The sequence below is a fragment of the Papio anubis genome, chromosome 4 (assembly GCF_008728515.1).
Source record: "Papio anubis isolate 15944 chromosome 4, Panubis1.0, whole genome shotgun sequence".
NCBI classification, from domain to species: Eukaryota; Metazoa; Chordata; class Mammalia; order Primates; family Cercopithecidae; genus Papio; species Papio anubis.
In genome coordinates this window covers 107708610-107780698 of record NC_044979.1, presented here as the reverse complement: position 1 = coordinate 107780698, position 72089 = coordinate 107708610, and the positions used below count along the sequence as shown (strand labels likewise).

General features: G+C 40.0%; 2 protein-coding genes across 2 annotated transcripts; one reads left to right on the top strand and one right to left on the bottom strand.

Annotated features, from left to right (window-relative positions):
• Positions 1-22596: 22596 nt before the first annotated feature.
• On the bottom strand, positions 22597-54310 carry EPDR1 (ependymin related 1). Its single transcript, XM_003896092.4, is given in 4 exon segments — positions 22597-24337; positions 25500-25708; positions 53680-54193; positions 54196-54310. Coding segments are annotated over 4 exon segments (1020 nt in total). The 5' UTR covers positions 54296-54310; the 3' UTR covers positions 22597-24140.
• A 4813-nt stretch (positions 54311-59123) lies between these two features.
• SFRP4 (secreted frizzled related protein 4) lies at positions 59124-70131 on the top strand. The gene is made up of 6 exons (XM_003896091.4): positions 59124-60144; positions 61779-61859; positions 61954-62019; positions 63898-64096; positions 66374-66437; positions 68393-70131. The coding sequence occupies exons 1-6, from the start codon at positions 59700-59702 to the stop codon at positions 68576-68578; spliced, it is 1041 nt and encodes a 346-aa protein (XP_003896140.1). The 5' UTR covers positions 59124-59699; the 3' UTR covers positions 68579-70131.
• The last annotated feature ends 1958 nt before the right edge of the window (positions 70132-72089 follow it).

Sequence of the window (72089 nt, the reverse complement as noted above, 5' to 3'; positions counted from 1 at the left end):
TAACAACGTCCTGGCTCTTCTTTTGTTTCTTTGTTTTTTGAGATGGGGTCTTGCTCTGTCACCTGGTTGGAGTGCAGTGGCACGATTTGGCTCCCTGCAGCCACGATCTCCTGGGCTCAAGCGGTCCTCCCGCCTCGGCCTCCAGAGTAACTGGGACTACAGGTGTGTGCCGCCACACCTGGCTAATTTTTTAATTTTTTGTATTTTTTGTAGAGACAGGTTTTCCTCGTGTTACTTAGGCTGGTCTCAAACTCCTGGCCTAAAACAATCCAGCGGCTCTGGCCTCCCAAAGGTCTGGGATTACAAGCGTGAGCCACGATGCCTGGCCACTTGCTCTTCTTTTAAAAGGATTATATGTCCCCAACTTCTGCAATTTGACTGGCAGTGCTTCCAGTGGAAGGGATAAATATTCATGCCCTATTGCCGTCAGGCTCAGCCATGTGACTTGATTTGATCCATGCAAAGTGAGTGTGTGTGCAAACTCCACTACCAAGCAGAAGTTTTAAGAGCCATTGATTGTTTTCTTTAGCTATCTGACTCTTTTCCCTCTGCCACAAGGACCATATATCTCAAATAATGGCTGCTCCTTAAGCCTAGTGCCCAGAATGAGCACTTTTCAACATTCAATGAGACCTATTGGGCGGAGCTGCCTAGATAAGAAGCTGCTGCTAATTCACAAAGTCAAGTGACAAGTATATAGTTTTGGTTAAGTCTGGGATTTGGAGGGATTATTACTGCACTAAAGCTGCCTAATGTGATAACCAGCAATGTATTATCCACAGATGCATATATAGCTCATTCCTTTTCCTTAAATTTATAGAAGTCATAGAAACCTGATATGCCATTGATAAGGTAATTCTAATAAACCCACACTGCAAAAGAGGATCAGGGTTTCAAAAATTTCATGAGGGATCAAAGACTTATTTATTGGATATTGGACATTGGACATTCTTAGTACTTTTCCCATTTATATTATATATAAGAACATGGGAGCTTCCCTCATGTGTAAATTTTCTCTCTAATAAAAAGAATTGCAGATTTTGCACGCCGAATGGCAGCTTTTCAGCCCTGCTTTCCTTGTTCTAGAGAGAAACATTCTTCTGTTCTTGGAGAATCACAATGGATACAGGAAATCGGAACCGTCTGCTCTCACTTGGCAAACACAAAGGCTCTGTAATGCGGTAGCACTTCACTCACATCAGTATCAAATTTACCAAAACACATGCTAGGTTCACAACTCAATTAAAGAACCATTCTTCAACTTTCTCTTATTTCCCAGTTTCTAAGTGAATGTGACAACTGAGTCAAAATGTAAGGAATCAGCAAGATTTGAGCTGGTCAAACAGGAGAAAGACATTTAAGGCAGATGGTGCAGTTTAAACAGAGGCATGAAGTGTGTTGGAATATAAGCAGTTGAGGGTGGTTGGAGCAGAGGGTAGAGGAGTGGCTACAGGTAGGGCTGACAACTTAGCTGGAGCACCATTCTTGGAGGCCAGTGTCCTTGATTCTACCTACACTAGAGCACAACTCAACAAACAATGGGTAAACACTTTTAAGTTTTATGGATCATAAATTTATATGTTTCTGCCTGATTTAAAAATGATTCCTCCATAATAAATACATCGTTTTGCATAGCAGTTAAAAACATAGGCATTTTCAGCTGACAGCTGAATTCCACACTGTAGCTTCTCCATTGGTGTGCCCTACTGAACCTGGGTACATTGATTAACCTACATGAGGCTCAGTTGCCTCTTCTGAATAATGGTGGTAATAGTGATCATCAGCCTTGTATAATGAGGATCATTGGCTATAAAGATGCATGTAAACTCTTGGCAAAATACCAGAGTCAAAAGTAAAACTCCAGAAATGGTGCTTTCTGAAACTGTTGTTATCACCATTGTTCAGAAATGAAAGCTTAGTTATGTGCCCCTATGAGGTTTGACCACCTATACCCCTTAGTCATTCTCTAACATTCTAAATAGTTCTTCTTATCTGTCCTAAAAGGTGCTTAAGACAAAGTCAGTAAGAGACATGACAATTCCTTGATTGATGTGGACTAAATGGAGAGCCATAGTTATGCCTCTCAGTGCCTGTCTCAACTCAAACAGGGCTAAGCTCACACAGTTCAAAGGCAGCTCAACTGAAGGCCTGACTTATCAGAGTGACCACACCAGATATGACCATGGAGCAAGAAAGAAAGAGAATGTCCCTGGTGACTCCTTTTCTGGAGATTCTCTGGGAAATCAGTCTTTTTGGCCACTATCAAGGCTTGGGGGCAGCTTGGATTGAAAACTGTGGCACTGCGTTAGTAGGCAACTTTCCTCCATGAAAATATTATTTTTCTTTCCTTTATTGAATTACTGACTTCATTATTGTGAGATTTATTTGGGAGAGGAAATTTCTGCCTTCCTTGAATTAAAATCTGTGGTTAGGCAGTGGTTCTTTTGTACGTATGACGTTTGGTAGGGTTTTGAAGAAAGGAAGGGATGAAGGAAAAGAAAATGATGAGGATAAAACCACCAGTTGGCTTATTTCTTCTTAAATATTTTCTAGTTTAGTTTCAGATAAAAGCATTTGATCACTGGGTCTTTAAAACAATATTGTACTGTGAGAACTTTGGGAGAGTGTTGTCTTAGAAATGAGGAATGGCATGATCCAGAATCATTTTTCCCTTTTCCCACAAAAATTAAAACATGAGCACAGGGCTTAAATGAACAGTAAACACTGGTACTTTTTTGTACTATTTCCCCAAAATCTAACCAGAAAAGCTACTTCTCTTATCAATCACATAATCTTAATGAATTATATTGACCTAGTTTATGATATGGAATATCAGTTGGAGGGTCCTAGCTGCTTTTTTATTGCTGACGGGTTGAGTGTTCCCCTTAAATAACACATTTCTGTTGGGTGATACTGACTATTCTAGATAATGCTGTTTTAAATAAATGAATTACAGCAATCAGTTCTCTCTCTCTCTCTCTCTTTCTCTCACTCTCCCCTCTATCTCCTCCATTTTCCTCTCTGTCTCTTCTTCTTCTTTCCTTCTGTCCTCTTTTTTGAGTTCTTTTGTTTATCTTCCATTCATTCATTTAATCTACATTTACTAGCACTTAAAGAAGCTTGGAGAACAGAACAGGGAAAACTTGGAAAGAATCATAATTCAGAAAGATACAGCAGCCCCTCATCAATCATAAAGGTCAGATTTCTCGAAACACTCAAGGGAAAAATATTAAGTTCTTAAAGGCATAAATCACATGGGTGTTTTTAACTAACATGCAGACCTTTTAAACTGCCTGTTTTTATTACTTACAATAACCAAAATAGAATGTCCTCTGCTTTTCCTATTTTCAAACTTCAAGTTCATGACTACTTCTGACTGGGTTCACTAAGTTTCCAGAGACACAGAGTGGCTTGAATGTTGGTGTGAAGGATGAGAAAAAAATTATTTTAATAACTAGTTAACTTGATTTTGCTTATGAGGCAAATACATTGATATACATCTCTGCCTAATTTTTAGGGTATAGCATAATGTTGATGACAAGTGGAGAATTTACCTGTTCATCACTGAAACTCCAGAAGAAGTGAGATGCTCAGCTCAGAGTGTGTGTGTTTGCCAGGTGCTCCTTCTCACATGGCTTGGAGGGAGGTGTGAGATGACTTAGAAATATGCTTCTGCCAAGGAGACAGTGAATGCTCAGACTGGATGGAGTATATTTCCTAAAAAAAATACCTGCAGAGTTGGGCTAAGGAAAGATATGTGTTTACATCCATTTTGGTGTATTACTACCCTAGTAACAATAAATTATTTTAAGTTTATGTTCTGTTAAAAAAAATCATACTGGGAGTCAGCTCTCATGGAAACAACTGACTTAATTAGCAAAATACCTTAATAAATCACTTGAGATTAGCAGCTGAGTCACTGAGAGCATCAGTTAGAAAAGAACAGGACATTAAAGAAAGAGCTCAATGCTCTCGATTAGAAAACCACAGGAATATGGGAACAAGAGAGAGGAGAAAAGAAATAAGAGATTTTTTAAAGAGATGGCCAAGTCATATGCCTACAATTTCCATGAGAATCTTTGGAAATTTTTATGTCCAATCATAGGGTGCATTCTGTGCTTCCTATAAGCTCCTTCTATCTGCCTAAAATTGCAGTAAAGACCTTGAGTAATTTGTTTCTTTGTAAAAATAATAGAAAGGGGTTGGATCTATGTCTAATCAGTGTCAAGATGTGAATAACAAAAAACAACAGCAAGCATGGGGCATGGAATGATTCACCAGTATGTGGAAGTCACGGCTGGAGTTTACTGTGAGGATGTAAACCTCCACAAGAATTCACAGTGCATGGGTAATGGGGGCAAAATTCTGGGCAGTAAGGAAAAAAAATCCAGAAGTAGAGATACATTTATTGGAATTACCCAATAAAGAAACTCACTGTTGGGGAGTGATTACTGTATATTCCTAATGGAGCTTTGCACAAAACCTTTTGGAGTCCACAAGGATAGAATGACTAACTGAGTTGAACAGAAAGGAATTCGCCCTATGTATGAGAATTTGGTTGAATGACCACTTGCTCAATGTAGTCCGTTAATGATGACTAGAGCAGATAGTTCTTGCTAGACAAAATTTCCTTCAAATTCCTCAGTATAACATTCCTGCTAGGGGGATAAGTACAACCTGCTTATGAGAGCCATTGTTGGAGTGCCCAAAGGCTGTTCTCTAATTGGATTCTCCTCTCCATGTCCTCTCTAAAATCTCCCCTGTCCTACAGGGCTTCTGTGTTGGAGCATCTGAGTATCAGCCAGGTAGACAAATATGAGGAGTTTGCTTTCCGTTAGGGTCATAAAGCATTCAAGGACCTGAAATAAGTCCAGGAAGACCACCCTTTGGTGTTCCAGGAGGCAAATCCTTAATTAGTATTGAGTTAGAGCCAGTAAAAAATAAGTTCCCATATCCAAGAGCATAAGCTGAGCCAAATCAGGAAGAGAAACCGAGACTAGAAGGAAAAAAAAATTGTAATAAGATGGAAGAAATTTAGGGGATAGGGCAGAGGAGATTGTCTCAGTTGAACTGATGGGTCTCTGGCTTATATGTATTTGCTGTCAGCCATTTGGTTTGGGTTTCTAGCTGTGTTGGCTCAACTTAAACGTGCAGATTCAATACAAGTTGTGCAAAGGAAAAGCACAGAGAACTCAATGGTAGCTGAGTCCTCATGAGAGTGACAGAACCCAGAATGCCACAAAAGTTCTGGTTAATTCCCCAAATCAATGACCAAGGCTTTGGAATTACCCAACAAAGAAACTCACTGTTGGGGAGTGATTACTGTATATTCCTAATGGAGCTTTGTGGTATAGTTGAAAGAACATCAAATTAAAAGGAAAGCAAGAATGATTGATTCCAAACTTGTTGAAAAAACTACTAGTTTTTTGTCTGTTTGTTTGTTTATCTTTAGTTCAGGAGACCCGTTTCGTGGATCTGAGCCTATATAAATTAAAATTAAAAAAAAAATACCTACTTTGCCAGGCTGTCTGTAGGATTAACTAAACTATGCCTGTGAACGTAAATTAATTTTCTTTCTTTCTTTCTTTCTTTCTTTCTTTCTTTCTTTCTTTCTTTCTTTTTCTTTCTTTCTTCTTTCTTTCTTTCTTTTCTTTCCTTTCTTTTCTTTTCTTTCTTTCTTTCTTTCTTTTTCTTTCTTTTTTCTTTCTTTCTTTCTTTCTTTCTTTCTTTCTTCCTTGCTCTCTCTCTCTATCCTTCCTCTTTCCTTCCACAGTTAGATCTGAGCATTTCACCTGAGGGAATCAGGTGCACCAGACTTTGCTGCGGTGGTTTTCAGACATTGCCCCAGTGACCTTCAAGTGCATTAATCTGTTGGTTTCCTTTCATGCCTTCTCAGCTTGGGGGATACTCTATGCCCACATTGATGTCAAAGAGGGTGATTGGAGCCCTGAGTCCAGGTGCATTGGGAAAGATAAGTGGAAACCTCAGCAAACTCAAAGCATGTGTTTTGTGTATCAGGGGAGCACACAAGGGCAGACTATCTGTCAACAGTTTCCAGTGATGAGCAGGGAGGCCTTGCTGCCAGCACCCCACCAGTCACTGCTCACACCTCCTCAGAGGTGACTTATTCCCTTCTTCCCTATAGCAAATTTGTCTTAATAGCTAAAATGATACCAGTTTGGGAATATCCTCTCAAAAGCAGTTACCCATAGAGTTACAAAACCAGGCTTAAGCAGACCATATACATATTCATAAATATTCCTGTGCCCAAAATTGACCAAAATTGTGCATTGTTTTTTTTTTTTGTAAGCAGATGAAAAAAGCAACTACAACCCAGGAAAAAGGTTTTGAAGGCATCTACAAGAAGATGGTAGCTGAAACCATGCAACAGGATGAGATCACTCAGGGAGACAGTGGAAAGCAATATTTAAGGAGCAGACAGAGAAAAAGGAGATTGAAAAAGCATAGCCAGAGTAGTGGGAGTATACCCAGAACAAAGTGGTATCTCTGAAGAATCAAGGCTAAAAATGTCAAGATGGCAGAGGGCTAGCAGGCTGAGAGTATAGATTGACATGAAGGTTGAGGAAGATGGAAAACCCTTTCCATGTGTCCCATTTCTCTTAGGATAAGTTCCTGTATTTCTCAAAATGCCCAAATGTCTTTCAACCTCATCTCACATTGTGCTCATTCTCCCACTTCCAAGTCTCTGTTCCCATATCACTGGCTTTCTTATAGTTTCCCCAATGTGCCATGTTTCCTCCTATCACAGAGCCTTTGTACATGCTGTTCCTCTGCCTGAAATACTCATTGCTTTAGATGCGCTTTAATTCATTTTTCCATACTCAGATAAGCATCATTTCCTCAGTAAAGCCTTCCCTGGTCAATTCAGGTCAAGAAAAATTCTTTAATTTTATAGAATCATGCTTCTTTCTATCTTAGCACTATTCCCAATTTATAATTATGCATGCGTATGTGTTTTTTGGTACACATGTCTCAGCCACTGGATTGTAAACTTTATTAGAATGAGACTTGAGAAATTCTTAGCACAGCAAGATTTTAACCAAACAGCAATGGTTACCAACTGGTATAAAGTTAGATGTAGAAAGATACTTCCTGTACTTTTTTCCTATTAGTACGTGCCTAAACAACCCCATCATAATTGCCTTGGTGTTTCTCCATGATTTGGCACTGAAGACATACCATGGCCCATCTCAAGCCTACAAGCTTGCTGATTAGGTTGGTATAGGATAAACCATAAAGTAGATTTTACGGTCACTAGTTCTTAGTCTTTGGAAGGGTCACAAGCCCCTTTAAGAACCTGATGAAAACTGGATTCTTTTATGAGTTGAATTGTTTCCCCTCAAAGGAAACATTGGAGTTCAAACCCCAGTACCTATGAATGTGACCTTATTTGGAAACAGAATCTCTGCAGATCATTAAGTTAAATGTGGTCGTTTGGTTGGGACCTAATCCAAAATAACTGATGTCCTTATATAAGGGGGAAATTTGGACACAGAGACCAAATTTGGATGCAAGGAGACAACCATCTATAAGCCAAGGATGTCTGGCACTATCAGAAGCTAGGAGAGAAGCCTGGAATAGATTCTTCCTCACAGTTCTCAGAAGGACCAGCCCTGCCCACACCTTGATTTCAGACTTCTAGCCCCCAGAACTGTGTGGCAATATGTTTCTGTTGCTTAAGCCACTCAGTTTGTGGTACTTTGTTAAAGCAGACCCAGGAAGCTAACAGAGACACTTTCTCTAGAAATAAAATTCCTTGAAGACATACCCGACTTTGCATGCAATTTCCAGGTGTTTACAGATCCACTGATGACCAAGTTAACCATTTTATAGTATCAAAGATGCTATAAAATTCCTAAGCCAAAATCCCCCAGGATAAAGGCAAAGGAAAGAAGAAAACTGGCATCAGCATCTATTTGTTACATGTTTGGCCCTTGCCTAGGCACTTGGCATATATTACTTCACAAATTCTCAAAACCACTCTATGAAATAAAGGGAAATAGAGACCCAGAGAGATCAAACATCCTGAAGAAATCAACACATCTAGAGAGTTACTGTGCTGGAAACAAGGCCTGCGTTTTCTTTTCCCCTGAAACTAGTGCTTTTTTCATTCTTGCCCTGCCTCTGAGCATGAGTGACCTGTGAGAGCCAAAGCACAAGATATGTGGCTTCCTGGATTGTGAGGTTACAGTGAGACCAGGGTTATGTGTGTGTCAGTGGCTTCAAGGGAAATCGGAGAAGAGTTTTTTTAAAGTTAAGAATGAAAAAAAAGATCCTTCCTTTTGACTGCTCTGCATTATTTTTTGGCATTATTATAACTTCTTTGGAACACTCTAAGGATTTTGGCATATAAGAATTTTTGTTCTTGCTAGGCAAGTATGGAGATAACAGTCTTAAGTCAAACTGATAAGTCAAACTGATGATGCCAATTATCAGCAAGAACTTTAAATTAGGATTTTCCGAGACAGAGGTAGGATAGTGGGGGAAATGTGACAGCAAAGCAAAAGAAATTCAAGTTTTTATTCATCCAAAGATATTTATTGATCACCCATTTGGAGGCAGGCTCCATGCTCTGTAGACAAAGTCTGGCCACATAGAGCCTTGTGTCTAGTGGGGAGACCAACAGCTCCATCAGTCAATACAATAAAGTAAAATGTTTGATAAGCAAAGAACAATGTACTACATAGCAGATGATATGAGTAACTACCCATTTCTTGTTGGGGAGAACACTGGACCTAAGTTTACCCTGAAGTCTGAATAGTGGTTGTCCTGGACAGGCAGATAGGAAAGAGGTAGTTCCAGGCAGAGAAAACATATGCAAAAGTGCTGAAGTGACAGAATATAATACACTTGAAGACATGAACACAACTCATCATAGACTAAATGCAGAATGAGAATGGAGCAAAAAATAATAGTAATTACAGTAGAGAGGTATGCAGGGGCTGGATTCTGCAAGGTCTTGCCTGCATCTGTGATGGAGATTGTATTTCCTTCAGAGAACAGAGGGATGCCATTAGAGATTTGCACCATCCTGAAGAGAAGGCTACTGGCTGTGGGAATCAGGCAAGTCATTGAATCTCTCTGAGTCTCAGTTGTCTCATAATACAGGATAATAAGGGCCATTGTGAAGAATAAAGGGGTCATTTCACACAGTACTCTCAGAACAGTGCCCCAGGAAACATGAGCCCTCATATTAGAACAGTGACACAGGCAAGCCCTGCTGGAGCCCTGCCTTCATCAGACGCAGTAGTCATACCTTTCATTTCACCTGCTCTCCTTAGAACCACTCCCCAGTGGCAAGTGTGGCAGCAATGCCCTGTGCATAGTGTCTCTGGATCATTTAGAAGTTTCAACAGGTTGGTCCTATTCCACATGGGTTTTCCTGCCACCGTCTTCAGGCAAAGTCTGCAAGCCTCTAAGTCTACTAGGCTGTAGGCAATGCATTGGGGCAGGGCAGCGGGCAGAGCCCAGGGCACTGGGCATTCAAAGGAGAGTTGTTGGACAGTGGCCGGCCTTGAAGCCCTACATTCCATTTGAGCTTAGACTCACCAAGGCTAATCTCCTTTGTGGGTTGTCAGGGGCTGGCAGAGACTCACTCTGGAAGCATGCACGCATCTGCCTCTCGATGCTCCATAGTTTTGTTTGTTTGTTTGTTTTGTTTTGCAGCTTTTGAAAAGCTTGAAAAGTTTTTGAGTTTGGTTCACTGAGGCCTGGGGATGGTAATATTTAAAATATCACCATGTCTCTTTGCTATAGACAAATTCTGGAAAATTCAGTTCGGTTAAGAGCTTCCTTCTTGTCTCTTTTAGGTGCAATTTTGATTCAGTCAAAATGTGTATGCGTGTGAGTGACAACTCTTCCAAACACAGCATGCCCCAGGACACAAGGGATGTTTTCACCTTCAGGCACAATGCCTTTAAGGATGGGATAGAACACATAGATATATGGGACCAGAGAATGCACACCCTCTTTTTTCTGAAGATGTCTTCTCATAAGGACAGAAACTCACATGTGCTGAGTACACATGCTCAGGGGACTGTTGTAGTTGTTTGTGCACACATATTATCATTTTACTTTATGAAGTCTGTGATGTAATTATTAGGATCTTTGATTATACATGGATGAAAAATTGGATTCAAAAACATCTATAGATTGGATCAGAATTTCACAGGAGTCCTTTGATGTGAAGCCTGTGGTTTCCCAGTATTGCATTGCAGCTCAGCAGCATGGCTTTAAGCCCACAGTTTGGCACAGTGGTTAGAGACTGACCAGCGTAAATCCCAGCTGTATTACTTCCTGGCTGACATTGGACATGCTACTTAATCTCTCTGTGCTTCAGATTTCTCAACTATAAAATGAAAAATAAAATAGGACTGTTAAGAATTAAAAGAATTAATACTTGTCAAATACTTAGGACAGTGCCTTGTGATTAGTTAGTGCTATAAACAAATTAGCCATTATTACTATCACTGGAAAGGGCACCAAAGCCCCAACTTCATCAGGGGAAAATAGGATATTGCCCAATGGCTGGGATAAAAGTAAATACATATATAACCACATAAGTACATAAAAAAGAAGGAGGCAAAGAACATTCGATACCCAACCTCAACAGCTTTTTCCAAGAAACCTTCCCTAAAAAATAAAAAAAAGAAAACCTCGAGGTCGATACATGAGAAATGTTGGCTTTTAAAAATTGTTTCCCAGGCAGAGCTAATTCCTTTATTTGGATGTCTCACACTCTCCTTCTCTTTCCCCGCAAATTCATTAAGAACCGGAATGAACTGAATAATACCATCCTCATCCCATGATTATCATTATTATCGGCATCCTCAAAGTCCATCCAGGGACTCTTAGAGGAGCTTTACCATCATTAAAATCTTCAGCCTCAAAGTTTATCCTCAGCTACAACTGGGATAATGGAAAGATAGGGATTTAGTGACATTCCTTCACTGGGCTAAGCACCAAATCCTAAATTGTAGCTGTGGCTACAGTCCCAAAACTTTCTATGGATTCTCTCTTTTCAGGGTATGTTTGATTTATGAATTCAGTTCAGAAGCATATCTCTACTGATCTTTTACCTGTGCAAATAACTATGGGGAATTAAAAAAAATGTTTAAGATGGAAACTTGCCCTTTAGGAAAAGAAAGTCTAACTGGAAAACCAAGGGCTGGTCTCACATTGAAAAGTAGTAAGTGATGTCAGAGTGTGGCTAGGATATTGGGATGGCACCAAAATCTCTGTCGCACATTAGCTGATATGTGCTTGAAATAATTAATAATTCTATCATAGTTTCATGTTTTTAATTCAAACTTTTTGCCCCCTCAAAAACCAAATGACTACTTGTCCTGCTCACCTTAGAAATACTTTCCTCTGGGCCAGTGGTTCTCCACCAGCATCAGCATCACCTGGGAGTTGGTTAGAAAGGTGAATTATCAGGCCTATCCCCAGGTCTACTGAATCTGAAACTCTGGGAGCGGCGGACCAACAAACTCTTCTATCAACTCTTTCAGGGGATTTCAAGTCATGGCACAGTTTGAGATCCACTGCTCTAAGAAGTGTACTCTAATCCACCATTCAAAATTGGACTAAAGGCTTGTGAGGGACACAATGTATTTTTGCCCAAGCATGTGCATTTTGAAGGAGTGAGAATCCAAAGATTCGGTGGCTGGTAAAGAGGAGACCCCTGACGTGGTTTGGCTCTGTGTTCCCACCCTAATCTCATCTCAATCTGTATTCCCCATGTGTCAAGGGCGACACTTAGTGGGAGGTGATTGGATCATGGGAATGGTTTCCCCCATGTCATTCTCATGATTGTGAGTGAGTTCTCACGAGAGCTGATGGTTTTAGAAGAGGCACTTCCCCCTTTGCTCGCTCACACTTTCTCTCCTGCCACCTTGTGAAGAAGGTGACTACTTTCCCTTCTGCCATGATTGTGTGTTTCCTGAGGCCTCCCCAGCCATGCCGAACTGTGAGTCAACTAAACCTCTTCCTTTATAAATTACCCAGTCTCTGGTAGTATCTTTATAGCAGTGTGAGAACAGACTAGTACAACCCCCGAAGTTTCAATAGACCATCAGGTCGAATTCAAATCCTTGGATGGAAGATTAAAAATGGTTGGATAAAAGATTGCCCCAACTCTCAAAGATAATCTCAGGAAGGGCCAGTATTTTCTTTAAAAGATCAAGATATGTTTGCCTATTTTTTAGTTTCACAGCCTTAATAAAATTATTGAGTGGTTTTACATTGTTTTTACATCTATCTCTTTAAAGCATTACAACTGATTTCAGTGCATGGTCTGAGTGAGTGTCCAGCTAGACTTTGTTTCTGAATGAAATAGATAATTTTAATTTTCCCAATACATTTTGGTAAGAAAATCCATCCCTTATATTGCCTAAGGATGCTTTGCTATGAAATGTTCAATTCATGTTTCTTTTTTAAGGCCATTGTGCTCAGTGGCTTGACTGTGAACTCTAGAGTCCATGCAGCTTTTTATGAACACTTTGTTTTGTACCTGGCATTTCACAGGGAGCATCCACAACTCTGCTTCCTTTTATTCTTCTAGTCTCAACTGTTCCTTTTTCTAGTGAACTTTGAAATTATTTTGTCAATTGCAAAGGAAATCTTTCTGGGGTTGGAATTAGATATTTTAACCCTATATTAAGCTGAAAAAATCATATTTTTCATATATATCATATATTCATTATATATAAATTATATAAAATATTTAGTAGATAGATTTAAAAACTGGTTTAAAAATCATTACATATTGCTGTGTATTTATAAAGTACATTTTTTTAAAATAGAGGTTTCACAAATTTCTTGTAAAGATTATTCCTGTCTGTTTTCCTAATGCTCGTGTAAGTATAATTTTTTGTTTTGGTTTTATTTCTAGCTATTTCTGGTATTTAGAAAACTATCGATTTTTAAAATATTTATCTTCAGGCCAGGTGTGGTAGTGCATGCCTATATTCCCATCACTTTGGGAGGCCGAGGTGGGTGGATCACAAGGTCAAGAGGTTGAGACCATCCTGGTCAACATGGTAAAACTCCATCTCTACTAAAAATACAAAAATTAGCTGGGTGTGGTGACATGAGCCTGTAGCCCCAGCTACTCGGGAAGCTGAGGCAGGAGAATGATTTGAACCCAGGAGGTGGAGGTTGCAGTGAATCAAGATCGTGCCACTGGACTCCAGCCTGGTGACAGAGCAAGACTCCGTCTCAAAAAAAAAAAAAAAAAATTATCTTCAAACATTTTTCTGTCTAATCAGATGCTCAAGTGAGTAAGAAGATGCCAGTTTCCCCAGAGGATGGACAAACATATTCAGTTTCATGAATAGAGTGGGCTAGGGATGGCAGATCCACTGTCTGAAAACTGTGCACACCCAGTGAGACTTCCTTCACAGTCTGTGGCTTAAAGGAAGGAGGATGAGATATATGCAGGAGTTAGTGGGAGAGCCAAGTCTTCATTAGTGCCTCTCAGTAAAAGTAGGAGATGACTGGTGGCTCTCTAAACATTGTCCTTGGTTTTGAGCCACGAAAACAGGAAAAATTCTGTTTGATATCCTATTACATAGCATCACAGACAGACACAAACATGCATATATACATATTTTTCATAATTAATTGAAGTTTATTCATTGTTCTAGTAGCATGCACACTCACATTAGTCCACTAGACACTAGATTGAGAGGTTTCCTCCTGCCGCTGTTGTCTAGTTCTCTGAATACTATGTAAATTTAATCATGACCAAAACTCAACTGGATTTCCTCAAACTCCTCCTTCCTCCCTTACCTTCCACAGCTAATCCATCAACAAGTCCCACTTACTGCTTCCAAACATACCCTGACCCTGGTGCCTTTTCCCCACTCCCCTGCAGCCACCCCCATGCGAGGCACCATGCTTTCTCTCCCAAGCTGCTGCACTCCTGCTCACCAGTCCTCTCACCTTCTTTCTCACACCCCTACCATCCATTTCCACACAGCAAACAGGAGGATCTTAGAAAATACAAACCAGATTTTGTGATTCATCACTGAAAACCTTTCAACAACTTCCCATTGGCCTTAGAATGAAGTTTAGACTCATTGCTGTGGCCACTCCAGCATGTGAGGTCTGGCCCTCCCTTGTCTCTTTTGCCTCATCTGGATCCACTCTCCTTGAAAGTCTCAGTCACCAAGCTCCATCTGCTTGGCCTGTACAGTTCCTCAAACAAGATGAACTCCTTGCAGCCTCAGCCTTTGCTTTAACTGTTCCCTCTACCTAGAATGTGACCTATTGAATCTTCTCCTCACCAGCTTCTTCCTGACATTGGAACCTCAGGTTAAAGGGCACCTCCTCAAAGAGGCTGTCCCCAACCATCACCATCATAAGGAGCTATTTATTCACCCTATTCCCTCACCCTCTTTCCATTCTCTGGCTAGTTATTGTCATTCTCTGGCTTTTAAAATTCTCTGTGTATCATCTGTCTCCTTCTCAGTAGAATGCAGGCTTCCTGAGGGCAGGACCTTGTCCTCGACTGTCTCCCCAGTGCCTAGAAGAGAGTCTTGCATGTAGGAGGGCCTCAGTAATGCTCAATAAATGAATGGATTCCTGATCATTTTGAGCAAGAGATACTTCTTTAGTCTGAAAACTACAATCCTCAGATCTTCTTCTCTCTTTTGGGGATTTCATTAACTGTTCACCAGTGGCCCCATTGCCTCTCCTATTTCACTCTTGGATGCTGCTGGAATTTGTATTATCTGACATTGATTCAAGGAAAGAGGTGCTGTTGAAGAGTAGTGGGATGAAAATTGAGGATAAAGGGGTGGCTTCAGCTGCCCCCAGTAGAACTCTCTCAGTAAAAAAGATGACTGTTGGCTTTCTGATTGATGGGCCAGACTTTTGGCAGAAGTGGCAACAGTGCGTGGAAACATTGTCCTACCTTACTCCTGCTTGCCCTGGCACCTTTCAAAGCCTGGAAATGGAATGGTCATGACCTTGCTGAGCCATGACACTTGATGGCCAGTTAGTGAAAATTCTTGCACAAGTTGGCAAACTGCTAATGGGTACTTCTTGTTTCCAGTGCCAAAAAATAACTTAATATATTGTGAGTTTACACCCTTTTTGTGCTTAAATGGAAGTGTGACCATGAAGTTCGGGGAAAGTTAAAGTTTCACCACAGCGTAAAAGCCCACAGGCTTTGCTGGCAATCCAACAAAGGTGATATTGAAACAGTTTTATTTTCAGCTCATATCATTCAAAATCAGCTTTAGAGAAATGTGTTTTAATGTATTCCCCAGTCTTTTCTTCACTTAGTCAACATGACTTCTATAAGTAATGCACAAATAGCATGCATCCAGTAAATAAAATCATAGTTGAAAATTATTATCAATTATCCTGTCAAGTCAAGGGCATTTGATATGGACTTCTGTCTTTTAATCTATGAGATGGGCATAATAAGAATAGTATCTAATTCAAGGATCGTTGTTGAAGTTGAATAAAATAATCAGTATAAAACTCTGGAGAGAATGTGACACAAAACAAGTGCTCACTGATGTAGATTGAGGTCAATATTACTTTTATTTTCTCTATCTTAAACGTTGTGTGCAAAATGCTAGGGTCATGAGAGATGTATTTATTAAGAGCAAGTTGTTGGGGTTTTTTGTTGTTGTTGTTGTTTGTTTGTTTTTAACTTAGAGAATGGTTTAGCTAATGGGTCCAGCAGAGCCCACCAAGGGCACTGTCTTTGTAGGCCTCCAGGACCCTGCTCTAATCCATAGCAGATTTGTACAGTCATACAGGTTTGATTTTGTTGGTCCATGGAGGATTGTTCAGGATCTCAGGGGAAAGAAGCCAAAGGTAGAAGACATCTAATATTTTGAGTGCTTATTGTTTGCAAAGCTGTGTGCTACACACATTCTAAATGCTATTCATTTAACCCTAACAATCCCCATATACCACTTTTTTTGTTTGTTTGTTTGTAAGAAGTGGAGGAAACTTAGATTCATAAACTGTTCAAATGACTTGTCCAAGGTAACACAGTGGTAATAAGGGACTGAATCAGCATCTGAACTCAAGTAAGTATGGTTTCAAACCCTCATCCTTTCTACTACACTTCACAGCCTCCCTTACAGACTGACATGCACTAAGCAATTTAACTTAGGAGACTGGGAAATAAACCAGAAAAACAATGCATTGTTTTGCAATGATGTTTTAAACTTTTCCAGTGAGTGAAATACTTAAATCTGCCATTTTGGATATTCAGTTATAATTTTAAAAATTACTTGAGAAGTAAAATATCTAATCAGAAGAAAAGTTACCTAGTTTGGAGGGATCATTCTGAGCTTATTGGATTCTGCTTGACCAACAGACCTGGCCAAATCTCTCTGTTTTCGGTGTTCCTCCCATGCAGGTTGGCTACTGCTCTGACCAGCCCAAGGTCTGGGGAAGGCAGCATTGGGCACCAAGGCACAAACTTCTTTCCTTGTCCTTGCTCCTTTTCCTCTCTTGCCAGTGGATCTACTCTGTGTGCCCTTTTGCTGACCTGGGAGCAGTAAGATCTACTTGTGTTGGGACTTGCAATAGAATGGACAGAACTAGTAATTTGGCCTGCTCTGGCCTGTGGCTACTTTGGCGTCCACTTCCTCCAGTTGGTCTAGCCTGATTGACCAGAGGTCCACAGAAGTGCTTGAGGCCAGAGCTCCAGCTAAGTAATGGTAATGACTTGCTTTGCTCTGTCTCCTGACCTTGCTCTGTTGTGGATTCCTGACAGAGAGAGTGAAGTGAAATATTCCTAAATCTTAGGCAAAATAACAACACATGACTTTAATCTCATGATTGTCCCCAACATTCTGTATATGATTGCCAGATTCCATATTTTTCTCTCCTGGACACAGTTAGATAAACACTGCCAAATCCTTGGTTTTAAGATTCCCTAACTAAACTCTATGTAAACCAACTTCCTTCTGTGAAAACACTTCATTTTCAGATGAAATGACAACATTCCAGTGTTCTTTTACATCAACCCCAATTCTGATTAAACTTTGATGAGACTGCATTTCAATGGCAATCTTGCTTTCATTGGACTTCATGATTTCTCCAGTTTTATAGCCCCAAACTTGAATACCTTCTCTTTCTGTGGTGTATATCTCTAAATAGCTACTTTATCCATTTATTAGGTGTTGGTCCTATATTTTCAATCACAGAGCTTAATCTTATTTCCAAGTCCGGGGCACCTAAATTTAGTTTATTTATGCCTGACCTTGTTAAGTTTATTTGTTGATGACCACTCTTCTAGAGACACATGGATGCATCTAAATGGAAAATTTATTAACAAATTTATTTTTAAACAGAATTGTTGTACTGAATGATTACATACGGCAGGAGTCTGGGGAAAATTTTTACTTATTTCCATTCCAGGAACATCTACTGCAAATTCCATAATAGACTCTCATTCCTGTATTATCTGAGCTATTTGAATTATCTCAATAAAGCTGTTTCCTCCTCTTTCTTGATGGAAATACAGAGTTCTCGTGACTGAACAGGGAAAGTAAGAGGTTTAGAAAGAATAAGATGGGCCTGATAGTTTTTCAAATCACTTGATAACCCATTATTATCCAAAGACTACCTACATAATCACATACTTTCCATACAAAGTTAAACTTAAAAAGTCCTTTGAGGTTCAATACCTACACATTTGAATACAGCATAATACTGAACTTTAGTTGTTATGAGCACACAAAATAAAACTCATTTTAAATGTGTTGAACTGAAAAAGCAGAGAAATTATTTCCTGAACCAGCAGGCTTTCTTTTTAAGGCTATTTTTCTTCCTCATTGAATGTCAACATTTACTATGAGTTACACAGACATGGGAATAATTCTAAATTTCTGACAGGAGGGACCAATGGTTCATGGCTCAGGAAAGAAAGTTTAGTCTGGAAATGCTCTAATTTAGAGAAACTTAAAGGGGAAGCATCTGAACTGAAAATCTCTAAAGTGCTGCTCCATTATGGCTTGTGCTGCTCTCATGTTTATTCATCAATATACATCAACAACCATTTGGACTGAGAATTTATGGTGATGAATGTTTTCTCCTCTTACCCTACATCCTTCTTTTTTTCTTCTTCCATTCCTCTTCCTTCTCTTTCTTCTTGTCTTCTTCCTCTTCTTTTTCTCTTCTCCTTCTCCTTCTCCCCCTTCTCTTCCCCCTCCCCCTCCTGCCCCTCATCCTCCTCTTCCTCCTCCGCATCCTCCTCCTGCTCCTTCTTTTTCTTCTTCTCCTTTTCTCCTTCTTCTCCTCCTCCTCCTTCTTTTTCTTCTTCTTCCACTTCTTCCTCTTCTTCCTCCTCCTCTTCTTCTTGTTCTTCTTCTTCTTTCCTCTTCTTCTTCCTCTTCCTCTTCTTCTTCTTCTTTGTGTCCTCCTCCTTCCTTTCCTTCTCCTTCTTCTTCACCTCTTTTTGCAGCTTGGGATATAGTTAGTTTGAGCTAGATGGGATTATAGGATTGCTATCATCATGGTATTTGTTGTATTAAGGATAGGACATATATGGATCTAAGTAATGTCTTCAGTCCCAAGATATTCAAAGTTTTAAAATCCATCTAAACATCCTTGCATTGCTATTAGTTATCTTTTATGTGATAAGGGTTATGGTGATAGGAACATATGTTTACCTGGAGGAAATTATGAAAGGTGTTAAGTACAGGGAAGTTTAAGTTATAAGAAACATCATAAAAGCATACACTTTGGCTGGGCTTGAGATGTCATTTTGCCTACTCCCATTATTCTAATGTCCACTTTGAGGTTATTAAAATGTCCTAAGATCATTCAAGACAGGGCAGACTACATCTTCATTTTATTATCCCCCAGCCCTCAGAGATGCCACAGCTACTGAGACAAGGTCACCTAACACTTTAGAATCAGAAAGTTCTTTAAAAGCAAAGCACTCTTCTAAAAAGAGACTAAATTGCAACTGCTTCCTGTATGTGCCCATCAACTAATGTGATCACAGAACGGTTTTAGAAACAACTTTTACCTTAGTTTTTTCCTCATCAAAGATTTTCAATTTAGTTTTTACACATTTTAATTTTTCTTAAAAAAGAATCCCCCATTTTATAATTGAATTTAATAGAAAACTAAGCTTTGCTAAGATGTACTCATATAAGAAGATAGGACAGATATACCACTATCCCACAAGAAGGGTATCATTTCTGGGATCAGGAGTGAAACAAAACCACCAGACCCTAAATTTCTCTAATAGGTATGTCAATACCCACATGTCTATCCCAAAACTACACTTTTAATTAAACAGGTTTGTGTATTTGGATAACTAGGGGCTTTTCAATAGTTAAGTTAGTGCCTCCTAGTTGGGAAATTAAGACCAGTGTTTTCCCAACAGCTATTCTCCCAGGCTGACTGAAAAACTAATCAACTAGGGCTGAGAGGTTATTAAGTAACATATTCTAGGCTTGAAAACCCATTTCTCATAATAACTGATAATGCCTTGACTTCTTTTTATTTTTACATAATTTTCTTTATTAAAATCATAGAGGTCAAGTAAAAACGGCAATAATATTAATCATGTTTAAGTAACAAGAGTACCTATTTTGCCATCAGTTCTCTTGGTGGAGGAAAATAACACTTAGCTATGTGATTTAAACAATTGTATGTTGAAATGAATACACAATATGCCACTGGGAATGATATAACTGCAACCACAGCAAAACACACACACACATATACTCATATTACTTAAATCCTGAGTGTGTTATATTCGCTGCACATTATTTCTTTTTAAAAAATTATTATTATTATTATACTTTAAGTTATGGGGTACATGTGCAGAACAGAACGTGCAGGTTTGTTACATAGATATACATGTGCCATGGTGGTTTGCTGCACCCATCAACCCGTCATCTACATTAGGTATTTCTCCTAATGCTATCCCTCCCCCAGCCCCCCACTCCCTCACAGGCCCTGATGCGTGATGTTCCCCTCCCTGTGTCCATGTGTTCTCATTGTTCAACTCCCACTTATGAGTGAGGACATGCAGTGTTTGGTTTTCTGTTCTTGTGTTAGTTTGCTGAGAATGATGGTTTTCAGCTTCATCCATGTCCCTGCAAAGGACATGAACTCATTCTTTTTATGGCTGCATAGTATTCCATGGTGTATATGTACCACATTTTCTTCATCTAATCTAACATTGATGGGCATTTGGGTTGGTTCCAAGTCTTTGATATTATTTCTAAATTATAGGATAGTTATAGCCCACTCCTTGAATGCTGGTACTACATTACATTTTCCAACTTTAATTATGAAATAAATATTGAAAATATGTGTTCATTTTTGCTCTAATGAAGACAACATAAATTTTAAAATTAGGATATTATAGAGGTAAGCATCACTCTCCCTGAATAAACTATACAACAAATTATAGGCCCAGTATTTTTTCTACACATGTAGTTGAGCTAATAATTCTGATTTAAAACAAATAAAAGTATGTTCTAATCCTTTATTATTCTAGCATAATTCCTAAAAGAGATGATTGTTTATATCAGAATATCCATAAATAAAGTTAAATTTGTCTCTTTAAGAGGTGTTCACCTACAAAGCCTTTAAATATCATCGATTATTCACAAGTCTTTGGCTGAGGAGGCTCATTCTGTCATTCAATAGGAATTATTTCGACTCAACAAGAATGACAAGGACGACATTTCTGCATTTGAGGTGCTTTCTGTGGATGGAGAAAGACAAGATCCACATAAGTGGAAAAATGTGAAAACACCCCATGTGCTGCAAGTGGATATATAGGCAAAGTGGTTTGAAACAACACAGGGAACATTGAGAAAATGAAGATGTTTGCTTGTTTGTTTGTTTAAGGGTCTCACTCTGTTGCCCAGGCTGGAGTGCAGTGGTGCAATCTTGGCTCACTGCAATCTCCACCTCCTGGGGTCAAGCGATTCTCCCAGCTCAGCCTCCTGAGTAGCTGGGACTACAGAGAAAGTGTATTTGGTAAAGGAAACCCAGCAAGAGGTGAGTGTTTTGTTTTCAAATGATGTCAAATTTAACTTGATGGGAAATTATGAGTAGTTAATTGAAAAATTTCCCAAAGACCTAAAATTCTTGGCCTTCATTAAATATTCAAAGAATTTTAAAATGTGTCCCAATTTTAGGACTCTCAATTAGCAAAGCTTATGGTAAGAAACTCATCCTGATGACAGAGCAATTGGGGACAGAAAGATCAGGCCTCCTTGACTCCACATGGTCCCTGAGAGAGAGGGAGTGATGGCTCTATTGTAGAGCTGGGCCTTCAGGGTGGCAGAGTTGAAAGCAGGTGTATGTTGAGCACACCCTAGGGCTTGCCTGGACCTGGCAATTTGGGAGTGGTATGGCTTCCTTGGGAGAGGTGGAAGTAAATTGTTCCAATGCAGCATAAAGGCTCAGAAACATATGAGGGGTATCCACAAAGTGCTACCCAGCCCTGGCTCAGACCACTATCAGTGATACCACCTCTGCAGATGAGTGAGGCACTGGGATACTGCACTTCATTAATAGGTACAAGTCCATACTCTGTTTAATAGCCCTCTTTGTTGTGACTCTGGTGGCCACTAGAAAGTTTTTACATAAGATTGCAGAGTAAGGAAACCCTCCTGCTACCAGGAGGTGACCCAGTCATTACTTCTCAAGCCCTTTGGGCATTTAGGTAAAGAAGAAATTGTCCCAAGGAGTGAGGCTGGAAAGAGTCAGAGGCCTGATGAAAAAGGGTGTGTCCACCATGCTACGGGGTCTCCACTTTACTTGTAAGCAGTGAAGAACCACAGAGGCAGGGCGCCATCAGATCAGATTTGACCAGATGTCAAATCCTTCTGAACTTTTTACTCCTTTCTGTGAAGTGGCTTAATAACTAAAACAGGCCAACTGAAAAACAAAAGGGTACCCACTTTGCATGGGCCTCCATAAAATAAAAGGAGTTTCCTTCTCTCTCTGAGTAATGCTGTGGCCTGCAATGGGCAAAGACAAAGTCCCAGGGCTGAGGGGAGATGTGCAGCTTGGAGAGGAGAGGAGAGGAGAGGATCATTCTGTGGTTGGGGAGACAGGAACTGGGGCAAACATGGTCACAAAGGCATTAGCAGGCTGGGTCAGCTGGAATGCAGCTGCGAAACTCTTCCCTGTCTGTGCGGTTCAGATGCCTTCATGTCCAAACTTCACAATCCTCTGGGACCCCAGGAACCTGCATGGGCACTGGAGGGAGCACGTGCTTAGTACTGGCTTGTAATTGACTGACGAAGTGAATGAATGAATGAATGAACACAGGATGGCTTCTAGAAAAAAAAAAAAGACCAGGGCAAGGACAGAGGGTGTGAAGATCCTGCAAAGGCCAATGATGTTAAGAGCCCAGAGCTGGGTGGTGGCTGAGGGAGTGGAGAAGAGGCAGGAGTTTTAAGAGCTATTTTGATGGGACTCGGGAATATTGACTGCCAGTGAGGACTGAGGGAGACAAATAGGTCAAAAATGACTTGAAGCTTCTGGCCTTGGCAACTGGACACTGGAGTTTAGGGAAGGTAAGAGGAGAGCAGGCTTTTGAGAGAGGATAACAAATTTGATTTTGATCACATGAAGCACTTTGTTTATTAGAGCATTGTTTTAACTCCCTTATAACCACAATTCTCCATATTTATTACAAAAGCAATAATATCAAAGAATGCTTTAAAATGCAATTAGATTTGTTTAATATAGATAAACTGTGAGTAATGAGATTGTTTTCATCATAATATAGGTGTCACACATTTCTCCTGGTAACTAAAAAAGATAAATGGGCAGATAAAACGTAACAGTAGAATAACCTAGAATAGTAAATTTTATTACTGGAAGTTTCTCCCTAGCGATGGACAAACTCAACCACATTTAACACATAAGGAAACCAGGGACAAGAGAGGCTGGCATTCTTCACTCTACAAATACTTAGGGCACTGACCATGTGCCAGGCACTTGCTTGGTGCTAGGGATATAAAAGTAAACATACAAGGTACCCGTACCCAAGGAGCTCACAGCCAAGATAATGGATGACAATGTCCTGAAAGCAGAAATTATCACACAGCTTAATAATTATTGTGAGAAATGCATGCTCAAGATGCAAGGTGCAACTCATCCAGGCTTGGGAGCAGCTCTTGTGAATGAGCTGACATGGAAGGAGATGCAGAAGTCAGACAGACAGGTTATGAAGCAGCGTTCTAGGAAGGCCAAAGGGAGGGCAAGCCCAGTGCATTTAATGACCAAAGGAGTGAGAGTACAAGGGAACTCTAGTCCTGGGTTTAGGAGACAATAGTCTCCTGATCCCCAGTTCAGTGCTATTTTAGAATAGTGCCTGTGTATTGACAAGTCTTTGAAGATTCAGCACATACATCAATACTCTTGCATAGAAAAAAAAGAAGCTTACATGGCTCGCGCTTTACCAGTGTAGACATTAGGATTCTCTAAACTGTCTTGCTTAAAATGTTTCTTTAGAGGAATAATTATTTCCTATTTTAGCTTTTCATTTCCTTCCAAATGTTTATATCAATTGGGTCATGCCATACAATTCTTCAGTCGGGAAGGGATTTAAGGTATCATTTTTTTGGCAACCAAGGGAGTGCAGGGGCAGGGTGGAGTAGGGCTCAGTGGGAGCAATGCCCACCCTGGTGCAGCAATAAACGGGGCATTCTCTGCAGGGAACTTAAGAATTAATAATAAAATTGACCAAAATCCCTCTGCTTTTTATTATCACCACCAATTCTGAATAACGTCAACAATAAATACTTACTGCCAAGACAAACTTCTCTTACTGACCCCTCACTGTTTGCATGGCACTGCATTGTGTATATACCCGTGCATGCAGAAAACCAGCCCTGAACAGGCATTAGAAACACCCAAAGTGTCCATATTAGCCACAGTTAGCTCATATGGCCACACCCTCACCATTCAATTTTCTTCTGTTAACATAGCTTGAGCAGTCAAAATCAGACATATCAAAACCCCACATCAATGTGCATCTTCCTGAAATTATATTTCTCTCCAATTAGCATTCTCATCTTGACTAGTCTCTATCTATCTCCAGCTGGGACCACAGGGGGCTGACATCCGATGCTGCCACTTCCCTATGCGCAGGTTCACCAGGAGCAGTCTTCGCTCATCTTCTCCAGTTGGGCTATCTGGCACGTGCTTGGAGGGGTAAACACCGAGGGGTCTTTAATACCCAGCTGGATGTCAAAAAACCGCGTGGACAATATCACACTGTAGTTTTTGGTAAAGGTTTCCTGGACAGGATAGCAATCTTTGACTGTATAGATGCCAATCCAGGTTTCATCTATAAGAGGAAAAAAGTTGACTTTTGAATAAAGAAGACAGGCAAGAAGTTCATATTTTTTCTTGTGATGGCAAAAGGTACATAACATAAAATTAACCATTTTACCATTTTTAAGTGTTTGGTGACCTTGAGTACATTCACATTTGTTGAACAACCATCAGCACCATCCATCTCCAGAACTTTTTTTCATCTTCCCAAACTGAAACTCTGTCTCCGTCAAACACTAACTTCCCATTCCTCTTCTCCCAGCTCTTGAAACCCACCATTCAATTTTCTGTCTCTATGAATTTGACGATTCTACATGCCTCATGTAAGTGGGATTGTTCTGTATTTATCATTGTCTGCCTGCATTGTTTCTCTTAACATTATGTCCTCAAGGTTTACTCAGGTTGTAGCATGTGCTGGTGTTTCCTTTCTTTTTAAGGCTGAATAATATTCTGTTGTATGAATATACCACATTTTGTTTATCCATTTATCTGTTGATGAACATTTGTGTTTCCACCTTTTGGCAATTGTGAATAATGCTGCTGTGAACATGGGTGTACAAATATCTGTTTGAGTCTCTGCGTTCAATTATTTGGGATATATATATATATATGGAGTTGCTGGGTCATATGGCAGTTTTATCCTTCAATTTTTGAGAAATCACCATACTGTGTTCCACAGCATGAATGCCTGTGTGGTTAAAGCTGTCTTGGGATAGGCATATATCAGCAGCAGGGCAGAGAATGGCTTCACATAAAAGCAGGCTGGTTTGCAGGCTGGTTTGCACACTCATCATGATGGGAGTAGATCTGAACCCTGCAACTGTAGGAAGTGGGGGAAAGAAAAGAAGGCACCTGATTCAAATGTCTGCCTTAGGCAGATGCCTTCCATATCACAGACCTCCGGGTGACCATAAAATGTCAAAATCAAGGCTAAGTTCACAGGAGTCAAAGTGGCAGAGAGGTGCAGGTGGCACTAGAAGGCTGAGGTGTTTCAAATATGAAGCTTAGATCCCATTGCCACGTAGTGAGGAAAGTAACGTGCAGACCTAAGTGGAGGCTTTAAAAAAAATTTAATTAAGCGAATGTTTCCCTAAAAACTACCTTCCTTAAAGAACTTAAACCTTCTTTCCCATCATGCATCCTGAATACAATGCTTAGATCCTTTGAACGCTTACAGGATCTAGCTGATTTTCTGTCCGACCACTCCTGGACCACGATCTGCTCCTGGGGACCCCCGATGGAGTACTGGTCTTCAAAGGTGGAGTTCTGAGGAATGTCAAGAGGGTCCCAGGGCTCTGTCAGGGTCATCTTCGAGCACTGCTTGGTGGCTTGCTCAATCTGAAACATCACTCCATCCTTATACAGCAAAATATATTCAAATAATCTGAAACACAGATGGAAAGAAATAGTTTGGGACTTCATGTTACAATCATCTTGCGTTTTAACAGCACAACACCTTTGATAGATATTACTTTTGGAATAGAAAGAAATTGCTTGCTTGGCAATCACTTAACATTTTTAAACACTAGACACATGAAACAACCTGTATATGAAATAATTAGAATTCAGAGGTCAGGCTGAGCATGATGGCTCATCCCTGTAATCCCAGCACTTTGGGAGGCTGAGGAGGGAGTATGATTCGAGCCCAGGAGTTTGAGACCGGCCTGGGCAACATAGTGAGTCCCCTGTCTCTGAAAAAAAATTTTAAAAATTAGCCAGACATGGCAGTGCACAGCTGTAGTCCCAGTCACTTGGGAGGTTGAGGCAAAAGGATCACTTGAGCCTGGGAGGTCAAAGCTGCGGTGAGCCATGATCATGCCACAGCACTACATACATCCTGGGTGAGATCCTGTCCACCATCAAAAAAAAAAAAAAAAAAATACAGGTCAAAAGTGTATATTCACTGGACAAATTTTGACCAAGGACCTAGTGTATGCCAGACCCTGTGCTTAGCATCCAAACATGGTGAAGATGTGGCCCTGGCTGAACAGCTGGTTTGTGAACTTTTGTTTACCCACAGGGACACAGAAGGACTTGACTCTTGTTTGGTGCAGTTTCTCTTGCAGCACTCAGTCAAGGAATTATGGGGGTATGCTGAATGTAGGAAAAGAACACACTGAGGACTGGATGGACCGAGTGCCTGTGCCTCACTGCCTCCACTGCCGAGTAGTCATGAGTAAGGGGCTTGGATGCACATAGCTGATCCAGCACGGGCGCAGCCCACATACCCTGCAGGGGCTGAGATGAGCAAGGACAAAAGCTGAGGAGACCCCAGAGCAAATGACTCCCTCAGCTGAATTTCTGTCCATGCTCTCGGCCTCCTCCCATGACTACCTGCTCAGCCTTCCTGGGGAGTGACAGGGAGATATTCAGAGGCTGAGCCCAGGAGTCACCAGCCATGCTGCTTCGGCATCAGTCCTGTATCTTTCTTAAAGCTGAGCCATCTTGGTGTTGGGGGAAGCCTGCTATGTTTCTATGCATTTCACTGTCAATCCAAATCTCAGGCCACAGCTGCTGGTCAAGCAAAGTGTGTCTTGCAGCCGTGACCTCAAAAAGTGAAAGCTGCAACACTTCAGGGCTGAAGAGCCTAGAGAGGTGACTTTTCATCAGCAAATAAAAATCGTCTACAAATTATCTGTGGCTTATGAGACCCAATGCACTAGAGGAGGCTTCAGGGAGGACATGTGCTCTCCATCCCAAGCCTCAGCTTAAAAATTGTTTTCTTCAGGAAAAAATGTTATAAAGGGTTACTGTCTTTATAGTCAAAACACAGTCATGCATCACTTCATGATAAGCTTATGTTCTGAGAAATGTATCATTAGGTCATTTCATCATTGCACAAACATCATAGAGTGCAGTTACACAAACCTGGATGGTACAGTCTACTACACACCAAGGCTACACGGTATGGCCTACTGCTCCCAGGGTCCAAACCTGTACTGCATGCGACTGCACTAAATACTGGAGGCAACTGAAACACAATGGTAAGGATTTGTGTATCTAAACATAGAAAAGGTGCAGTAAAATTATGGGATAAAAGATAAAAAATGGTACGCATGTATAGGGTACTTGCCATGAATGGAGCTTACAGGACTGGAAGTTGCTCTGGGTAGGTGAGTGAGTGAGTGAGTAGTGAGAGAATGTGAAGGCCTAGGACATTACTATATACTACTGTATGTTTTATAAACATTGTACACTTAGGTTACACTAAATTTATAAAAACTATTTTCTTTTCTTCAATAATACATTAATTTTAGCTTCCTGTAACTTTTTAACTTTATATATATATATTTTTAACTCTTTGACTCTTTTGTAGTAAGACAGCTTAAAACACACATTGCACAGCTATACAAAAATATTTTCTTTCTTTACATCCTTATTCAATATGCTTTTTTCTATTTTAAAATTTACTTTATTTTTAAAAAAACTTTTGTGTTAAAAATTACAATACAAACACAGATATTAGCCAGGCCTACACAAGCTCAAGATCATCAGTATCACCCTCTTTCACTTCCACACCTTGTCCCACTGGAAGGCCTTCAGGGCCAGTAACATGCATGGAGCTGTCACCTCCTGTGATAACAATGTTTTCTTCTGGATACTCCTGAAGGACCTGCCTGAGGCAGTTTCACAGTTATCTTTTATGTAAGTGAGAGCACATTCTAAAGTAATGATAAAAGTATAATATAGTAATTATATTCATGTGGCCAAAAACCATACGAAAAAAAGCTCAACATCACTGATCATTAGAGAAATGCACATCAAAACCACAAAAAGATACCATCTCATGCCAGTCAGAATGACTATTACTAAAAAATCAAAAAACAACAGATGCTGGCGAGGTTGTGGAGAAAAAGGAACACTTTTACACTGTTGATGGGAGTATAAATTAATTCAACCATTGTGGAAGACAGTGTGGCAATTCCTCAAAGACCTAGAACCAGAAATACCATCAACCCAGCAATCCCATTACTGTGTATATACCCCAAGGAATATATATCATTCTATTCTAAAGATATATGCATGCCTATGTTCATTGCAGCACTATTCACAATAGCAAAAGACATGGAATCAACCTAAATGCCATCAATGATAGACTGAAAATGTGGATAAAGAAAATGTGGTACATATACACCATGGAATACTATGCAGCCATAAAAAGGAACAAGATCATGTCCTTTGCAGGCACATAGGTGGAGTTGGAAGCCATTACCCTCAGCAAATTAATGCAGAAACAGAAAAGCAAATACCACAGGTTCTCACTTATAAGTGGGAGCTGAATGATGAGAACAAATGGACACATGAGGGGAGCAACACACACTGGGGCTTGTTGGTAGAGCCTGGGGGATTGAGAGCATCAATAATAGCTAATGGATGCTGGGCTCAGTACCTAGGTGATGGGATGATCTGTGCAGCAAAACACCATGGCACACGTTCACTTGCGTAACAAATCTGTACATCCTGCACATGTACCCCTGACTTACAGTAAAAGTTGAAGGAAAAAAAAAGCATAATATAGTAATTACTTATATGTTAGAATTGTATACAACTGGCAGCACAGTAGGTTTGTTTACACCACCATCACCCCAGACACGTGAGTAATGCATTGCGCTACCACATACTATGGCTATGAGGTCGCTAGGCAATAGAATTTTTCAGCTCCATTGTAATCTCATGGGACCACCATTGTATATGTGATCCTTCATTGACTGACAAGTCATTATGAAGCACATCAATGTATTATTAGTAGCCGTATGCTTCAGATTTCTATGAGATAGTATGGAAATATAAACATGACATCATTTTACACATTTGTATGTATCTTGCTTATTTCAGAAAAGATTTGAAATGGCTTACGAGGGTAAAAATAACCCAGATACATACCTTTAGAAGTGAGAATGAATATAGAAAGAAATATAAGTGTGCATTTTATGAGATATTGCTCAAAAATGGAGCTAATTTTTTATAATATGCATGCAGGGTCAACATAACACTGTTAGCCCTTTGAAAAAGTTTGGAGTTGTATTGTCACTGTTTTCTCATAACCAGCTAAATCGCTGGCACAACAGAGCCTAAGCACTGGCTGAAGAAACACAGCAACATTAACCCAACTCTTAGAGCATTGTTCATTTGTAAATGTGGGAATTGTTGTACATACACAAATCCTGTTCTGTGATACTTTTAATGACAAGTGGGCCACCCAAAATTGTCTTCATTGTTCTCCTCACCACCAGCAGTATCTTGTGCTTTCCCCAGTGCTAGGCATCTGGGCTAGAAAGGCATTCCTAGCGTTTGCTGATATCCCTGTTGTGTGCTTCTCAGACTGCAATGATTGTTCCCTGGAGAGTATGTAGCCATGTGCAGGAGAGGGGCTTTCCTTCTTGAGATCATCGCCAAATCCACAGGATCACAGAAGTGTCATTAACATAGTTTGACTGTGTCCCCACCCAAATCTCATCTTGAATTGTAGCTCCAATAATTCTCATGTGTCATGGGCGGGACCTGGGGGGAGGTAACTGAATCATGGGACCGGGTCTTTCCCATGCTTTTCTCCTGGTAGTGAATAAGTCTCACGAGGTCTGATGGTTTTATAAATGGGAATTCCCCTGCATAAGCTCTGTCTTGCCTGCCACCATGTAAGAAGTCCCTTTGCTCTTCCTTCATCTTCTGCCACTGTGAATCCATCAAACCTCTTTCCTTTATAAATTACCCAGTCTCAGGTATGTCTTTATTAGCAGCAGGAGAACAGACTAATACAGTCATCCTGGCCTCATATTTGTCATACATGTCATTCTAGCCTCATATTTGCCTCCCTCACCAGTGTTTACTAGACAGAAATGAGACAATGAGATTCTTTCCTCTCGACCTGTGTCATTGTGACCGAGGTCTGATAGCCTCTTGTGTGACTGAACAGATCACATGTAAACTTAGAAGCTGAGGGATGCTATTTTCCAAAATGCAAATGGAATAGGATTAAAGAATGAAACAGAGAGAAGCACTAGCAAACTGGGATTCCAACAGTTGTTCATTTCCTGGATGCCCTTTTTTCCTGAGATGCTTGGAGCGCCCCCACTTACAGAGTTACAATAAGCTTCCTTTGTTCTAATAAACTTTCCTTCCTTTTTTGGCTTGCAGTTTTTTATGCTACTCAGTTCTATCATTTCTTTTTTTTTTTTTGAGATGGAGTCTTGTTGTGTCACCCAGGCTAGAGTGCAGTGGCGCGATCTCAGCTCACTGCAAGCTCTGCCTCGCAGGTTCACGCCATTCTCCTGCCTCAGCCTCCGAGTAGCTGGGACTACAGGCGCCCACCACCACGCCCGGCTAGATTTTTGTATTTTTAGTAGAGACGGGGTTTCACCATGTTAGCCAGGATGGTCTCGATCTCCTGACCTCGTGATCCACCCGCCTCGGCCTCCCAGAGTGCTGGGATTACAGGCTTGAGCCACCGCGCCCGGCAGTCCTATCATTTCTGATAGAGTCGAGGACTCCAGCACTCCATGGAGAACCCCAGGGAGCAGCTGCCAGCACAGCTGTGCTGGGAAAGGCCCGGCATGGCCCTGTGTGCCACCAAGGGCCACAGATGCCTGGTCAGTCACCTGCAACAGAAGGGCAGGGGACAGCAGGGAGGGAATATCACAGCTTCACTGTTTCCCTGAGGGCAGCTCTGCCCACATACAGAAGGAAAATTTAATTTTAAAATGAAAATTCTAGACCCGGAACAATCACTACAAAATGTTAACGTTTGTTAAATCTGGGTGGTCTGAACACAAGTGTTCGTTTTGGTATTCTCTGTACTTTTCTATGTTTTCAAAATATTTACTTTTTAAAAAAGTAGACATCATCTGATATTGAGGTTATGTTGACTGTACCTTAAGTTAAACTGAAAATAATAAATTAATGGAAAACAAAATAGAACTATATAATTCATTTGTTTTCAAAATCCCATGTGGATATAAATGCTAGTACTGCTTTATGATAAATTTTAGAAAACATTTTAAGGATACTGTAATGGCGTGTATGTTTATGTGAACATATTAACAGTTAGGACATAAGTCTCTCCATCACAAATAGAATACAGGGCCTGTGGCCTGACAGGGACCAAAGGTCAAAATGCAGAGATCAGCCACGGTTGAGATGAGTAATCAGAGTGGGGATGCTGTACGGGAATAACCCAAGGACCCAAGGGATTAACAGACTTTGAGAGGAACTGGATTCCTGGAGGCGAGATCAAAGCCTGGCTCTGTCACAGAGGCAATTGTGAGATGAGAGGCACCAACGCCCCCGCTGGGGCACAGTCAAGCAAGGTGAGACAGGGAGGCAGACCAGCCCAGGTCAACAACAGCAGGCAAACTTCGCCTCCTTCCTGGCCAGGCACCAAGCAAAGCACAGTTCACTGGGAGGGGCAGGCGAGTTCCCACAAAGGCCCTGCTGCTGCTGAGCCTCAGCTGTGAGCAAGGTCAGGTTGGCTAGGCCCCGCCAAAGGGTCAGAAGGCCAAGCTCTCCACGGCAACCACAACACACAGGACGGGCCAGCAGCCTGTTTTGCTTCTCACCATATGGGACAAAGGATTTTTGCTGCTTTTAATAAAATTCTCAGGTTACACTGACAATTTCCATTGTTTCCTGCAAATCCATTTCCCTAAAAGTAGGCTCTTGCATCACCATGTTTTCTGAAACACTAAAAATCTGGGGAAGTTTTCTTGCTTTTGAAAATAGTTTTTTTTTTAGTAAAATGGATTCATGATCAATATAAAAAAATGAAAACAATCTAGGGATGGAAAGGAAAGCAAAAATTGCCCAGAAACTCTAATTTGCAGAAATAACAACTCTGTACATGTGTCTGGACATATATTCTTCTAAATATATCTTTATGTACATCTTAATTTTTATATCTAATTTTTTATGCTTTAATTGTGGCAAGATACACATGACAAAAATGTACCATCTTAGCCATTTTTAAGTGTACAGTTCAGTAATGTTAAATATATTCACATTGTGGTACATCAGTCTCCAGAATTCTTGCAAAATTGAAACTCTATATCCATTAAACAATAATAACCCATTCCTCCCTCTCCCCAACTCCTGGCAACCACCATTCTATGAGCTTGGCTACTCTACATAGCTCATGTAAGTGGAATCACACAATATTTGTTCTTTTCAGTTAATATAATATCTTCAGAGTTTATCTGCGCTGGAGCATGTGTTGGCATTTCCTTCCTTTTTAAGGCAGAATAACATCCCACTGTATGTATACACCATATTTCATTTATCCATTCATCCACTGATGGATTCCTAGGTGTTTCCTAATTTGGGCTACTGTGAAAAATGCTGCTATAAACATAGGTGTACAAACACTGCATCGATTTTTCAATATGTACTCTACTCATTTTACGCAAATGAGTACCTATTTATTTGTTTTCTAACCGTGCATTTTAAATTCAACAATTTGCCCTTGTTAATCTTTTAAGTAAAAAGATAAATCTAATTTTTCTAATTTTTATCATAAAATATTTTAAATATGCAGAACTGCTGAAGAACTAGTATAATGACCACTTTTATGTCTGCCTCCTAGGCTCAACAATCCTCTATATTTTACTGTATTTTTTCTATTTTTCTAAGTATTTCCTTAAAACAAGAGCTTCTGCCACATGGTCCCAATAGGATTGTATCTTAGAAATAAAAATTCATTCCCTGATATCTGCTGCATATTCAAGTGGTGCCCCAAATACATCTTAAAGTTGGTTTTTCAAATCAGAGTCCAATTAAAGTTCAAGCATTATATTTGGTTATGTCTCTATCAAAAATCTGGAGCAGTACTCCTACCTTTTTATTTTCCAACATGACATTGACTCTTTGAAGAGTTCAGGTTTGCAGATATTCCACATTGTGGTTTTTTTTGGCAGTTTCCTCATGGTGTGATTTAAATTGCTCTTTGAGCTTTTGCCATTCTTATGAGATGGATATGAAGTCTAAAGGCTCTTTTTTATTTGAGTTCCAAGATATTTGTAAACAACATGTCATTGGTGAGGTTGTACACTTCAGACTTTATCATATCTGAAGACAGGTGATGTACCTTCCCACTATTAATGCTGCTAACTTTGATCACCAAGTTATATGGTAACTCCAGATATCTGTTATAAAAGTGTTTCCTTTTGCAATTGGCAAGTAATTGATGAGTGATACTTTGTAATGTTGGAAATGTTGTATTACCCAATAGTTATCACCTAATGGTTTTAGGTAAAACCATTTCCTGAATCAATTATTTCACTGGGAGTTGGGATCATAGTACCAATTGTATAGTAAATGACATCCATCTATCTTAATCTACTGAGTACCACACTGGACTCGTGGATTTATTATTTATTCAGTGTAGGACAAACAATTAAAGTCATTATTCCTTTTGATGCTAAAATTTGCCCAAGTTTGGTCAGAGGGAGCTCCTTCAAGTTGGTATATGTATCTTCTGACATAATCCTATTGGTCTCTGAGTGCTTCCTGATGTTCTATGACGTAAGGTGGCACAGGCTAATCTCGAACTTTCCCTGCCCCAGATCTGAAATCAAGCATTTCTCTAAAAAACTCTAGTTACCCTTAGTGGGGAAACAACTTAGAAACTGACATCAGGACACTAGATGTGCTCATTGCCATTGAGACGTCATTGCTTTGAACGCTTTTCAGTAGTCAGAGTTTCCAATTTAAAAAAAAAAAAAAAAACTCATGAATTAATACAGATATTTTCCATTTAAATTAACATTACAGGTTTTCCCCCTATTTTTTGTATTTATATATCTTTTCTCTTAAAATCAAAATCATGCTTCCTGAAAACATTGACAAAAACATTTATTTGCTTTATTCTATAATTTTGAAATAATAATAACTTCAAAACTATTATAAATAATAAAATTACCGAGCGAAGTTTAAGATTTCATTGTAGTTCTTCTTATCCTTAGAATATAATTCCCTAGTATCGAGAGTCAGTATTGTGTCAAAAATTTACTTAGAATAAGCCTATTCTCTGTGTGGTTATGTTTCCAGATTGATAGATCATTAGGTTCCTTTCTTTTAGTTTGTTCCCAATTCAGGGACTTCACACTTTTCCTCTCTGACTTTATTATTTAAATATGTAAAAATTTTCATATTTCAAAACTCAAAATGACAGAAAATGGTACATTGAGGCAAGTTCCTCTTCCATCCCTATCTCCTCTTCCCCATTCCTCATGCTCCTTAAAGATAACACTTTTCAGCTGCTTCCATTTTGTTTTTCCTGCATGTCTGTCAAAAAATAAGCAAATGCATATGTGAATTATTATTTTCTCCTCTTCTTTACAGAAAGAGTAGCATGCTATATAGACTCTTTTGCATCTTGCCTTCTCCATTCCCCACTAATGCCTAGAGACTATCCTCATTTTTTTATGGACATATAAATATACTGTGAGCTAATATCATTATTTATTTATCCAGTCTTCTACCAATAAACACTGAGTTGTTTCTATTCCTTTGATATTAACAAAAATAATGACCTTGCGTTGTGCTGTTTTTGAGTTGTATGTTTAGGGTAAATTATTAGATGTGGAATTACCAGGTCAAAAGGTAAAAGTATTTGTGGTTTTGTTAAATATTACCAGATTTCTCTCCACAGGGTTGTACTATTTTGCATTCCTATCAGCATTATATTATAGTGCCTTTTTTCTTTATAGTCCTGCCAACAGAGCATGTCGTCAAACTTAAATTTGTGCTAATCTGAGGAGTAAGAAATGGTATTTGACTACTAGGTTTTTGTTAAGAACATTTTTAGTAAGTATAACATCTATAAGAGGGGTCTTTAAAAAGTTCACGGAAAAAGTGTATTATGAAAAAACTATGTATGGATTCCAACTTTTTTCACCAAAATAAACTCACAACACTTGTTATAACATGCCTAAACAGGATCTAGTTTGAGGCACTAAGAAGGATAAGACATCAGTCTGGATAGAGCTCCTATCAGAGCAACATGCATTCTGCTAAAATGAAGCAAGAACAAATATTAAATTTATTTTGAGGCTCAAGTGGCAGAACGGTGAAATCACTGATGTTTTACAAAAAGTTTATGTGACATTGCTCCAAAGAAGCAGTTACAAATAAATAACTCATTTCACAAAGATAGGACTCAGTATTAAGATTAAGATTTAAGATTTAAGCCCATAGTGGCAGTTCATCCACATCAATTTGTGAGGAAAAAAAAATCTTAGGCCAGGTGTGGTGGCTCACGCCTGTAATCCCAGCACTTTGGGAGGCCAAGGTGGACAGATCACAAGGTCAGGAGATTGAGACCATCCTGGGTAACATGGTGAAACCCCCTGTCTACTAAAAATAAAAAAAAATTAGCCGGGCATGGTGGTGGGCCCCTGTAGTCCCAGCTACTTAGGAGGCTGAGGCAGGAGAATGGCATGAACCCAGGAGGCGGAGCTTGCAGTGAGACAAGATCCTACCACTGCACTCCAGCCTGGGCAACAGACCAAGACTCCATCTCAAAAAAAAAAAAAAAAAAAATGTTGATCATGCCCTAATTGTACAGGAGAAAATTATACAGGACAATTGTACAGGACAATTAACAGGAGAAACAATAGCCAGCACCACAGACACCTCAATTAGTTCAGCTTATACAATTCTGAATGAAAAATTTGAGTTGAGCAAACTTTTCACTCCCAAGGGTGCTAAAACAATTGTGGCCCAATCAGATGCAGACAAGAGCAGACCCTTCAGTGGAAATTTTATACAAGTGGTCAAGATCCTGAAGCATTTCTTCTACGAATTGTAACATGAGCTGAAATGTGGCTTTACCAGCACAATCCTGAAGACAAAGCAAAGTCGAAGCTATGGCTATCAACTGGTAGAAGTGGTCCAGTCAAAGCAAAAGTAAGCTGGACAAGAGCAAAAGTCATGGTAAGTTTCTCTGGATGCTCAAGGCAATTTGCATATTCACCTTCTGAAAAACTAAAGAATGATAACATCTTCTTATTATGAGAGTGTTTTGAGAAAATTAGCCAAAGCTTTAGCAGAAAAATGCCCAGGGAAGCTTCACCAGAGCTTCTCCACCATATCAATGTTTCTGCTCATTCCTCTCATCAAACAAGGACAATTCCATGAGATTTTTGATGGGAAATCATTAATCATCCACTTGACAGTCCTGATTTGGCTCCTTCTGACTTCTTGTTTCCTAATCTTTAAAAATATTTAAAGAGGCTGGGTGCGGTGGATCATGCCTGTAATCCCAGCACTTTGGGAGGCTGAGGTGGACAGATCATAAGGTCAGGAGATCGAGACCATCCTGGCTAACATGGTGAAATCCCTTCTCCACTAAAAATACAAAAATTAGCCAGGCATGGTGGCAGGCACCTGTAGTCCCAGCTACTCGGGAGGCTGAGGCAAGAGAATGGCATGAACCTGGGAGGCAGAGCTTACAGTGAGCTGAGATCATGCCACTGCATTTCAGGCTGGGTGATAGAGCAAGACTCTGTCTCAAAAAAAAAAAAAAAATATATATATATATATAAAATATATATATAGTTTTTCTTCAGTTAATATGTAAAAAAGACTGCATTGACATGCTTAAATTCCCAGGACCTCACTTTGTTAAGGATGGACTAAATGGCTGGCATTATCACTTACAAAGGTGTATTAAAGTTGATGGGGCTTGTGTCAAGAAATAAGTTTATTTTTTTATTTGTATGTTTTAATTCTATTTTCCTATGAACTTGTAAAAGTCCCCTTGTACAACAGATTGCATAGATTTAAGGTGTGGAGCTTGAGAAATTTTTATGTGAACAATCTGAGTATCTCCAGCCCAGATCAAAGATAAGGCACCTCAGAAGCCTCCATTGTGCCCTCTCAGTCACTAACTTTTCAAAGAGCAGTGTAATTTTAATTCACCTCCTTTCATTATAGTTGGTGGAGTGTTCATATGTTAAGGATCATCTGATTTTATTTTTCCATGAACTGACTGTTCATTTCTCTGCACATCAGGATTTTTTCTCTTCTCTATTTTCTATAGATCATTAATTAATTAGCCTTTTGTACTTAATATAAATTGCCCCTATTTTCCCCTGCCATTTGTTGGTTTTATTTAAATTTTTTCTACAATGCAAAGGATTTTTCATTTTTAAAAGGCAAATTCCTTTTATTGTTTCTGGGTTTTGTCATATTTTTAAAAAGTTTCCTACTCTCAGATTATAAAGGAATGCATCAAGTTTTCTATCATAACTGTGTGGTTTTGTTTTGTTTGTTAGATCTTTAATTGGGTTTGCAGTTTATTTTTACATATGGTGTGAGATGTGGATTCAGTTTTATCTTTTCTCAGTTGTTCCAACACCATTGATTAATAAGTCCATTTTTCCCCAGTGACTTGAGATGCCACCCTTATCACATACCTAATTTCCAGATGTATGTGGATCTATTTCAAGAGTCTATTTTATTCCACTGAATAGACTATTTACACACCAATGTCACACTTTTTAATTACAGAGACTTACTAGTGTGTTTCAATATTTGGTCAAATTTACTGATCCTCCTCTTATGTCCTTCTTTTCCAAGGTTTTCCTATGTTTGGGTTTTTTAATTTTTGCATATGAAATTTAGAATCAACTTAGCTGAAAAAAAATCCTGCTATTTTGCATTTATTGGAATTGAGTGAAATCTAGGGGAATTGGTACCTTTATGATGTTGAATCATCCTATCGTTCCAAAAAAGGAGTGTTTTAATTTTTTCTTATACAAGTTTTGCACATTTCCTTTAAATTTGTTTCTAAGTAGTTGATCTTTTGTTGTCACTGTTGCTGTTTTAAATGACACTTTCTCTTACCCTATCATTCTAGCAAGGTTATTGTTTGTGTATATGAAGACTATTGATTTTTCATGTTAATTTTACATATGGTCACCTTACTCTTATTGTCTGAATTAGTTTTATGTTCAGGTCTTTTGTGTCTTCCAGGTATACTATATCCATATCATTGATAGAGATGGTTTTCAATTTCTTCTTTTCTAATCCCTTACTACGAATTACTTTGTCTTCTCTGTCTATACTGGTCAGTAAATCCAGCCCAATATTAAATAGAATGTAAGTAATGGGCATCCTTGCCTTCTTCCTGAGTTTAGCAGAAAAAGGGCTATGGTTTCAAGTAAATTAAGAACTACACAGGTTGTACTATGTTAAAGGAGCATCCATCAGTTCCTACTGAATCCATTGTATTAGGAATATTTGTTGAATTTTATCAACTGCCTTTCTGCCAGACTAAGGCTATAATCACATGATTATTTTATAGATGTTTATGGATTTTCTAAAATTGAACCGTCTTTGCATTCCTGGAAACCTCACTTGATTACAATGTATTATTTTTTTAATGTGCTGCTGGACTTAGTCTGCTATTAAGGAATTTTTAATCACTTATTATATCAATATTCACAAGTGAAATTGCCTTACAATAATTTTAACAGATTCACATTTCTCCATTTCCCTTGCATATATATATATATATGCCATGATTTGCTAGTTTCCAGCTCATGTCCATTTAGATTATTTCTACAGTTTTGTTAATATTAATGATGCTGAATATGAATTGGAGATAAAACCTTTTACCTTTCTGTGTTTATATCCCAGCAAAAAATTTATAGAATGGGACCACAGGATCAAAGGAAATTCCCATATCATATTTTATGAGACACTACTAACTGTCCCACCTCCCCACCCCCACCCAAAGAAAACACTGGAATTTTTAACTGGATGCAGAGCTTCATTAATTTCTCTGCATTAGAAAAGATACTAAAAGTTTACCCTACTAGGAACAGGGAAAAAAACTTTCTAATTTTCTTAATTTAGCATAAAATTTACAGACAATGTAAAAGGTTAAAAAGCTTAGGTCAAAGAATCAAGCTTCCCAGTTTACTACTGATGAGCTGTATGATCATAAATGTCATCTCTCTACTTCTTATATGGAAAGGGAGACCAAAAATTTGAAACTTATGACATTCTTATGAACAGAATGTGAGATAATAGATATAAAATTGTTATATAAATGTAAGTCATCATAACCATGACAAGAAAATCTCATATTTGTGTTTATTGTCATCAGTTAACGTTTAACAGGGAAACAAATCATTTAACATGTACACATATGAATTGCTCTACTACGTAACAAAGAAGGGCTAATTCATCCAGGTGGGATAGAGAGATGAAGGACAGAACATTCTGAGTACTATGGTGGGCCCCTTCCTAAAAGACCCAGCAGGCATTTGTACCCCTTCTCCCTTGTCTGTCTCTCAATATGGAGGTTGAGAAAATCATACTGAGTAGTCTCTCGACTCCATGGAAGATTGGAGCCCTGCAGATATCAAAATCTACAGATGCTCAAGTCCCTTAGATAAAATGGTTTAATATTTAGATAATATGCATAGTTTAGTATAACCTATGCATATTCTCCTGTATACTATAAATTATTTCTAGATTATTTATAATCTTTATACAATGTAAATGCTATATAGTGATTATACTCTATATTTTTATTTGTATTATTTTTATTGTCATAGTTAACTTTTTTTTTTTTAAAGACAGAGTTTCACTCTGTCACCCAGGCTGGAGTGCAATGGAATGATTTTCGCTTACTGCAACCTTTGCCTCTCAGGCTCAAACAACCTTCCTGCCCCAGCCTCCCAAGTAGCTGGGACCACAGGCACATGCCACCACACCTGGACCTTTTACATAGTTTTTGTAGAGATGGGGTTTTGCCATATTGCCCAGGCTGGTCTCAAACTCCTGGCCTTAACAGATCCTCTCACATCAGCCCCCCAAAGTGCTGGTATTACAGGCATGAACCACCATACCTGGCCATTTTTAATTTTTTAAAAGAATATTTTCCATCTGTAGTTGGTGGAATCCACGGATATGGAATCCATGGATGCGGAAGGCTGATTGTACTCATTTTCTTAGTCTCCCTTAGAGCTAAAGGTATCTGTTTCTGGCTTTGAAGATCTAAAGGAAAGTCTGTAATGAGAGAGAATCCTCTGGAGATTCCTCCTCTCTCTCAAAGGAAAAAGAAAAAAAAGGGAGAGTCCTTGTTCCAGGGAAGCTACTCCCTTCACTTCCTGTCTTTGAATGTAGTTGGGAGAGGACATAATGCTTGGAGCAGAGGCAGCCATCTTGAAACCATGAGGCAACAAGTCAACATGCAATCTTGCAACTATGAGCCATCATGCTAAGAATGGTAGAGTAAGGGGATGCAGATAAGCCTGGGGTCTTGATGAAACTGTTGAATCAGACCTAGGAACATGTATCCCAAGAATTCTGGAGTAAACAACAAATGTTCTTATATTTTAGCATTTGCTAGTCAGATTTTCTGACACTTATAGCTGTAAATATCCTTAATGAAATGAATAAAAACCACTCCTTTGTGGATAACATCTACTCAATTCATTACAAAAACTCTATGAGAGCCTTCCCTCTCAGAATGAGCAGGGCCCATAGATTTGACTAATCCTAGAAACCAAAATACCAGAGCCTGGCCTGGGTGTAGGTGAACCTGAGCATTTACTGCCTTCACAGTCAAGAGACAAGTGTTTTTCTGTCATGATTTGGAGTAGTTAGGAAAAAAAGAACACATCCAAAGCAGAGGTTACAGACTGGCAAATTCAGCTGGTTGAACATGTTACTAGCATTTTTATTTTTTTTTAACTGACGAGAAAATATGAGGCTCAGAGCATAACTTCGTAGTTAAGTATGGGGTCAACCAGACTCATTCTAACTCTTAAACACTATGTGCCTTCTCGCTCTCAACGGGGGGAAGGAGTGATTCTTCCCATCCATGTAGAACTGCTTGGCCATCCAAAATATATTAAATTACAGAAAAGGGAGTAGACAAATATTATATTGTGATTACAAAAGGACTTTGGTCTTTATGGAAAAAATTGAACAAACTTTGGATTTGTTTAATACGCACTATAATAGATTAGTAATGCATGCTGGCCATCTGACTCTCAGGAGGAAGAATTGAGCTGCGGCCACTTGCCACGCTGGCGTATACTAAATTTGAGTTACACCCTGCAATGATTATGAGACATAAAAAAGAAAAAACAGTATTTCAAAATTGTGTTAGATATAAACTCATCGTGCATATTGTTGCCAATCACATATAACAAAAGGAAAATTAAATTACTTAAGAATGCAGCCTGAGGAAAAGCAAAATCAAAGAATAATTATGTTTGCCATTTAAGAAACTGTAAGGTGATGGGCCTCCATGACTTGGATTCTAGTTCAAAAGATGAAAAAAAGGGCTTGAGAAATTGAAGAGCTTTTTTTCCCCAAAATATATCTGGATGAATATTGGCAATGTGTAGGCGAATACTCTTTCATCTGATGAAAGATAATAAAAAATTTCTCATGAGACAGTAGTGCAGGCTGGCTTTTGTTTTACCACCATGAAAAGAAACAGCATCATTAGTACTGAGATATCCAGGTTGCCATGGTGCTCCGTGGCTTCTAGAACGACACAGCAGGGGGTATTCTAAGAAGGATGGGAAGGACAATGCAGAGTCAGCATGATGCCATTTAGCAGAAATAGATCAATTCCCACCATGTTGAAATATAAACTCATGCAAACTCTTCCAGCTAACATTTAATGAAACTCTGAAATATAAATCTTATTTTTTATTTTCACTGGGATTTGGGATAGACTGTGTTTACAATTGAAAAGGAATAATGTGTGACCACAAGGATAGCTTTCTGATGAAAAATATCATTATCAAAATAAAAAATACAAGCGGGGTGCAGTGCCAAGGGCCTGTAGTCCCAGATACTTGGGAGGCCAAGGTAAGCAGACCACTTGAGCCCAGGAGTTTGAGGCCAGCTTGTGCAACATAGTGAGATGTCATCTCTAAATAAATAAGTAAATAAACTAAAAAATTAGAAATTAAAAATGTAGTCATGGCAGTGTAAAGCAGATTGCGGCAAAAACAAAAAATGAAAACAACAACAACAACAAAAAACCACCCCACAGACAGTGACTTAGAGGGTATTATTGTAGAATTCAGAGGGGAAAAAAACATATGAAATAATGAAAAGGCTAAAGCAAAGAAGACATTTGGAAGACAGATGTAATGTAAGAGAACCAGAACAGATAATCAGAAAGAGATTCTGTAAGGAACCAAAAGAAAGCAGAGTATCAAACCTCCAGAAATACTAGATGAAAGTTCCCGACTGGGTGCGGTGACTCACGCCTGTAATCCCAGCACTTTCGGAGGCCAAGTTGGGCAGATCACGAGGTCAGGAGACCGAGACCATCCTGGCTAACACAGTGAAACCCCTTCTCTACTACAATAAAATAAATAAATAAATAAATAAATAAATAAATAAATAAGGCGGGTACGGTGGTGTGCGCCTGTAGTCCCAGCTACTCAGGAGGCTAAGGCAGGAGAATCGCTTGAACCCAGGAGGCAGAGGTTGCAGTGAGCCAAGATTGCGCCACTGCACTCCAGCCTGGGTGACAGTGTGAGACTCTGTCCAAAAAAAAAAAAAAAAGGTTCCCCTAAAACTTACATCTTGCCTGGAGATGTTAATAAAATTCAGGGATAATAGAAACAGCCTTCAAAAACATAGGCAGAAAAAAAGATTACTGAAAGGAAACCAAGTTTAATTTGGAATTTGGTATTTGACTTCTTTTTTTTTTTTTGAGACGGAGTCTTGCTCTGCCGCCCAGGCTGAAGTGCAGTGGTGCAATCTCAGCTCACTGCAGCCTCTGCCCCCCAGGTTCCAGCGATTCTCCTGCCTCAGCCTCCTGGGTAGCTGGGATTACAGGCGCGTGCCACCACGCCCAGCTAATTTTTGTATTTTTAGCAGAGACAGGGTTTCACCATGTTGGCCAGGCTGGTCTCAAACTCCTGACCTCAGGTGATCCACCCGCCGCAGCCCCCCAAAGTGCTGGGATTACAGGCGTGAGCCATCGCACCCAGCCTCAGACTTCTCTTTGAGAGCTATAAATGCCATAAACATATATAAGCAAAAAGACTATTTTTACCCAAATTGTATACACCAAAAAAATCATTATTTAAATGGCAATAAGTAGACATGGTCAGACATTGAAAATCTCTGAAAGTATGCAACCTTAGTGTGTTCTTTGAAAAAAAAATTGAATCATTTCTCTAGCTGACTAAAACATGAATTGAAATCAAGGTAAATAAGAAAATTAGTATAAAATAAGTTGCATTGAACTATAAAAGGAGTAAAATGGCTTGTTTTTCTAAAATAGAAGACCTGGTGACAAAGCTCCTTATAAACTTATGCAAACACACACACTATAAAAATTCCTCTGTGTTTTAGCAACTGCAGAAAATGACCTTTTTGAGTGAGGCTTGATTCAGCATGATGAAAGAGGACTACAAACCACCAAAACACTTCTAATTCATTTCAATATACTAAGTGGAACCTAAATAAATACTTGTCCTGTGCAAAAGGAACTGTGTTCCGATGTCCGAGAAGTGGATTCCCACCCTTCATTTCCTAACTCCTTAAGGAGAGTTGAAACCTCAGAATGGTGAGATCTCTGGGGTCCAAGGGTAAGCCAGGTCATGCCTGAAGCTGGGCTAGGATGAGAACCTCTATTCAAAAGGACAAGGTGTGTGACAAGGGACAGGTGGGGGGCTTGACTGTGAGAAGAACTCCCACACCTACAGGAAACACAATCCATGCCAAGACACAGCACTTGATGTGACATTTCCAGTGGATATGAAATCTGGGGCAGATTCTCTTCCCCCATCCTTCACTCCCAAGAGTGCCAACTGGTAGAATCTTTCACTGCTCCACAGCCCTGTTTCTTCTGAAATGAGAGCTTCCATCCTCTCATGCTTTCTCCACATTCGCTGCCTCTGCCTCCCACTTCAAGCAGGGTCCTTCTGCCAAGAGTTGCCCTAGAGTTGCCCAAGTGCTGCTGCCCTTGACTTCAGCCAGCCCAGAGACTCTGGGGTGTCATTGGCCCCTTCTGCCTTTCTCAGCCTGAATGTCCTGGCCCATCAGCATCTTGGTGAGACACTCTGGGAAGCAGTATTGTTGAGCAACCTGGAAGGGACTTGCATCCACTATATCTTCTCCCAGATGCCATGGCAATGAGCCTGGGGATTCATGGTGCCACAGATACTTTTCATAAGTTATATGTTACCTATTGCTGACAGTGTTGCGTCAGGCAGAGAGGTGTGCCCTCGGCCCTGCACCACCAGCTTCCCATCTGCCAGTGGCATCCCTGGTGGCTTCTGAGATGCTCTGGAGCAGTGTCTTCCCTGAGAGAGCTGGGTCTGTGACTCTGGTGCCTCTTCTGAGGTGAGCTTTTGGCTGTAGTTCATTGGCAGGGCTCATGTTCTAGAACTCTACCAGAAGATCTAACTTTAAGCCACAATAAAAGCAGCCTTCTGTGAGCAGGCAGGAGTCATCCAAAGCATCATATACTTTTCCTCCAGGAGAAGTTGCCTTCTTTAGGGAAGCCATCATCCCAAGAGTTTCTTCTTTCTTTGGGGGGCCTGAGGGTAACTTAGGCACCCTGCTAAGGATCTGATTCCTCTTCAGATGGCCTCCCGACTCAAAGAGGCACTGCTTCTGAGAAACTGTGAGTGCTTTGGAAATAAATCTCAAATGCCCACATTGGGTGAAATTCCCCAAAATTGAAATTGAGGCACAAGAGAGATACTGAAGACAGTGTCTGATGAGAGGGCAGTTGGGGAGTGGCTCATGGGCGAAAGAAGTTTGGGGCATCCACTCTCTGGGGGTGGTGGTGTGCCCTCCTAGGGAAGCTCTACTTCAACCCTACTGGAAAACTTTGCAAAACACTGCAGTGTAATTCGATGTCAAAAATCATTCTTAACATAGAAGAGGTATAACATAACATATAAATGAGAAACCATGAAACCATTACATAAATCTATCGTTTTATTGTCTAAGAAATTTAATTATAAAGAAGAAAGGAAAGAAAATACATATCTATTATTTAGATATCCTTCCACAATGAATGTATATTATCAGTTATTCATTTCCCTCATTCACTGATTCAAAAAAAAATTAGTCAGGCCCTGCTCTTAGCTGTTAGAAAATGGAGCTTGGGAATTGCCTTCTCCGACATCAGAACACAGTTCCTTTTGTACGGGGCAAGCATTCATTTAGGTCCCACATAGTATGTTGAAAAGAATGTAAAGTGTTCTGAGGAGTTAGAGATACAGCAACAACCATACAAAACCCCTGGCCTTGTGGAGCCTTACTGTGCGTGAGGGAAGGTAGGGGAGATGAAGGAACAAACTTTAATATTAAACTCTCTGCCAGATAGTCGTAAGTGCCTTAGATATATTAATATAAAGCAGTTAGGGGGCACTGAGAATGTTGAGTGGAGAAACAGTTTAATTTGGGAGTAGGTCATGCAGCTTCTTAGGAAAAAGGCTTCCGAGGCAGAGGCAATGACAGATTCAAGTGCCAATGGGGTCAGTGTGCTGAGGTCAGGTCCACAATGAGTGAGCTGGTGACAGAGATAAGGTAGGGAAGAGGCTGGGGAGCAGATCCTGAGCCAAGGAGTGGCATGACATATTTTCAAGAGAACCCTGGGGTTTCTATGTGGAGAAGAGACTAAAGGGGGCAAGGTCAGAAGCGGGAAGACCTGTTAGGAGGCTATCATAAACATCCAGCCAAGACATAATAAAGGTTTGGACCAGAATAACCATGGAGGTATGGTCAGATTCAGTATATATCAAAATTAGGGTATAGGTAGAAACATAAAGAGATGAGAACCTGAGCCCTGGGAGAGTCCACTATCAGCAGTCCAGAGAAGAGCAGAGAGAGCAACAAGGCTTGAGGAGAGAAAATAAGGTGGGAGGAGGAAAACCAGAAAACCAGCAGGTTGAAAATCAAGTGAAGAAAGTGCATCAGGATTGGGGAATTAATCTACAATAAGATGAGGACTGATCAAAGATTAGTTGATTAGTAATGTACAGCCTCTTGCTTTTGACCAGAGTATTTTCAATAGAACGGTGAAAAAGTGATTGGAGGTTTTTCAAGAGAGCATAGGAGTACAAAAATTGTAGTTAGCAAGAGATTTGCTTTAAATAGAAGAGGAGAATGAGATTTCAGCTGGTAAGATCAAGAGAAGTTATTTTTATTTAAAGATGGGTAAAATAAAAGAAAATGTTAAGGGGGAAAATAGAAATTTTTTACTGGAATTGGTGAAATCTAAGACTATTATATTTATTCCAGGAAAAACAAACCACTAATTGGTGGAATATTTTCAGATCTTTGGGCACTTTGCCCCTGACCACCATCCTCAAGGTCAGAATCAGGAAGAAACAGCTCAAGGTTATTGGAGAAAGTAAAGATGTTTTCAAAGCAGTATAGTGACCACCTCTGGCTTCCATTTGTAAATTAGTCTTACATTCCATCAGCCTCCTTACTCTCCTGGGCTTATCTTCTTTGGATCTTTTTTCCCTAGTGCCTGCTTCTCCCTCCCCATCTCAGCATTAGTTCTCTGAAATCCAGGGTCTATAGACCCACTGAATTAAGTCCCTTAAATCAAACTTTGTGTGCTTCCAAGAAAATCTGTTTCTTGAAGAAAAACTCAAATACTGCAAAACTCAAGTACTGCAAATCAGCATGGTTTATTCTTTGAGGATCAGGAGGCCACAAGCAGTCAAGACTTACTGAGCTCATAAAAGAATATGCTAGCTCCAGCCATCTGAGACCAAAATGATGGAATAAAGGTCAAAGGAGAAGTCATTCTCCTAATATTCACAAAGTCATGATTTCTTAAAATGAAAATCCAATCCATGCAAAACAAAATTCATGATCAAATAGATTTATTGAGCACTTTATATTCGTCTGCCTCCCCCAGCCACACAGAGACACCCTCTGAGGATCTGTAATGATGACATATTGAGAAGCCCAAAGGAATATAAACATATGTTAAGAACATAATTTGACCTTCTCCTTTCTCTTGAACAATTTAGACTAAAGCCATTAGGTAGGACCAAGGAAGATATGCTTCTACATGGGCTGGCCTGGAGTGCGGAGCCCATGTGTGAAGGAGACAGCATAACGATACATGACTGGTTACCTACTGCAATAGCATATTACGAGCCAGTTTTCTCACTGTCTGAGAAGGGAGTAGCAAAAATGAAAGGGGAAAAAAAAACTAGAATGGACCATGTAGTGTTGGATTAGAAAGAAAGCATCAGTTTAAACACCTCTATGGATTAGAACTGGAGGTTCAGAAATAAATATAAATGTAAATGTGTATATATGTATGAGTGTGTGGGGGGAGGGGTGTGTGTATTCAAACTTAACACCCCGTGCTTTGTCCCTTGAGAGGACCTGGTAGCAGTGCCACCTGATAGCACTGAACATGACTACAGCACAGGTCCTGACTTCCACATATTATTCTCCAAGAAAAGTAACCAGGGCTTCTTGAAAAATGGTTTATCCTAGGACTAGGGCAGGAAAATAAAGATGATCTTGGAATATCTTGCTGTGCCAGAAAGCAAGGAAGTGCTCAAACACATCAAAAGAACATAGAAACCAATTTGAAGAGGCTTCCACTGGCCAAATCTAGGACATTATGAACAGCAAAGTAAACAATGAGAGCAAATAGAACAAAATGAGAAGGCTTGAGTGCACACTGATACAAATAAAGTATAATTCAGAAGATTAATGAAGAATGAGATATGTACATGGTTTTAAAATATTTCCCTACCAAATCTTGTTAATTAAAAAAAAAATGTATCATTTCACAGTGAAGAAGCCTGGCAGACAGCAGTCAATCAGGTGATCAAAGTGAACATCAGGATGCAGTTAGAAGAGAGTATTATCCCTGATATTCCTGCCAAAGGTAAGTAACTTGAAGCTAATTATGAGGAAACATCGGACAAACTCAAATCAAGGAACATTCTACAAAATAACTGGCCTGCAATCTTTAAAAGTTCTAAAGTGCAAGGAATACCTAGGAACTGTTCCAGACAGAAAGAGACCACAGAGACACCACATTTAAATGTAATGCTTGCACTTAAATCTTTTCTTTTCTTTTATTTTCTTTTCTTTTTTTTTTTTTTTTTTTTTTGCTATGAAAAACATACAAAGAACAACTGGCAAAACATGAATGACACCTGAATTTCAGATGGTCAAAATGAACTGGTGTTAATCTCCTGACTTATATGGTTGTATTGTGGTTATGCAGGAGAAAGTCCTTGCTGGGAGGAAATACACTGAAGTATTTGGGGATCATGGATATATCAGTTTGGCAACTTACTATCAAACAGTTCAGGCAGGGGAAAGTTCTTTGTATTATAATTGCAACTTTTCTGTAGGTGTGAGATTGTTTCAAAATAAAACAAAAGTATGGATTTGAAAAATAATCCTCATCCTCTTTTCCAAACACATAAGATTACTGAAGTTACCTTAGGTGATAACAGCCCTGGGAATTAATCATCCACAGCTGATACTTGGACCAACACCCCTATAAAAACATTATTCCATTCTTAGTAGGAAGGGAGGCTCAATTGAGTGCAGAGCCTTCTGAGTTTGGGCCCAAGGCATTTCAAGGTAGCCTCTTCTCTTTCTCTATTCATAAGACAGGCTTAGGTGAAAAAGAGAAGGAAGAAAAAGAACTTTGAATTAATTTGTCTACATAATGGGATAGGTTGAGAAAAAATTTAAAATCTGTGTCAAGTTCGTTGCATTAGAAACAGTGAATCAGCCTGATATAATAAAAGTACAATTGGTACCTTCAGGGTATCATTTAATCCTATCTGTACCTAGCATTTAACAAATGAAAGCCTAAAAGTGATTTAGTATCAACATTGTAGGCATTATTCAAATTAAATTAAAAGATGAAAAACACAGAGGTTCTGAAATGTTGAGGACCTTATTGGGGTGAAGGCAGGATTAGAGGCCATGGTTGTCACTCCATCATGGTCTAACATGAATCCCCCTGCTCTCTCCACTACAGGAGGCTGATTCTCTGTTTAAAGAAAGAGAAGGTTAATGTTATTCTCTTCTCCAAGAAATAATATGCTGTGGGAGAATCAAGAGAAGCAGACATGAATTAATCAGAATTTGAATAAGAATCCACCTGCTGCTCCATTTGTGACATATTTTTCATGTTTTACAAATACAAATCCTTAATAGAACATGTAGGATTGGTGATGAAATAATATTCCAAGATACCAGACTGTGCATATTGTTTTACTGCCTCTCTGCTCACTCTGCATTAAGAGCTTCATTGATTCCAACACCCAAGCCACCGTTTTGTAAGGGGAAGCCTAAAGTTACTGGTGGCCTGAGAGGGTTCATTGTGTATCAACGTTGCTTCCCCCATAAAGTTCAAAGTGTTGCCTGAAATATGAAAATAATCTTCTTGATTTTCCTTCAGTCTTTCAAATAAATACTTGTGAATTTAGTCAAGGAGTCGGAAAAGACAGTTGGAATTAGAAAATAAAAATGGTATCAATTACTAAAATTTCCCATTCGCTGCTCAGGCTTGTCTTATCTGAAGCTTGTAAAGTTGTTTAATCTTTTCCATCATCTCAGGGAAAAGAGAGCCTGGAAAATCCTAGTCATTCCACAGTAACTATCAATGGGATTTTCCATAACTATCTGGATAAAAAACGAAAATCTTAAGAAGTAGATCCAATTCTAAAACTTACTTCTCAACTTACTCATAAATGTGAAGAGACAACTCATCCATATTTTCTTCAAATAACATCTGGTTGCTTGGCCAGACTGTTAATACCTGAAAAAATTTCTGAGTTTGTTCCAACAAATCTACACTTAAAGAGCTTAAAAATGTGTTTATGCATTAAACATTCTTTTCCACATCTGACTTAAGGCCAGCGATGTGACTGTGAGAAAGAATCTTGCCAAGAACTCGGAAAGAAAGGGAAAAAAAAAGTCTTTTACAAGTTTAACTGTGAAACCAGCACCTATTGGACCAGGGCAGAGGAATGAGAAATCACCACAAAGGGGCAAAAATGCTTCTAGGCCAGCAAGAGTTGGCTGTGACTCCACTAAAGGTATAAAACACACATCTAAAGGTTATATTAATCAGTCATGGAGTCATGGAAGAAGGGTTGCTCAAACAGACTTGAGCAGTACTCACCAAGGGTCCATTCCGAGTGGAAGGGGTCAGGAGCAGCACAATTGGGGTAGCACAGAACCACCAACTCATCTCTATTGTGAAAATGAATGCATCACTTTGCCTTTGCCTGATTACCATCAAACCTTACCCCGGGCTGGCCTGTCTTATTCATGATGGAAAACTCCATATTGCGCATATAGCCTAACCTAGGGCAGGCAATTATTAGATGTTTGTTCAGTGAATTTGCTCCAACTCTTTGCTCACAACTGCCTGATGATAATTTGGCTCCCCACATAGTTCTGACTACAGGGAGAGAATGACCTAGTCTTGTGGATTTGAGAATCCTGGTCCGCATGCCAGCGATAAAACTTATTGAAATAGACAGTTTAGCATTTGAGTTTCCTTACTCACAGGTTGCTCCCAAAGGAAGGGTCTGTGTGTGCTGCTGGATCAAGTTTCTGAGCCCAAAGGGCTGGTAGCAAGTCTCTGGGCTCTGGTAACTTTACCAGGATGATGATGATAGTGGTAGTGATGGGCCCAACCCTGGTCATGAAGAGAGCATCTTGTGTGTACTATCAGACATTGTACTATATGTTTTATATACTTGAACTCATTTAATTCCCACAATAATCCAATAAATTAGGCATTATAAGTATTCCCATTTTGTAAATGAGGATACTGAGACTCAGAAAACTTTAGTAACTTACCCAAAGACCCATATTCAGGGTCTGGACTCAGATCCAGATTTGTCTGACTCTAAAGCCTAATTTTTTTAATTGTAAAAAAATAATACTACCTTTGGGAAGATTAGCTCTTGTCCTTCTCTTTGGCACACTCCTCTGCTTCAGCAGTGTGCTCTGGGCCATCCCAGTCCATCTTCAATATGACTATTCATCAATGCGCCACTACTGTACAAGTCTTCACAGAAAATTACATAGGATACCAATTCACCCTTAATTAGAAGTGCACAAAGTCAAACCCTGTTGCAAGGAACAGCATCACCATCTACCCTATGCCATCAGTACCATTAGCTTCACAAGCCAAAAATGGGGGCCTCTTTAACTTTTACCTCTCCCTCACCACACCTGCCACAACCCATCCAATCATTTACATGTTTCTCAATTGAACCTCTTCAATACTTCCCTGACGCATTCACTTGCCCCCTGCTCACCATTCCCATTGCTACTACCCATCTCTCACCTGGACCACTACGAAAATCTCCAAGGTTGTGTTCTCACTTCTACTCTTGCTCCACATTGCTCCATTTTGTGTCCATATCATGGGAATGCATCCTTAAGGACACATCCATGGATCTTTATATAATCTAATCACAAATTCCACGGTTTAAAACTCCTTCAGTATGACCCTTCGCCATGTCCTGTGCTTCAGCCCTAATAATGAGTGGTCTGCGGTTTTTGGAATTTACTCAGATCTATACACTCCAGGATGGCACACACATACCAGGCATGGATACACCTGCATCCCCCTGGACCAGCAGTCTCTCCACATCTCCCTGGGAAACATCTACAGGTGTTTTGGAACTCACTCTCATTTCAGCTCCTCCAGGAAGCCTGGGTTAGGTGCCCAGCTGAGTTCTTCTCATCACACCCCAGCTCTCACCCCTCATACCACTGTATGGGAATTTTTTTTATTTATGTGACTTCACCTCCAGACTCTGACCTCCCCAAAAGCCAGGAATCACTCTGTTTATACACAGTGCCTAACATGAACAAATGCTTATTAAATAAATGAATGAATGAATGTGAACCTGGTATACCATAGGCGTCAGAATCCACCCAGCTTCCTCAAGTATTAGCTGTGTGATCTTAAGAAAGTTGCTTAATCTCCCTAGACCTCAGAGTTATTGTCTGTAAAACGGAGATCATAAAACCTATACTGTCAAGTTATTGTGAGATTTAAACTAAATTATATAATACATGTAAAATCCTCAGTGTCATGCCTCATATATAAGAAGTATTCAACTGTTGGTTGTTATTATTATTGCTGTGCCCTTCAAGACCCTACTGAAAACATTCATGTTCTTGAAAGACTTGGAATCAATTCCCAGTTCACCATGGTGACTGTGCTGCTCTGCATTTCATAATGCATTATTTTGCACCCTTGATATTGTTTGAAAGGGTCTGCCCTTTCCACACTTTCTTCAAGTCACCTAATACTTGTACAAATGCTTATAGAATAAATGATATTATCAAATTTGATTTTGTTCTATAAACTAATAGTGCCCTTTTGCTATAGATCTTACAGTCCACTGAAGTTTCAAACCATGAAAATTCACTTTGCAACTCCCAATGATACAAATGCCATAAAGAGAGGCAGTGAGAGGAACACACTTAGGGGGAATGGCAGGGCTCTGGAAAGGAGACAGGTGGTGATCCCAAATTAGAAATCAGGTCTTAAAGGGGCCACAAGCAAGATGACGTCTCAAAAAGAGGGTGCCCTTTGTCACAACAGATGTGCAAAGGTGAATGGTCAGACCAGTTCTTAAAAGAAACTTGCAGCTTTGCCCCTGTAAGGAGTACTGTGCAGTCATTAAAAATAGGAGGCCAGCTAATAACATGGCAAATAAGAACCTATAAGGGACAATGTTAAGTTAAAAAAGATTAGGGTAACATATGGCTTTTGATCATAGTATGTAAAATTTGCTTTAAAATAAACAAAAAACCTAAAGGGAGTAGACCAAAATTTTAATAGCTGTAACAATTTGATAAGTTTGTGGGTGAAATTTTCTTTTAATCAATTTCCCACACCGTTTGTAGTCTTGCGACAGTCTTTTAAAATACAAAAAGTATTTCTTAGAAAATACATATTCTGCGTGCCTCTCTCACAGATGGCTCTAGAAAGAAATGAGATAGTGCAGAAGACACGCCCTAGACTGCAGGGGGCTCCATGAGCCCAGAGCCTGACTCAGCAGCGTGAGAACAGGGGCGAACCTGGGCACGGGGGCCCTTGCAGCTCGATCCCGCCCTGGATGGGTCCCTTCTTTACCTGCCACCGCCTCGCTGGGTGTTACTGAGTCCCCCGCCAGCAGGACGCCCTCGGTGGGCGCAGCGCCCCTCCTAGCCCCCTACCATGCTATCCCCAAGCGACCCTCCTTGCGAAGGATCTCTCTGGGAGAAGGGAGGAGCTGCAAGGGGCCGGAGAGAGTTACAGGAGGCCCCTGCGACCTCGCCCTCCCGGGTCCCGCGCCGCTCCCCACTCCCGCCCCGCGGGCCGGTGACCTGTACCTCTTACAGGGGATCAGCGCCTTCCTCTCGTCCAGCACCCGCACGCGCTGGTTGAGCCCGTCGTAGGAAAGCAGGGCGCGGCTGTTGCGCCCGCTACTTTGCTGGTACATAACCTGGCGCCCCTCCCACTGCTGCGGCGCCTGGCACGGGCGCGGGGCTCCCACCGCCCCCAGGCTGCACAGGCCGCACAGCGTCCAGGCCCAGAGGCAGCCCAGCAGCCAGGGGCCCAGAGCGCCCGGGACGGTGTGGAGGGAAGCGCGTCCTGGCATCGCGGTCATCCTTCCCCGGCCCGAGGGCAAGCTCGAGCCCAAGGTGGAGCTGAGGCGTCCGGGATCAGAGTGGCTCCCACCGGCTCTCTGCGCACTGTACCGGGAGTGTGGTCTGGACCAAAGTACTTCCTGTCCCTTTGGTGGCCTCTGCCGCTTTTGAGATCCGGACGCGCGACTCCCGGTAGCCAGGACCAGGGCCCTGGGAAGGCTCCAGTGAATCGCGCGGGAGCTATTTCTGCCTGGGTCACTGCCTGCTGCCACTGCCTGCTGCCGCTTCGGTTTTCACTGCTCACTGCTGCCAACAGGAAATGCAGTGGCAGTGGTGCCACTAGCATCCTGGGAGGCATGGCGTTTTAAGAGGGGGGGTTGCCGGGAGACTGTGCCAAGAAGTGTGTTTCTCTACTAACTTCAGTGTTCAACAGGTAATCACACACGGAGGGGCAAGTTCAAGATCAAGATAGGAAAAGCAGAGCTGCTGCGTTTGCTGTGCAAACGTTTGCCCGGTGTACATTGCCCCTGGACAAAAATGCAAACTTCTTCCTCCAAATTAAAACTGGAAAGACGAGTTTTTTCCTGAAGAAATGATACTAGCTATTAATCATGGCCGCTTCTCAGCCCCCATTCCCAGTGAAGAGTCTAGGAGACTAGTAGACAACCCCTTGCATTGGGCCTAGGACTCATGGACACTGGCTCAAGGTCACATTGCAGTGAGACTGCTCCTCCCATCGCCTGGCAATACCACCAGCCGAGTGGTTTGGGTGTCTGGGGGGTTCGCTTCTTCAAGAACAAGGTTAATTTGGTTTATATTTATATAATGTTAGGATCTATAACATGGAATGAGCGGGGCTCACACACCTGTAATCCCAGCTACTCCAGAGGCTGAAGTGGGAGGATCGCTTGAACCCAGGAGTTAGAGGTTGCAGTGAGCTATGATCAAGCCACTGCACTCCATCCAGCCTGGGTGACATGGTGAGACCCTATCTCTAAAAATATAGTGATAAAATATGAAATCAAGAAAAAAGAAAGGAACTTTAAAAATGTATGCATTTTAAAAAAACTGCATTTCAAGGATGATTAAGATTGAGCCAGGTGAACGTGGGAAATAACATTCCTGAATGAAGGACACAAGGACAAGAAAAGAATAATGCTGTGGTTCAAGGACAAGGTAGAGGAGTACTCTGAAGCCATAGCACTCATTTTAAGGATTTTGTCATTCATATTGAGGACTGTGGGAACTATCAATCAATGTAAAGCTAGGGAGAAGCATCATCAGGCATACGCTTTGGAAAGCCCACTTAGGCAACAGAAGGGGTAGGACCAGAGGGAAGGCAGGGAGACGAGGAGGCTACTGTTAACATCCTGGAAAGAGATGATCCTGATTCAGCTAAGGCAGCAGGAGTGGTCATGGAGTGGGGGAAGACAGTTGGGAGCTGTAGAGAAGCATTTCAACTCAGAGAGAGAGGTTTCTGGTTTGGGCCACTGGGAGTCCAGTCCTGAGTGAGGAGAGATGATCAGTTCATTTCAGGATTGGCTGATTTTGAACTGACTGTGGAATATTAAGGTGGAAATATCCAAGGGACAGCTTGATAAATCCTTCTGGAAACCAGCAGAGCTTTTGCATTAGGAAGCCATAGGTACATAAGTGGTAACTAAAGCCGAAGAGTAGAACAGTGGTTTCTGGGGCAATCCACATCCCCCTTCCCAGCAAAGAAACATTTGGCAATATCTAGAGACATTTTTGATGGTCACAATGTAGATGGGGAGGAGGTTACCATTGACATTTTGTGGGTAGAGACCAAGGATGCTACTAAACTTCCTACAATGCACAGTACAGTCACCTCGCCCGACTCAAATGAAGAGAAAATTATCTGGCCCCAAATGTCAAAAGTGTTGGGGGTGAGAAAACCTGCAGTTCAGGGGAGCATTGAGTGTGAGAAGAAGGATTAGGATGGAGCCCCAGAGAGCTCCAGACATTTAAAGGATGGGTAGAGAACAGGCACTTGAGGAGACCAAAAGGAATCACCAGAGAGAAGCCACTGAATAAGGCAACTTCCTGAGCCTTGTTAAATAAATGTAAGGCATGGAAAGAATGGACTGAATGCTGAAGTAGGGTGTTCTAGAATCACAGCCTCCCTGGAGGTCATGAAGAGGAGGGACAGTTGACAGGTTCTCCTGATGCATTCTTTCCTGCTGCCCCCTCTCTGTAGAACCACTAGAGACACTACCAATGGGCCGAATGGGGCAGGCACAGAGCTTTAGGAAGAAGGGGTCTTCATTTCCTCTTAAAAGGCATGCCTCTTGCTGTGCAGAAGCTCTTTAGTTTAATTAGATCCCATTTGTCAATTTTGGCTTTTGCTGCCATTGCTTTTGGTGTTTTAGACATGAAGTCCTTGCCCATGCCTATGTCCTGAATGGTATTACCTAGGTTTTCTTCTAGGGTTTTTATGGTATTAGGTCTAACATTTAAGTCTCTAATCCATCTTGAATTAATTTTTGTATAAGGAGTAAGGAAAGGATCCAGTTTCAGCTTTCTACTTATGGCTAGCCAATTTTCCCAGCACCATTTATTAAATAGGGAATCCTTTCCCCATTTCTTGTTTCTCTCAGGTTTGTCAAAGATCAGATGGCTGTAGATGTGTGGTATTAAGAAACTACCATCAGAGTGAACAGGCAACCTACAGAATGGGAGAAAATTTTTGCAATATACTCATGTGACAAAGGGCTAATATCCAGAACCTACAAAGAACTCAAACAAATTTACAAGAAAAAAACAAACAACCCCATCCAAAAGTGGGCAAAGGGTAAGAACAGACATTTCTCAAAAGAAGACATTCATACAGCCAACAGACACATGAAAAAATGCTCATCATCACTTGCCATCAGAGAAATGCAAATCAAAACCACAATGAGATACCATCTCACACCAGTTAGAATGGTAATCATTAAAAAGTCAGGAAACAGCAGGTGCTGGAGAGGATGTGGAGAAATAGGAACACTTTTACACTGCTGGTGGGATTGTAAACTAGTTCAACCATTATGGAAAACAGTATGGCGATTCCTCAAGGATCTAGAACTAGAAGTACCATATGACCCAGCCATCCCATTTCTGGGTATATACCCAAAGGATTATAAATCATGCTGCTATAAAGACACATGCACATGTATGTTTATTGTGGCACTATTCACAATAGCAAAGACTTGGAATCAACCCAAATGTCCATCAGTGACAGACTGGATTAAGAAAATGTGGCACATATACACCATGGAATACTATGCAGCCATAAAAAAGGATGAGTTTGTGTCCTTTGTAGGGACATGGATGCAGCTGGAAACCATCATTCTTAGCAAACTATAGCAAGAACAGAAAACCAAACACCGCATGTTCTCACTCATAGGTGGGAACTGAACAATGAGATCACCTGGACTCAGGAAGGGGAACATCACACACCGGGGCCTATCATGGGGAGCGGGGAGAGGGGAAGGATTGCACTGGGAGTTATACCTGATGTAAATGACGAGTTGATGGGTGCTGACGAGTTGATGAGTGCAGCACAGCAACATGGCACAAGTATACATATGTAACAAACCTGCACGTTATGCACATGTACCCTAGAACTTAAAGTATAAAAAAAAAAAAAAAAAAAAGGCATGCCTCAGAGAACATCAGGGAAGCCCACGAGACTTTGTGACTTGGTACTTACATAGTTAAACAGATGCAGCAGGTTCAAACTGGCTGCAGAAATTTGAGCCCTCTCCAAGTTTTCCCTGCTCAGACTCATAGGAAAAGTGTAGGGTAGTTCAGCTCTTTCTCTTGCTCTCCTGGTAGGAACCACAGCTGAAAATCTTTTTTGCTCAGTGAAGGGTTTAGGCTCATTGGAGTTTACTGCTAGAAATGGCTTGAGATGTCATCTGGGCTTTCCTCCTAATGTGATATTTTACTAGCCTGGCTTGGCATCTTTGGAGGTTGAGACCTGTTCCACAGGAAGTGGATTACCTTTCTAGAGTGGCTTGTCAGTGTAAGAACACCGTGGGCTTCCCCTAAATAAGAACCACTCTTTGGATGAATCCTGAAATGTATTTGTCTCATTTATCCTTTTCACTTACTATGTTTAATTCATGTTCCCTAATAAACAAGATAATGCATTTAAAGTTCTTAGCTCCATGTCTTGACCATTGTAAATTCCCAGTAGATGTCACTTGCGCTTGTTGTTTCCTCGGTTGTTTTAATCCTTAGTCTTCAGTTTTAATCCTCAGTCAAAACTAAACTAATTGTGTAGGTTTAAGCTTTGGAGAGAAAAATTGTGTGCCTTAAATTTAAGTTAAACTGTGTTTTTAAAGATTAACATTCAGAGAACATGTTTCCATATTGCTGATGCCCTAAAAAATAGCATATACCAGAAGTCTTACCACCTGAAGATTGACATACATCAATCTTATATAAATAAAGCCTCCCTTTTCTGTGGATAGCTGAGCCAGCAATTGAACTTACTACCTCTTCCTAATGCAAATAAGATAAAAGAGAAAGCAAAGCATACATATTTGCATCCCATAGTACACAGCTTCTTAGCTTCTTACTCAACTCAAGCAACAGTCTCTGAGCACATCAAAAATCAAGATTTTAGGCTGCTGAGGTGGAAATCCTTTGGCATGAAGGATCAGAGCTGGGGAGACCTTTCAGATTGTGGTGTCTGATGTTTTCTCCTGGGTTCCACTAATGCTGGAGAGGGGAACAGGGAGTTAGAAGGAAGAGGGAATGTTGGAAGACATTTCCCAAGCTGGAAGATGCTAGCACACCTTCCCCCAGTTCTATTAAGTTCCTGGAGCAGAAACAAATCAAGTGTTATACTGGAAAAATTTAGGCCCAAACTGTCTACTAGCAACAACAGCAACAACAACAACAAACCACACTCCACACAACTAAGGGCGGAGTGGGGTAATTTATACAATGTGTCCCTCCTATTCCGACATCCACTGCACTCTCCCCTGCCTCGCAGGACAGCGTCCCAACTGTCCTTAGCGCTCCTCATGCCGCCTACCGGAGAAAGCAAATATATTTCAGAATTAGAGGGCAGCAGAAGCTCCTATTTCCCCCCAACTCTATACTTTGAAAACTCTAAGGCAGAGGGAGCAAAGTTCAGTTTTCACGCCAAAGAGTGTCTTTCTCTCTCTTGAAATTCTCTCCCGCACCCTCTTGTATCCGGTGTCGAAAACAACTGCCAGAGGTTCTTTTTCTTGGTCCGAAGAAAAACGACTGGCCAGACTAAAAAGGAGGGACTTTAGGGGGAAAGCAGGCTTCCAGCCCTGGGCTGTGGCCCAGACGGGATGATGTCACCGCTTCTGCACCGAGAGGCCTGGGGGTGGGGCGGCCAAAGGGGAGCCCGCGCCGCGCCTGCAGCTGCCAAGGGAGCATTCCGAGCCCACGTCAGGGGAGGTGTCCGGATAAATAGGGTCCCGCAATGGCCGTGGCTGGCTGCGCTCCGAGCTGCGGAGTCCGAGACTGGAGCTGCCCGGGCGGGTTCGCGCCCCGAAGGCTGAGAACTGGCGCTGCTCGTGCCCTGTGTGCCAGACGGCCGAGATCCGCGCTCGGACCCAGCCGAGATCCCACTTTGCTACCGACTGGAGTTTGGGGAAAGAAACTCTCCTGCGCCCCAGAGGATTTCCTCCTCAGCGAAGGGACAGCTAAAGACGAAGGTGGCAGGAAGAGAAGGGCGCTTTCTGTCTGCCAGGGTCGCAGCGCGGGAGGGCAGTACCATGTTCCTTTCCATCCTGGTGGCGCTGTGCCTGTGGCTGCACCTGGCGCTGGGCGTGCGCGGCGCGCCCTGCGAGGCGGTGCGCATCCCTATGTGCCGGAACATGCCCTGGAACATCACGCGGATGCCCAACCACCTGCATCACAGCACACAGGAGAACGCCATCCTGGCCATCGAGCAGTACGAGGAGCTGGTGGACGTGAACTGCAGCTCCGTGCTGCGCTTCTTCCTCTGTGCCATGTACGCGCCCATCTGCACCCTGGAGTTCCTGCACGACCCCATCAAGCCGTGCAAGTCGGTGTGCCAACGCGCGCGCGACGACTGCGAGCCGCTCATGAAGATGTACAACCACAGCTGGCCCGAAAGCCTGGCCTGCGACGAGCTGCCCGTCTATGACCGTGGTGTGTGCATCTCGCCTGAAGCCATCGTCACGGACCTCCCGGAGGGTGAGGCCGGAGGAAGGATGGAGGGAGGCGAGGAGGCACCCGGGGCTGTGGCTGCCACTTGAGAACTAGGCGGCCACACTTAAGGCTGCTGGGGGCTTCTGAGGTTTGTAGGAGGTGGGAAGAAATGGCGGAAACATTTTCTTCAGAAAAAGTCTGGTTTCCCCCGTAGGAATTTTAGAAGCTAGCGAAGGGCGCTGTACCCCTTAAGGAAAAAAAAAAATTTTTTTTTGCTTACAAAGGGAGCCTTCGACGATGTTTGCATTTACAGTAGTAACAGAAATAATAATAGCAGTAAACAGGTGTTGCTAGGTGTCTGAGCAAGTGTTAAACACATTACACTTTATTCACTCATTTAATGCCCAAAATAATCTCACCAGGCAGGTGCCAATACTCGTTCCATTTAGTGCCACTTCTTAAAAAGTTTTTTTCTGAAAAAGCAGTAATGGTCATTGCTTCCCACCAGGAGTGACATTTGTAATTGCAGTTTCCCTGGAAAATTGTGAGGTCTGTTTCATGGTCATTGACCCCAAGCCAACTACTGTGGCATTTTAGTTAACCCCATCCCTACTTCCACTTCCTTCTTTTTTCTTTGGTCATTTGACTGTTTTTCTAGGAAGAAGAAGAAGTTTAAATTCACTTCTTGAAATGAAACCTAGGAATATTTTTGCATTATTTTATCCAGGCTTTCTCTGACCCAGGTTACCCCACATTTAAAGACACTATGATATTGCTGTGCTGGAATCTCTGAACTTATTCCCAGAGCATTGCCCTAAACATGAAGGAGGAGTGGTTAAGTGAATGGGGTAAATGGAAACTCCTCTCTAGTTTAGAGTTTTAGGGGAAAAAACCACATATTTATTGTTTAAATTATATAAATAATAGAGGATTATGCTTGGTTTTGGTTATATACCTGTGAACTGTTTCTGCATTGCAAGATATGAGGTGGGGATTTGGAAATATTTTGGTTACTTTGATTAATATAAACTGTTAACTTGGAATATCGACATTTCAATATGACTTTGGGAGAGTGATGTGATTTATCCAGTTGGGTTGTATATACCAGTATATACCAGCGAGGTTAAATGGATATACATTCACATCAATTTGTGCTTGGATAGGCGAATATTCCCCCAGAGGATCTCTTTTCTAAGCCCTAGATATCATTATGAAAGGAGAAGTCAACAGTCACATGCCGTTTTTGCTATATAAATACATATTTTTTTTAGATGGATCCTCACTGTGTTACCCAGGCTGGAGTGCAATGGCACAATCTCAGCTCACTGCAACCTTCGCCTCCCGGGTTCAAGTGATTCTCCTACCTCAGCCTCCCGAGTAGCCGGCATTACAGGTGTCCACCACCATGCCTGGCAAATGTTTGTATTTTTAGTAGAGACAGGGTTTTGCCATGTTGGCCAGACTGGTCTCAAACTCCTGACCTCAGGTGATCCGCCCATCTCAGCCTCCCAAAGTGCTGGGATTACAGGCGTGAGCCACCTCACCCGGCTCATTTTTACCATTAAGTACTATTCTTTTGTGATACTGTGTTAGTTTATATCTTCAGAGGGCTCCTTATACTAGCTGAGTGAATAGACAAAATCACCAACCACGCCCATGTGGCCCTGTTTGTGTTTCAGATGTTAAGTGGATAGACATCACACCAGACATGATGGTACAGGAAAGGCCTCTTGATGTTGACTGTAAACGCCTAAACCCTGGTGAGTTCTTTCTTCTTGGATGTTCCCTCTACTTCTCCTCTCCAGAGTGATTTCTGTACTCTTTCCAACTTTCTGCCTCTTTTGCCTTTTTTAGATCGGTGCAAGTGTAAAAAGGTGAAGCCAACTTTGGCAACATATCTCAGCAAAAACTACAGCTATGGTAAGTCATCTGTTAAAGCCATTTACTTTTGAGACTCGGTTCATTACAAAGCTGGAATCTCAGTACGGTTGCTCTCATTAAAGCTAGTCACAAAGTAAAGAAAACAAAAGGTTGACTATTTGTCTAGTCGATTATGTGAATTCTATTAATATATGGCACAATAACAACTGCAAAATGTCTTGCTTTTCTGGATAAATCAAGTGCAAACAAAAGGAATGACACAGGTGATAACAATTACATGCATCAGTTTAAAAGTTTGACATCTTGATCCTCCTTGTCTTGGTAAGAAGTGCCGATCAGCCCGGATGGCACACCCCACCTATTCTCCTCCTGAGTTTTTACTGCTGCAGGAAGAATGGGAAAGTGATCCATGGATCTGATTATCTGAGAGTCGGAGAATTAAGGCCCATAGGCCCAGAGAATTAAGATCTGCCTGCATATCCTTTTACTTGTGAATAGCTACAAATATTTAACATCTTAAAGAAATTGTGAAAAAAAAATTACTCACAAAATCCTATGGTTACGCTATTGAAATAGTTTAAGTGCCCTCCTCTCTCTTACTTGAAAGAACCACTCAGCATTTTCTTCCAAGAATAAGTCAATCATGAAATTTGAAATGTTTTAAGTAATTTTAATTTCACTATTGTCATCTGAAAGTAATTTTAATTAACGTATGTTCTTTTTCAATTCAAAAAGAAATGTAAAAGGCAGGCATTTTAAAAACGTCTGTTTGGGCTGGCTACTTTATATTTCATTGCATGTCTTAAATTATTTCTGCTGAAATAACATAAAGTGGTTTTAGGGAAAATGCTTATTTTGTTTGCTGACTTAGTTTTCATCTTGCAAATTGAAATTTTATATCAGTAAGAAACTTTAGGATATATATCAGAGGTAAAAGTAGGAGGATCACAGAAACATAAAAATCTGAAAAAAGTAAGCTCTTACAAAGCTATCAGATTTAAGGATGATATTTAGCCAATGTGGGTAATTCAGCAACAACAAAAAGTAGTTTATCTTTTCCTGTAGCTTTTTTTTTCTTAAAGCCTGCTCTATGTAGATACTATCCTAATCTGATTTACTTAGTCCCTCCTCTGCCAAGATCCAGCCTGAGATACTAATCTGAGTTTCACTGTCATGTTGTTCTCTTGGGTGTTATGGCCTTGGAACGACCTTGATGAAGAAACCATTTTGTATTCAAGTCCTTTGGTGTCTTCATAAACTGGCCGCCTGAAATGGAATCCAAGACAGAGCCATATTAGGCTGATTACAACTCTATGGGAGGCAGTAATAACAAAAGACCACAGAAACCAGCATTTAAAACTTGGTCAGAGACAGTGACATTAACAGCCATCTGTAATAACAGTTCTATCTCTGCTCACCATGGGTCTACTTTGTCAGTCTGTGAAATTAAAAGTAGTCCTCAGAGACTCCCTCCACTTCAAAAATGTTATGACTAATAACTATCTCTGTAAAACAGAAGAAGCTGAAGCATCAGATGAGTGATGGAAGAAATGCAAACCTTAAGATGACTTCTGATGTGAAAATATATGATCCTCACTTTGAATCACCACAGGGGAGAATACAAATACTGTGAATTTTTTACTGAGCTAAAGGCAGAGAAAGACTAAAACTTGCCTTTCCATTTGCTTTCCCATCTCACAGTATGCCCCAGAACATTTAAGACAATGTTGACAATATAGGACACCATCCATTTAGCATATGACTGTGTGGGCTTTTTGCCTGCACTCAGGCCACTTGGACATAACCATAATTACAGGAGTGATTCTTTAAGAGAGGCTCAGAGGTTGGCATGAATACACTATCCCTAGTTTTTCCCCAAAACCTTCAACAACACTTTTATCTATTTTTAAATTGCAGTTATTCATGCCAAAATAAAAGCTGTGCAGAGGAGTGGCTGCAATGAGGTCACAACGGTGGTGGATGTAAAAGAGATCTTCAAGTCCTCATCACCCATCCCTCGAACTCAAGTCCCACTCATTACGAATTCTTCTTGCCAGTGTCCACACATCCTGCCCCATCAAGATGTTCTCATCATGTGTTACGAGTGGCGCTCAAGGTAGGCACAAAGAGGCAGAAGGAACTGTCTGCAGACTGTTAGAAAAACCTCAATCTCAGTTAGCAGTCATGGTTTAAAAATATAACAAAAATATGTCAATGGCTTTTAAAAAAATTAGTTTAACAGATGCCTCTGTTTGAATAGCATATATTCTAATTGTCAATTATTTCTTCACAGGATGAAGGAAAAATCAAAATATGAGTATTTGAATAGAGTCTTTAAAAATCCATTTCAAAATTCATTAAGTGATTTCAAAATTTATAGGCAAGTCAATTATTTTAAGGAAGAACAATTCTTTTCAAATCATTCAAACAATTTTAGAGTCACAAATACTAAATTCTTAAGGCCACTTTAATAGCTTACAGATCCAGTAAGTAGGCATCTGAGACTATAGTTCCGCATGTTTCCATATAAACACTTTACAATATTTGACAGAGTATTGCACACACACACACACACAAGCACACTTTAAGATGATTTCTGAATCGAATATGTGATTCTCAATTCAAACATCACAAGGCAAAGTATAAACAAATATGTATATGCTTCACACACACTCATACACACAAATTCTAGCTGGGTGTATTTGTCTTCCTGGCCTCTCTTTCCTTACTCTTATTTATTTATTTATTTATATTTTTGGATATTGGTACATTACTTATAATACAAAGTCAAACTCTTTAGCCCAGCCTCCATGTTGGGCCCTGTAAGTTGATTGCAGTATACTCCTCCAGCAAAATCACTCAGTTTTACGTAACAAGTCATCCCTCCCATTCTCTGCTGTTAATGCTCATCTGTTTCTTCTATATAGATATAAACTAAGACTATTCCTCCGAAAAGAAACCAAAAACATCTTTGAGAACTAACTTCACTTTTCTGTATTCTGTCAGTACTTGGGTTCCCTCCTTGCAACATGGATATCACCGTGTGTTCTTGGTTTTAAAGCCAGACTCTGCTTGTATCTTGTCTCCCTAAAGAAGCAGAGATGTGGTTGGGGATACCAGGTTGCTAGTCATTACATTCTATCTGGAGAGGTGAATGGATTATAATCCATTCCAGTAAAAATATTTTTGGATAATTGGGATGTATGTCCTCACAAATGATTCTAATAAATTGGTAAGGGTATGTAAAGACAATTGTGAAAATAAGAGAGGGAATCTGCTTTATGAGACCTGCAAAACTGGTGTCAAGTTACACTTGTTAAAACCATGTGATGCAATAGTAGATGTAAAGATAAATAAAACGGAGGAAAAACTCTTGAAGCAGGTTTTAATGCACCTTATATTGTACTATACAATAACTTTCAAATGGATTAAATAGACAAATATTGTAAGAACTTAAAAAAAACAGGATAAAATTAGGTGACTAAATATATCTGAAAAGCAAAGTAATTTGTAAACATAAAAGTAATGTAAGAAATTACAATGAAAAATATCAATACACATATTTGACCACATAATATTATACACATAAAAATCACAAATAATGATAGAAAAGCAAATAAAAATTGATAAACATAATTGAAAAAGATATTAAAAGATAGTAGTCTTATTAAAGAGTTCATAAAATTAATATTTAAACATCGAGACCACGATGTAGAAATATATGTACATAAATTTATATAGAGAAGTTCAAATAGTAACACAAATATAATACAAATAGTAAGTAAACATTTAAAAAATTATCTTCTTGATTCTAAATCCAAATAAAAACAAGATTTCATTTTCACCTAATGCTTAATGTTAATGAATTGGATGAAAGTGCAACCATTTTGAAAACAATTTGGCACTATGCATTGAAAATCTTTTAAAAAAATACATGCCCTATGACTCAGTTATTCTATTTTAAAAATCTGTCCTAAGAAAATAATAAGCCAGTGCACACTACTGTATACAGGGTTATTCAATGCAATACTGGTAATCATAGCTAAGCAAAAGGGAATTCAGCAATAAAGAAGTGGCTGGATATATTATGGATATCCATATTCATATTATTATATTATTAACATTAGATTTTTAAATTATTCCAATTACATCAGAAAATTTAGATCATAAAATGACAAAAGGAAATTTGCAGATCATCTAAATACACAATGTGGTCTAGTAAGTGTAATAAATATTGTTACAAGGAGGAATGAAAGGAAACACCAATAAAATTAAATGGTGGATATGTGGATTATGGGGTAAAAGGTTATTGAATAATTTTTTTACAATTTCTGTAATTTTAGCTTTTTACTTTTGTAATAAAAATCTGCTTACTAAGATAATTTGTTTTCAGGATGATGCTTCTTGAAAATTGCTTAGTTGAAAAGTGGAGAGATCAGCTTAGTAAAAGATCCATAGTAAGTATCATGAACGACACTGTGAAGATGGATGTAAGTGCATATAAAAGATTTCTTTAGAATTGGGGAATTCTTCCCATTGTCTCATCTTCAAGCTCTCATAAGAGCCAGCAATAGCGACAGTATTTGTCTTTTGAATAGGCCGTTAAGAGTGTAGCTATTCTCACTCAGAACTTTTACCAGGAATCTGTCATTCAACTTCAAAGGTTGTGAAGTTGTGTTTGATACTAATGTACTGGTTATTTCCAAGTTAAATGAGCCTTTTGTTTCTTTATTACATGTAGTTGTTTTAGTGAACCATGAGATCCTTGAGCAGACTTAATATCCATTGAGACTAAATCTGACATATATTTGGAAGGGTGGAAATATCTGATAATAAAACTTACCCTATCACTATACATAGCAGAATCTTTTCCTATATTTATAATAACTTTAGACTTTTGTCAAAAATCATACACAAAATGTAATTGTTTTACAGTCAAATCTAGGATTTTTGTGGTAACATCATAGAAATATTGGTAATTCAATTAGAAGAGTTAAATAATTTTTTGCCCAGAAATGTGAAATTACAACCCAATCTAAAGACATCAGGTAATTGGTTTGAAATTTTTAAAGCTTCCCTTCTCTGCAAAATATGTCCATATTCATTAAGAAGAATTTGTGTTTACAGGTTCACAAAACATATTGCCACTGCCTGTGCTCTCTTAGTTTGCACCAATGAAAAGTCCCAGGCAAGAGGAAAGTATATATTAACAATTGAGTTATGGAGAATGTAGTTAGAATACAGCCTCCCCTAGTCAGTGTACTTCTGAATAAGAGAACCAAACACTATTGTGTTAAATCAGAGCCAAAAACTCATGAGCTGCTCAGAAGCATGCTTAGTTCTATTAGACAGGAAATTCTAGCAGTCTTGGTTATCTGGTTTCCCGGACTACAGTAGATTAGAAGCATCAATACAGAAGGCAAGCAGACCGTGAGAACCTGAGCTTGCTGAGAAGAAAGCTTTCAATAATCAGAGCTGTGGGACCATTCACTTTTGCAGCATATTTTCCAATAAACTTCAGTAGGAGTTTGAAAATATCACCACATGATAGCAACATACCATAATGAGTTTATTAGTTTAGAATAGATTAGAATTGTGTCGTAGCACAGTGGGGACAATGTTTTTCTTTTCATTGCATTCCTACTGCATAGAATAATACCCAACTGATGACTGTCGTCAAGCTTCTGGCTGAATGAAATAGACTCTAACCAAGCAGGGACATCTGTGTTAATATAAAGCAATGTCAATTCAACTGGACTCACTTTTTTATTGTTCCTTACTTGAACTATTTAAAGAATAAACTTTTTGCTATCAGAGAGACTTGATTTTTCAGAATGACTCATTTCCCAATGGTTCTGGATAGCTAGCACATTAGAGGATGACTAGGTGTAGAAGGGGCCTCTGTCTTCCTTTGGATGTGGGAGAATTAAGTGAACAAACCCCTGACTTCCCAGTGACGTGGGGTAAACTAATGCTAGTAGTCATGAAATAAGAGCCTTTTTAGAAGGCTTTGCACTATAGGAATGTTGCATTATGGGGCTAGTGGTCAAAAGTGCATGGGTGAGGGCCTCTGGCTCTGGAGTCAGAGTGGGTGAATTTGAATCCTGGCTCTGACATTTACTAGCTCTGTGGCCTGCAAATAACCTATTTGTGCTTGTTTCCTGCCCCTGTCAATGGTGCTTATTTGGAAGGACTGTTGTTTCAATGAAATGAATGCATGTGAAAACTTCATCACACACTGAGCACTTTCTGAGTCACCTGGTACCTGATAAGGGCTTGACATAGGGTAGCTATTACAATTGTTATTGTCATTAGTATATTACAGTGTAAAACTTGCCTTAATTTTCATATTAGCTGAGCACCATAAAGGGGTGAGATAATTTGATAGTCATGTTTACAAATTGCCTTTCAGCAGTGGGAAGAAAGGCTGCGGGAACAGCGGAGAACAATTCAGGACAAGAAGAAAACAGCTGGGCGCACCAGTCGTAGTAATCCCCCCAAACCAAAGGGAAAGCCTCCTGCTCCCAAACCAGCCAGCCCCAAGAAGAACATTAAAACTAGGAGTGCCCAGAAGAAAACAAACCCGAAAAAAGTGTGAGCTAACTAGTTTCCAAAACGGAGACTTCCGACTTCCTTACAGGATGAGGCTGGGCATTGCCTGGGACAACCTATGCAAGGCCATGTGCCCCTTGCCCTAACAACTCACTGCAGTGCTCTTCATAGACACATCTTGCAGCATTTTTCTTAATGCTATGCTTCAGTTTTTCTTTGTAAGCCATCACAAGCCATAGTGGTAGGTTTGCCCTTTGGTACAGAAGGTGACTTAAAGCTGGTGGAAAAGGCTTATTGCATTGCATTCAGAGTAACCTGTGTGCATACTCTAGGAGAGTAGGGAAAATAATGCTTGTTACAATTTGACCTAATATGTGCATTGTAAAATAAATGCCATATTTCAAACAAAACACGTAATTTTTTACAGTATGTTTTATTACCATTTGATATCTGTTGTTACAATGTTAGTGATGTTTTAAAATTAGATCGAAAATCTAATGCTTCTAAGAAGGAACAGTAGTGGAATGAATGTCTAAAAGATCTTTATGTGCTTATGGTCTGTGGAAGGATTTTTGTGATTAAAGGGGATTTTTTGAAAAATCTAGAGAAGTAGCATATGGAAAATTATAATGTGTCTTTTTTACAATGACTTTTCAGCTCTGTTTTTAGCTAGAAACTCTAAAAACAAAAATAATAATAAAGAAAAATAAATAAAAAGGAGAGGCAGACAATGTCTGGATTCCTGTTTTTTGGTTACCTGATTTCATGATCATGATGCTTCTTGTCAACACCCTCTTAAGCAGCACCAGAAACAGTGAGTTTGTCTGTACCATTGGGAGTTAGGTACTAATTAGTTGGCTAATGCTCAAGTATTTTATACCCACAACAAGAGAAGTATGTCACTCATCTCACTTCCCAGGACATCCACCCTGAGAATAATATGACAAGTATAAAAATGGCCTTCGTGTGAGTTCCAAAAATTTGTTTTCTTCACTTAAACATTTTCTTTGCCTAAATACATATGAGAGGAGTTAAATATAAATATACAGAGAGGAAAGTTGAGGTTCCATCTCTGAAATGAGAATTACTTGACAGTTGGGATACTTTAATCAGAAAAGAAGAACTTATCTTGCAGTATTTTATCAACAAATTTCATAATTGTGGACAATTGGAGGCATTTATTTAAAAAAAACAATTTTATTGGCCTTTTGCTAACACAGTAAGCATGTATTCTCTATAAGGCATTCAATAAATGCACAACGCCCAAAGGAAATAAAATCCTATCTAATCCTGCTCTCCACTACACAGAGGTAATCACCATTAGTATTTTGGCATATTATTCTCCAGGTGTTTCTTATGCACTTATACAACGATTTGAATAAATAAAACTAGGAGCCTGCTATACGTGTGTTTCATAACCTGCCTCCTTTGCTTGGCTCTTTATTGAGATAAGTTTTCATGTCAAGAAAGCAGATACCACCTCATTTCTAACAGCTGTGTTATATTCCATAGTATGCATTACTCAACAAACTGTTGTGCTATTGGATACTTAGGTGGTTTCTTCACTGACCATACTGAATAAACATCTCAATAGTCAAATGTCTGTGTGTATCCTTCATTAGTACCTTGGGACACGTTTGTTTAAATAGTATTTTCAGGCCTAGGAGTATGCTCAGCAAGGAAAGTTCTTGATCTTGTCAATTATGCCCCAGAATGCTTGGAACATCGGTGGATGGAAATGCTCATTAAGTGTATGGTGTATGGAAACCCTCACTAAGATTGTTTCTCCTTCTCCATGTTTATCATAAATTTAAAGTTGTAACTAACTGGTGGCCACCTTGGACAAACCTTCTCCCTTCATCTTTGAACCATCAGCTGACAACATTCTCAGCACTTCCTATACTCCTGGCCACTGGGAAATAGTGATTTGAACCCCTCAAAGTATATAGATAAATGGATGGATGGATAGATGATTGATAGATAGACTGATAGAAAGATGGATGGATGGATGGATGGATGGATAGATAGATAGATAGATAGATAGATAGATAGATAGATGATAGATAGATTTCTTAACTGCTGGAAAAGCCTATGCAACCTCCTCTATTTTTTAACAATCTAACTTAATAATATAACTGGTTAACTATAGGAACTGAAGAATTACAGTATAGCAGAGCTGCTAATAGATGCTCTCTGTCTAGCCTCCTTTTAAGATACATGAGAACTTACATAAATAGCCTTAGTTCTTACTTTTCAGCTGTAAACCAATGCAGTCTGATCACACTTTTGGTTTCTCTCCTTGGATACCTATAAGATTGTGTATTGCATTCTTACAACAAAACCCTGGATACCTGTAAGATTGTCTATCGCATTCTTACAACAAAGCCCTTACTAGCTTGAGGGTGTTTCTGGTTGGGGTAACCAGTCCCTGAGTAAAAAAGAGGAGCACGTTTTTACTGCAAGGATGTACCTGTTATTATTACCAATTCAAAAAGCAAAAATGGTTATTTGGAATCATGCAATGAAAAGGTTGAATAAGACCTCAGAAGTCATAACCTCGCTTGTTGGAGAAAGGTTGTATAAGTTTTTCTGATTTCTTGCACATAGCTAGAGACCAATTCAGGCCCTCAAATTTCCTGAATTTTGATTTACCAGTCCAAAGTCCACTGATTTTTTGGTAACATAAATCTGGGCTGCTAGAGGGACCACTTATTTATCACCATAGAAAGCAACAGGATAACGAATTTCTGCTTCTTGTTATAGTCTGATTTATGCTAATACTGACCATATTTCCTAATGGAAAATACTTTTGAAAAGCAGTTTACACTGAAAGATGTATTACATCATAGGGAGAGGCATGCCAACCAACAATACATCAGTAATTAACTGATATTATTAGCCACAATATCAGTTAATTGTCAACTGTGTGATTTAACTGATAAGGAAGCATGCCATGTTCTCCAGATGAATGAAGTACCCAAGATAGAGTAGCTACTTTAATTTAAAGCACCCCAAAGAAGATGCTGAACCCTAGGATAGCAATGGAATATCCCCCCTTATTATTCAAACAACAGAGATAAGCAAAAAAAAAAAAAAGAAAGAAAGAAAGAAAGAAAACAAAAAGACCCAAAATGTCAAAATTAACATTTTGGTGTGAATCCTTCTGGTCTTTCTTTCTGTTTAGCTGTATCAACTTAATAAGGCAGCATGAAAACTGCTCCACGTAAAGAATGCAACAGTAGGTTTATATTGGACAGTTGCATAGCTTGGATGTATCAGAGTCTATTTTACCAATAATTTGTGAAAATGGACTTTTAAATGTGGTTCACAAGTCATGCCAGGGTAAGATAGGTGTTTGTGACACAAATAATTTTCCTTCATTATTGAATACTAAAGACCATAAAAAATGTTGCCATAAGAGAGTACAAGGCATAGACTGGGGGCAGTGGCTCACACCTGTAATCCCAGCACTTTGGGAGGTTGATGTGGGCAGATTACAAGGTCAGGAGATCGAGACCAGACCATCCTGGCTAACATGGTAAAACCCCGTCTCTATC

Excerpts from the sequence above, each read along its gene's own strand:
- SFRP4 (XM_003896091.4), top strand. The coding sequence starts at position 59,700 with ATGTTCCTTTCCATCCTGGTGGCGCTGTGCCTGTGGCTGCACCTGGCG. Across the intron at positions 64,097-66,373 it reads TGTTACGAGTGGCGCTCAAG|GATGATGCTTCTTGAAAATT; the intron begins GTAGGCACAAAG and ends ATTTGTTTTCAG. Across the intron at positions 66,438-68,392 it reads AGCTTAGTAAAAGATCCATA|CAGTGGGAAGAAAGGCTGCG; the intron begins GTAAGTATCATG and ends ATTGCCTTTCAG.